Below are 72,089 nucleotides of genomic sequence, written 5' to 3'. Positions count from 1 at the left end.
TTAATAGGAAAGGCTTTTTATAAGGAAGACACAAAATTCAAAAATTGTAAAAATTGATAACTTGAGTACATAAAAATTAAAATTTCTGCCTGGCTGGAGTGGCTCAGTTGGTAGAAACATTGTCCTGTACACTGAAAGTTTCAGGTTTGATTCCCTGGTTGGGTATATACAGAAGGCAACCAGTTGATGTTTCTCTCTCACATCAATATTTCTCTCTCTCTCTCTCTCTCTCTCTCTCTCTCTCTCTCTCTCTCCCTCTCTCCCTCTCTTCCTCCCTCCCTCCTTTCCTCTCTCTAAGTATGGTCTCGGGTGAGGATTATAAATAAAAAATAAAAAATAAAGCTATGATATCTTTAAAAACATTAAAACTTCTATATAACAATGTTAAAACAAAAGGAATACCTGGAAAAATTATGGCACAAAATTAATATCCAGACTGTATAAAGAATTTTTAAAATTAATTAGAAAACAGCAAAAATTTGATGAAAATTTAATTAGTTGAAATTATAAATGGCCATTAAACAAATAAAAATATGCTCAATCAGAGAAATGTAAACTAAAACATCATGGTATGATTTTTTTTCACATATCAGAGTTTTTAAAGTAAGTTAAAAATATAACATCCTAGGTAAGAAAATAAATGCTACTGCTGAACTATAAATTAGAAAGCCATTTAGACAGATTGTTAGCAACATTTATCAATTTTTAAATGCATTATATTTGCCACAACAATTTCATTTTTAAATTATACTTTACATTCAGTATTATTTTGTAGTAGCTTCAGGTATTCAACATAGTGGTTAGATAATCATATACTTTACAAATTTCATTTTTAGAGATTTGTCCTATAGAAATAACTAAATTTATTTCTATTAAAGGATATTCATTGGAGCACTTTGGAAATAGAAAAAGCACTGAAACCTAATACTTGTATATGTATTGTCAATAGTAGATATTTTAAACTATGATGAATCCATATGATAGAATTCTATATGGTAATTAAAATAGTCATGTTTATCAGTATGTATTGTCATTAAAAATCTCCAAGACCTATTGTTGCATAAAAAAAGTTTTTTTTCAGTACCATCATTCATTATGGGTCCATTGAAGTTTGCCATGGTGTGATGATGAGATAAAGTGAAACATTAATTTTAAAATTACATATTTCTGCATATGCTCTATATATTTCTCAAAACATTATTTAATGTTCTCATAACACAAATCCATTTGTGTCACTTTAGTAAAACATAAAATGGGAAAGTTAAAGCCTCAGGAACAGCCTTAGTCAGGATGTTTTCTATATCTTGTCTCACTCCCCTTTAAATGAACCTTCCCAAATTACTCTCTTCCCTTCCATCTCGTTTTTCTTTTATACTTTATATACTTTAACTCCTCTCTTGGCCCAATTTATGTTTTACAAAGAAGTTTCTATTACCCAGTGTATTAGAATCTATTTATAGCCTTTTTCTTCATCAAAGTCATTCTCATTTTCTTCCACCTTCTCCTCCCCATATCATCATTTTTAATCTTCACAACTACAACTATCAATTTTATTTTTAAATCTTAGTCATAATTTTATCTGCCTCTTTAAAATTAAAAAGAGAGAAGTACTCACGTTTATTTTGAGATCCTTCTTGCCCCATTGTGTGTTAACTCTCTTGCTGTCCAGTGTTTGGGAAAAACAGAAGCTTCTTATATTTTTTCCAGGGTCTATTTCTGTGGATAAAATAATATATTCAGAAATACTTGAGATTAGACCTCAGTCTTACTATTCCGGTGAGACTATAAAGCTCTCAATGTAAAAGACTCAACTCAAAAGAAGAAGTCTTTCTAAAAGTGAGTTTCCTTTGATTCACTCTGGGAGATGGAGCAAAGAAAAAAGGAAATTGAGAAAGCAACATCCAAAACAGTTAGTAGAAATTTCCATAAGTATCTTGAGATCAGTAATTAATGAATCATGTGGAATTATTCTATTTATTTTTATTTATCTAAACATAAAAATTAGCAGGACCATAACAGAATAATCATTATATCTAATAAAAATTTAATGCATCTGACAGACTTGGAACAGTTACTGCTGCTGCTAAGGTTCCAGTATAGATGTAAGAAAAAGGGTACTTGCACTTTCTGTCTGTCTGTTTGTGGCAGCCAACCTTGAATGCGGGGGTACAGTAGAAAAACATGAAGCTATTACAACTCGGAAATTGCCTTGTAAACAGTTGAAGAGCCCATTTTACTCCAAAGGAGAATCTAAAATACAAGTTAACAAGTGAAAAAAAATTAATGAACATGCTCTCATTTTTCTCTTTTTCTGGATTTTATATTTTCAAGGCAGTTACATGCTTGAGGTAAGCTTTGCCCCAGAAAGTCCTCTGTAGTTAGCATGTTGTGTGCAAAACGGTAAAAACAATGTGACCAATGATCAAAAGCTTTTAATGCACACAGTGTATATACATTGCATGTAAAGACACAAAAACCTTTGTTTTGGTGTTGAGAAAGAGGTGGTGGAGCTATTGATTAAATTCCAAAATTTTCATAGATGAGAGAAAATAGTATGGTTGCTGCAAAGGAAATGAGTGTGACATCTTGTGATAAAGTCATCATCAGGGTCCCTGACTTCATTTACTGTGCTGTCATGCACTGAATGCTTTTGTCTTTCCGTCACTGTGCTAGCACCCTGACCTCAGACTGCCCAGCCTCCAGAACTGTGAGAAATAAATGTCTATTGTTATATACCACCTGGTTGGAAAAAAAAGAGAAAAAAAAGCACAGACTAAAATAGCCCGTCCCTCATGGCTCAGTGGTTGAACATCAACCTATGACCCAGGAAGTCACAGTTCGATTCCTTGTCAGGGCATATGCTGGGGTTGTGGGCTCGATCCCCAGCATGGGGGCATGCAGGAGGCAGCCAATCAATTATTCTCTCTTATCATTGATGTTTCCCTCTTTCTCTTCCTTTCCCTTCCTCCCTGAAATCAAAAATTAAAAATTTATATTTTTAAAAGTAGACTAAAATACACTAATGTCACAGTGAAGAATGAAAATAATTATCATATTCTGGTTCAAATTAGTGAGATGGGAAGCTCCTGAACTCACCTCCCACAGACACATCAAATTTACAGCTACACATGGAACAATTCTCTCTGAAAGAAATCAAAGCATACCACTACAGAAAATCATAAGAACATTGGGTAAAGAGTGCAAGAGGGGAAAAAATTATAAAACAATCAGAAAACAATAAATATGACAATAGTAAATCCACACCTATCAATAATTACTTTAAATAAAATGGATTAAATTCTCCATTTAAAAAATTAGAATGGTTAAAGGAATTAAAAAACAAGACCAAACTATGTGTTGCCTATGATACCCAGTTCAGCTTCAAGGACATACACAGTCTGAAAGTGAAGGGATGGAAATATATTTCATGAGAATAGACACCAAAAGTATAGCAGAGATAGCTATACTTATACCAGAAACAATAGATTTAAGGCAAAGATTGTAATAAGAAACAAAGGTCATTATATCATGATAAAGAGATCAATCTAAAAAAGGATGTAACGTTTGTATATACTTATGCACCCAGTATAGGAGCACCTAAATAAACAAAGCAATGGAGAAATAAATAATCAATACAATAATATTAGGGGATTTTATTACCCCACTTTCATCAATGTATAAATTATCCAGAAAGAAAATAACAAAGAAACTTTGTACTTAAACTATATGTTAGATCAGATGGATTTAGATATTACAGAACATTTCATTCAACAGCAGGAAAATACACATTCTCAAGAGCACATGGAACATTCTCTAGGATAGATTATGTTAGGCCACAAAACACGTCATAATAAATGTAATAAGACTGTAATCATATCAAGCTTCTTTTTTAATGACAATGGTATGAAACTATAAATCAATAGTAAGAAAAACTGGAAATTCACAAACATGTGGAGTTTAAACAGTGTGGTACTGAAAAATCAATGGGTCAAAGATGAAATCAAAAGAGAAATCCAAAAAAATCTTAAGACAAATAAAAATAGGAATACAACATACAAATACATGTGGGATACAGCTAAAGCAGTTCTAAAAGGAAACTTCATAGCTGTAAATGACTACATGATAAAAAAAATAGTTCTTTGAAGTAAAAACAAAATTTTTATAAATTCAAACATGCATTTAAAAAGTGACATGTAAATCAAATCAAGCTACTAAATCCATTAAGATTTTGACCAGACAACCCTTTCAGATAATCAAACTAACTTGTAGTAAACAAGCCCAGAAATGGAGATTAAGTATATGGAATGTGAGATTCAGAGGTTTGCTAGAGTGAGGAATCTTGGATAATCTATTACTAAAAATTTTACAAATTTTTGCAAAATCTGTAGGTAATTTAGAGCATCCCATTCTATTAGGCTATGCAATCTCTTCTACACCACATGTTACTGTTTTTTGTCATTTTCACTTTGATGGCCTTTGTCAAAGACTATTCCACAGTGTCGCAAAAGTGAATTTTTGCTCTGAAATGAAAGAAACAGTTCAGCCTCAAATCTTATGGTCCAAATTTAGCAAAGAAACTGTTCCTTTGCCCTCAGAGGTTTTGGACTCATACAGATGATAGAACCTAAAAAAAGGATATATAGAAAGTAAACATATCAGGGAACTATCTGATGAAAAACCAGAACTAGGAAGGAGATGGAAATAACACTAATCATTTAGTTATAAAAATTTAGTGATCATCTACTATGATGCTATACACTTTGTAGACTGTAGGAATACAGCAAGAACATTGTCTTTCACTGATTCCACAATACACTTATTATTTTCCAGGGACTCTTCCATACTCGGTAAAAGGCAGTGGATAAATAGGTAAAAATCACCTATCCTAGCATGACCTAGACGATGAGTAGAAGTTGTCTACCATGTCTTCCTAATTAGATGAAAGAGGGTTTCTTTCAAATGTGACAGAGACTTGGTACTTTACAAGATATTTGTTTCATTCTTTATTCTAAGATAATTTTATAAAAAGTTAATACATAAAAATGACAAACCAATGGGCACTCAAAATATTTAAAAAAAACAAACATCAAGAAAGGACCTTACTGATAGAAACAATCTCCTTGAAAAAAACAACACACCTGAATTAATGCATGGGACACATAGAGACGAAGACATAATCTTAGACCATTCTTGGCCCCAAAAAGTCAGAATCATGTAAAAGTTCATTCACTAAATTGAGCCTCTCTAGAATACATGGGCACTAAATCATGGCTGTTATATACAATATAATTCAGTGCTAACACTTTAACCAGGTAAAAATAAGTGTGGCTGACAAAAGGTAGGAATCATTCTTATTTTAATAGAGATATAACAAAAAATAAATGAACAGCCTCTGGCAATGGAGATGTTTTACAGACAAGTGAGAATCACACTTTAATTGTGTTTTGCCTGTGGCTTAAAAATGTTTTTCACATATTCATTCAATTGTTCAATCATTTATTCATTCATGCTTGAATTCAACAGGTGTCACTCCAGACCCAGTGTGTCCTCAGTGTCCTAGTGCAACCTATGTCCCCTAGAGGAGGACACAGTAAATAAAATACGAGTTATTCCCTTACAGACTCCATTTCCACATGATTCTTCTGGTTACTCAAGCAGGAGACGTCGAGTGAAGTATTATTAGATAACACACAACCCACACTTCTAACTTAAACACAAGTGGGGGACAGCTCAGCAAGGTATCACTTACCTAAAGCATGGGCTAAGAGCTTTTCATTCCTTTTTGACACCACAGTCACTCTTGTGAAGATCAGGTGTTTGTTCTAGGACCAGGATTGAAAGCAGTAGTGTCCAACATGGGATGTACAAGACAACCCATCTGGGGCACAGGAAGAAAATATTTTCATGTAACCTTATATTGTATCTTTTACTGATAATACGTTTTACATAAGATGTATAATGTTAGTATTATATGCATTAGTACACATGTATACTCTATGAATCAATAAGTACACATATGTTATGTGCTAAAAAATTAACAAAAATAAGTGAACAAATATAATATTTATAGAGTTGCAAAAGCAACCAATAAATTAATAACCAATGTAATATAATCAGGCCAACTCAGAAACTAAACAAAGTTGAGTTTGTAAGAGGTTGACATTGGTCATTACAACTGGAAGAGGCTGAAGAAAAAAGTGGCTGACCAGTATGCTTTGTAGACTAATTCCGAACAAGGTAATCTGATAGGTTGTGTCTGATTCATTATCCAGATCCCTTGTTGGATCTGTAGTATGCCCCCCCCCGCCCCCCCCGCCCACTCCTACCCTGACACCTCTTGTTAAAATAATAATAATAATAATAATACAAGTAACCTAACCATACACCTTGGAGCATTATAAAAAATATACCTCTAAAGCAATAATAGTTAATATGTTTTGGTATGCCAGGCACTGTTCTAAGCACTGAACACAAATTGCTTAATCTTCACAAATTGCAAATAACATATACAAGTCTTTTTGAAAAGTTAAAAACTTGTCTGAGCTCCCACAGAGAATGCTAGACCTGGAATTCAGATCTAGGTAACATGGCAACCAAACCCATACTGTTGTTAACCACTACATTATAGTCCTCTGAGAAAAGGACATTTTATCAGATAAAATGCCACTGATAAAACAAACACTAGCTTGCATATAAATTAAAAAACAAAGATTAACAGTAAGTAAAAACACATATAGTATAGAAATCATGACTACACTAAAAAAGGAATTTACGCAAGAGGCAGAGAAAGGAAAGTTGTACACTAACTCCAGTGATGATGAAAGCAGCAAGTACACAAGATGACACCATAGCAACAAACCAATGACTCAACGGGGACCCACAGCTTCCTCTTGGTGGAACAAGTAAATAACACTAACATGGGGTAATGCGCTTCTCTGAGAGCAGACAGGCCAGAGTAAACCAGAAACTAGAAGCCAGACTACAGTCAAAGACATTCAACAGAGAACTTTTTTCAAGTACTTATAGACAGCATCCATACTTCCAGGCTACTGACTGGGTTTATACATAGAAGATGGAGTGCCCCTAAAGGGCCATGAAAATATTTGGGGGGTGGGGAGGGAAACTAAATTTTTTCCAAATTAGATGAAGACTACAAACACACATCCTACCTAATAAAAGAGTAATATGCAAATTAACCCTACCTCCGCCACACCCACCAGCCACGCCCGCCAGCCAATCAGGAGCAAATATGCAAATAAACCCAACCAAGATGTCTACAGCCACAGAGAGCAAGAGGGAAGCTTAGGTTTCCCTGGTAACAAAGGAAGCCAAACTTTCCGCCTGTCCTTGCCTGCCTAAGCCTCCACTCAAGGCTACAAAGTTTCAATTATAGAAGGTAAACAAATCCAAACAGAAATGGCGGCAGCTACGGAGCTGGAAAGAGCAGGAGGCAAGGGTTGCCCCTGGCAATGGAGGAAGCAAAGCTTCTGCAGCCCTGGCTGGCCTAGGCCTCCGCTCCAGGCTATGAAGTTTCAATTATAGAAGATACACAAACCAAAAAAGAAATGGCTGCTGGCCACGGAGCGAGCAGGAGACTTGGCTCCATTCCAGGCTACAAAGTTTCAATTGTAGAAGATACATAAATCTCAGATACCAGGGCCTCTGCTTGGGTCGCCAGGGGGCATGGCCGGCCTGCAAACCACCACAGGACCTTCACCCAGGCTGCCCCACACCCCAAGGGAACCTCCACCCTGATCCGGGATACCCTTCAGGACAAACCAGCTGGCCCCCACCCATGCGCCAGGCCTCTATCCTATCTAATAAAAGAGTAATTTTCAGATTGACCATCACTCCAACACACAATATGGCTGCCCCCATGTGGTCAAAGATCCTGCCCCCATGTGGACACAAGATGGCCGGCAAAAGATGGCCAGCAGGGGAGGGCAGTTGAGAGGGACCAGGCCTGCAAGGGAGAGCAGTTGGGGGGGACCAGGCCTGCAAGGGAGGGCAGTTGGGGGCAATCAAACCCACAGGGGTGGACAGTTAGGGGTGAGCAGGCCAGCAGAGGAGGGAAGTTGGGGGTGACTGGGCCTGCAGGGAAGGGCAGTTGGGTGGGGCCCAGGCCTGCAGGGGAGGGCAGTTAGGGGTGACTAGGCCTAAAGGGGAGGGCAGTTAGGGGCAAACACGCTGGCAGGGGAGCAGTTAGGCATCAATCAGGCTGGCAGGGGACTGGTTAGGGGATGATCAGGCTGGCAGGCAGAAGCGGTTAGGGGCAATCAGGAAGGCAGGCAGGTGAGCAGTTGGGAGCCAGCAGTCCTGGATTGTGAGAGGGATGTCCGACTGCCCGTTTAGGATCGGGCCTAAATGGGCAGTCGGACATCCCTCGAGGGGTCCCAGATTGGAGAGGGTGTGAGCTGGCCTGAGGGACACCTCCACCCTCCACCTCCATGCACGAATTTCATTCACCGGGCCTCTAGTATTAAATAAGTTTAATACACTCAAAACAGGATGAATATCAACATACACACAATCAAGGTATATCATACTAGTAATCAAGTTGCTTTAAAAAATAGTGAAAAAATCTTAAAAGCAGCCAAAAAAAGAAAATACATTATATACAGAGGAATATAGTAAAGAAATATGATAGACTTCTCAATAGAAATTGGCAGGTTTTATAAAGATGCACATAGATTTTTCCATTTGACTCAGCAATTTCACTTCTAAGAATTTACTCATGATAAATGAAAACATATGCTCAAAAAACATTGCATATAAACATTCATAGCAGATTTATTCATAGTAGGTGAACTCTGGAAGCAACCAAACATCCATCAACAAATAAACTGTATTATATTCACACAGAGGAATACTACTCATCAATAAAAATGAACTTGTTAACAGCTAAACAACAGCAGAATGTTACCATCAACCTCAGTACTTGAGCTCTGGCTAAGAAAGAATTGAGAGACAAGACTCAAATACAAGCAAAAGTTTATTTAGAAAGTAACAGAGGTATAAGAAGTGAAAAAAAGTGAGCCAGGTGGGCTGCATGGGCTCAGGAAATAAGTTACAGAGGCAAAAAGTGGCCTTTGGAGCTAAGGAGAAAGAAAGGCAAAGGTAATGTGCCTGGGGGAAGAATATGGGGAGTGGGGAGAGGGATGGGCATGCTCTAGAGAGAAAGAGCACATCTGAGAAGGGGGTGGGGAAAGGTACAGGCATTGGAGATAGAGAGAAATGGGTCTTCCATCCCAAGATTTTTTATTTGCTCTCTAAAAGCAGAGATCTTAGGGTAGGTCCCAGGGAAGACTTTAATGAAATATTCATCAGCTTTCTAGGTGTGTCTTTCAGGGTTGTGGTCTCTACTGATTGGTTGGCACCAAGGAAGAGGGGTCATTAGTCATCACAGCTGGTCCTGATGTCAGCCATGGCATTATCCCACCTGGCCGTGTTGCTTTTTTGGACCTGGAGCTGAAACACAACTGAGGCTTAGATATTATTTCTAGTTTGACCAAAACTCTGTTATCAACAGACCCAAGGTTCTACTTCCAAGATCATTTGATGCAAGTCAGAACCTTATTGTTCTGAACACTTAACGGAGTAGTCATGCAAGGGCTTGTATGGGAATAGTTTAAAGCTATTCTCCAGCCTCCTTATTCTTCCTCTAAGGGGGTCTAACACATGACTAGCAACATGCTATGGGAGGAAAGTTCATGGAAGGGTCTGAACCATATGACCAGTGATAAGCTAGGGGAGGAAAAGTCACCCTAGAGGTGAGTTACCCCCATACAATTGTTTGCTGCTAGGCGCTCAGGGCTGTCTGCCTTGGTGACCTTCCATACCTGGCCTATTTTTTTCTACTCTGTTCTTGCATGTCTAACTACCTAATACATTCCCACTTCAAGGATTCTTGGCTCTGATTTCTCTAAGGGAAGGGGTGTCCTGCTGAAGAGAAGCAAAGTTTTCCTTCAGAGTCAAGTGATTTTTGTTTTTTGTAAGAGGATCAATGAGGCCTGGGTATGGAAGGAGGTTGCAATGGTCTCTAGAGTTGTTAAGAAGCAATATCCCTGGAGCACGAGTAGGACTTATACCCCAGTGGAGAAAAATCATGTTATAAATCTCAATAATTCCAAGTCAAAAAATGGGAGAAAAATTAGAGGGTTGTAGCTAAATATCTAAGAAAACTAGAAAAATTCAGAATCCAGTTTAGTTCATAGGTGAAAAATAAAATTTTGAAGACAATTAACGGAACCAGAGTCTAATATCCACAACTGTGCATTACAGATTCTATTGAAACACAGCATGGACACAACAAGAATAGTAATTAATCCTATAGGCTCTCTTAAACCTGCTTTGCTGGAACCTCATAAGGAATCTACAGATTGCGCCTTAATTAGCCTCTCAGGATGAAAGCAGCCAAGCCACATAGTCAAAGCACCCAGAGATCCACCTCCACCTCCAGGCTGCCTGTTAGGCATAGTCACTGAAAAAGCCTCCAGTTGTACACCTCAGCAGGGCATAAGCTCCCACAGAGTGGGGTAAGAGGCATTCCAGTGGGTGGGGCTATTGCTTCCCCCCAGGCTGATGGGGCATGGAAGGGAATGCTCTGCCAGAGACAGATGGCTTCTGCCATATACAGCAATGGCTCAGCACAGGGATCCTGATGGCTGACTCTTCAGCTCTCTTCCCAAAGACAACAACCCCAGACTCTCCTCACATAGCTCTAGTCCACTCTGCCCTCCCTCTACCAGAGCCTAGGATGAGTGGCTGTGAACAAAATTTTGGTGCATTGGTCCTTTAAGAGGGTGCCTGCTCCTCTAAGCTGTCTCTCCCAGGCAGACAAAACTTCCACGGCCTTTTACAGCTGGATGTTATGTGGGTGCATGTCCCTGGTTCCGGTGCTCTAAGCTGGGAAATCCAGCTTGGGGTTTAGACTCCACACTTCTCAGGCGGAATGCCCCCTCCCCCGCAGCTGCTATATCCCTCCAGCCTGTGGGAGCCCCACCAGCTGTCTCCTGCCTCCACATGTTCTATCAGTCTTCATGTGGCTTCTCTCCAGCTAGCCTTTTTTTTTAATAGATACAAATTATTTTTAAATATGTTTTATTGACTTCAGAGAGAAAGGGAGAGGGAGAGAGAGATAGAGATGAGAAAGAATCATTGATTGACTGCCTCCCTCAAGCCCCCGACTGAGGATTGAGCCCACAATCCCGGCATGTGCTCTGACCAGAATTGAACTGGTGACCTCTTGGTTCATAGGTCGAAGGTCAACCACTGAGCCATGCTGGCCGGGCTCTCCAGCTAGTCTTCAGTTGGTTATTTGGGATGATTTTTCTATAATTTAGCTGTAATTCCAATTTGGTTCTGGGAGGATGTGAGTGTAGTTTCCATCTAATTCGATGCCATCTTAGATCAGTATCTTAGACTCTTAAGAAAGGATCTGATGCTTTAATTACTTCCACTGGGGAGAAGTAATTCATCAAAGGACAGTATTCAAGTGTTGCTTTTCTCTCTTGTCTCTCTGCAGGAAGGTGAGTAGGAGGTCTTTTTTATTCTGCATGTAGCCTACACACTTCTCCCTAAAAGGGGTTTCCATTTTAGACTTGGAGTTTGGAGAGTAATCTAAAAACTTTCTTGACTACAAATCCAATCCATACTTTTTTAGTATAGATTTGCCAGTAATAAAGCTAGTATTTGCATTCCTTCCTGGTTCCTTTATATATTTCATAAATTCTCCATAATTCAGAAATGAGAGCGGTGTCTCGAATCAGCACCTTTAAACATTAACAAGTAGGACTTGATAATAGATTAGATGAAAGGATGTAGTGTGTAAGCACCTGACAGTTGGACTTTTATTATTGTAATGCAAGTGCCTTAAGTGGTTGAACTAAGGCATCCACCTCAAAGATTTCTGATGGTTATTGCTAAAGGTGTCTTGGAATCATAATAAGAACCACAGGGTCAGGTACAGCCACAATACTGGTTTTCTCAGTTGTTGAGTGACAACCTGTGAACCAGAAGGTCATGATTCAATTCCTGGTCAGGGTACAAGTCTGGGTTGCTGGTTGGATCCCCAGTAGGGGGCATGCAAGAGGTAGCCAATCAATAATTCTCTCTTATCATTGATGTTCTATCTCTCTCCCCTTCCTCTCTGAAATATATGTGTGTGTGTGTGTGTATGTGTATATATGTGTGTTTTAAATAAAATAAAAGTGAAGATGTCTGCGGAGGTTCACTGCAGGCCCAGATGAGTGCCTTCGGGAACTTCTAGCCAATAGCATTATTATTGGTAGACTGAGATGACACAAACGGGGTAAAGAAAGGAAAATTGTTGAGAATGATTCTTAGATTTCTATTTTGGGCATCTGGATATATGTTGAAACTGAAATGGGGAGTACTAGAAGAGACAGTTTTTAAATAAATAAATTCTAGGTCCTCTTTTCAACATGCAAAGTTTGAAATGTCTAGTTATAATCTTCAAGTGAAAGAGCAGGACCTACTTCTTTGAAACTCAGAATGGAGGTCAAACCGAATAGGAATTTGAACATTAGAACAGGAAGTCTAATTACTCATGAAAAAGTGGTATCTTTCAGTAGGGTGGCATTTCACAAGTAAGTCATAAAAAAACCCTTGTGAATTTTCCATTATGAAGAATTTTGACAAGTCACTGGGAAAGAGGAAGAGCAATTAGTTTCCTTACAATTTATTATGTCTTTATCAGGCTAGAGAGCTTCATGTTTTCAGAAACCACCAAAACATAACCCTCTCACAGATTCTTTACTCCTGTTCTCCCACATTTATTTTTTCTTGTGTGTTTTAAGATTAAAATATGTCATCATAGTTCTGACCATTTAATGCCAATTCTCTAATCCTCTTACCAGGTATACTGGCTAATAATGCAGATTTTTTTCAATAGATGGAGTTACACATATGTTGATATATATATATGCAATTTGATATGTATGCTATTTTGTTGTATTGACAACAAGCTTCAAAACTTCATGTCAAATTTTCTGAAGGTGTTAACATTATAGAAATTTTTACGCTTAAAAATGTTGAATTTTGTGCCAAAAAAAGAGCATTTGCAGGAAGTTTTAATTCATTACTTTATTTTGAAGAAAGTGCTGCTGAAAGTTATTGTATACCTCGGGAAGCTTATGGTGAACATGCTCCATCTCAAGATCCTTGTGAACGCTGGTTCAAACTTTTTAAAAGTGATGATTTCAATTTTGAAAGACAAAGAACGTTCATTTCAATTTGAACCACTCTTTGATCGTAAAACTACCAGAAAGGGCCAGAAGACATGGCAAAGCAATTTTGCTTCATGATAACGCATCATCACACACTTTAAAACCAGTTAAAGACAAGTTAAAAGATCTTGCCTGGGAAGTATTAACCCACCCGCCGTATTCACCAGACCTTGCTCCTTCAGATTAACACTTGTTCGATGGATGGCACACACACTTTCTGAGCAGCACTTCAAAATGTACGAAGAAGTGGAAAATTTGGTCTCTGAATGGTTTGCCTCAAAACCAGAAAAGTTCTATTAAGACGGTATCCACAAATTACCTGAAAGATGGGGGAAATATGTAGCTAGCAATGGACATTACTTTGACTAAAGCACTTTTGATGTTTCTCTTGAAAATATCATGTTTTGATTACAAAATCCACATTATTAACTGGTACACCTGGTAAACACTCACTTTTCTATGTGCCTAACCTCACGAAAAATAACTTCGCTACCTCAGAACTTGCTTGTGTGTGCTTTCATTTTTTAATTTATAGTTTAATTTATATATTTTTAATGTCCATCGAATAAAAATGAAGAGCTACAGTTTAGAGTAGAGATTGCTAGGGGCCTCATTGCTTCCCTTGTACCAAGAAAATAGTAATTATTCAATAGAAATGTTGATTCACTGGCTGTCTACTTCTCTGTATTTTACTATTCCTAAAAAAATAAAATCTCATGGGTCTTTTAGAAGTGTCTAAAGTTTTCTGAGTACTAGTAACTACAAAATATATAAGGAGTAAAATAAACAAAGTAAATTTTTAATGCTTTGAAATATCCTAGATATCTTGCAATGAAAACTATCTTTGATAATACATGAAATTGTCTCTCTTAGTTTCTCACTTCATTTCTTTACTCCTTTCACTTATTTTCTTCTGATTTGTAAACACTCAATCCAAATTCTATACATTTCTCTTGATTAATTAAATATCTGTCCTCAAACCCATTTCTCGCATTTGGCCTTAAAAAACTAAACTGGAGCTGGTGTTAATGCTAATATTTTTTAAATTTCACTAAAGTCTGAGTTTTTTTTTAACATTCAAAAAAATTTCAACTTGTCTAAGTAAACAAGTTCTCAATTCACATAAGGCAGCTTGAGTTGCTCTCCCATATTCTTATTATCTTCTTATTTACCATCATATTAGAAAGTAGATATATTTTAAATATCACAGAAATAGCAAAGCAGAGAGATGAGAAATCCTTAATGCTTCTCAAAATGTAATTCTGAGACATTTGCTTAACGGTATAGGAAGTGGGAATAATATATTTTATTTATTTATTTTTTTTTTAATTTCTTTATTGATTAAGGTGTCACATATTTGTCCTCATCCCCCCATTCCCATCCCACCCCTCTCCCCACGCATGCCCCAATCCCCTGTTGAACTTAACCGTTGGATAGGCTTATATGCATGCATATAGGTCCTTTGGTTGAACTCTCCCCCTCCCCCCACCCTCCCCCTACCCTCCCCTATCCTCCCTCTGAGGCCCGATAGTCCGATCGATGCCTCCTTGCTTCTGGTTCTGTTCTTGTTCCTCAGTCTATGTTGTTCATCATTTCCCCTAGATGAGCGAGATCATATGTCACTAGATATATACTGATAAGAACTGAATGTGAGAAGAGCAATAATAGTTATGCTGACAGGCAAATGAATCAATCTGTAGCGAGCTTCCCCCTGGACCAACAGTTCTTTTGAGACCCAATTTCAATGTCCAGTAGTTCCTTATGTGTACATGTCAGCACTGACCCCTCAGCTCTGGATGGTGGACAAATGGTGGTAATGGAGGTCCGACTCCCTCTGGTTTGGTCTCGGCCGAACCCAGGGGCACGGCGTCACCCGGACTAAGGGGCACGTGGCCTCACCCATACCCAAGGGGCGCGTGGTCTCACCCGGGCCTGGGACCCAGCCTCACCCGGATGGATCCAGGGGCGCACGGCCTCACCCGGACCCAGGATCTGGCTTCACCCGTACCCAGGGACGCTTGGCCTCTCCCAGACCCAGGGCCACTTGGGCTCACCCGGGCCTAGGTGTACGAGGCCTCACCCGGATCCAGGGACACATGGTCGCACCCGGACCCAGGGACGCTTGGCCTCTCCCAGACCCAGGGCCACTTGGGCTCACCCGGGCCTAGGTGTACGAGGCCTCACCCGGATCCAGGGACACATGGTCTCACCCGGACCCAGGGACGCTTGGCCTCTCCCAGACCCAGGGCCACTTGGGCTCACCCGGGCCTAGGTGCACGAGGCCTCATCCGGATCCAGGGACACATGGTCTCACCCGGACCCAGGGACGCTTGGCCTCTCCCAGACCCAGGGCCACTTGGGCTCACCCGGGCCTAGGTGCACGAGGCCTCACCCGGATCCAGGGACACATGGTCTCACCCGGACCCAGGGATGCTTGGCCTCTCCCAGACCCAGGGCCACTTGGGCTCACCCGGGCCTAGGTGCACGAGGCCTCACCCGGATCCAGGGACACATGGTCTCACCCGGACCCAGGGACGCTTGGCCTCTCCCAGACCCAGGGCCACTTGGGCTCACCCGGGCCTAGGTGCACGAGGCCTCATCCGGATCCAGGGACACATGGTCGCAACCGGACCCAGGGACGCTTGGCCTCTCCCAGACCCAGGGCCACTTGGGCTCACCCGGGCCTAGGTGCACGCGGCCTCACCCGGATCCAGGGACACATGGTCTCACCCGGACCCAGGGACGCTTGGCCTCTCCCAGACCCAGGGCCACTTGGGCTCACCCGGGCCTAGGTGCACGAGGCCTCACCCGGATCCAGGGACACATGGTCTCACCCGGACCCAGGGACGCTTGGCCTCTCCCAGACCCAGGGCCACTTGGGCTCACCCGGGCCTAGGTGCACGCGGCCTCACCCGGATCCAGGGACACATGGTCTCACCCGGACCCAGGGATGCTTGGCCTCTCCCAGACCCAGGGCCACTTGGGCTCACCCGGGCCTAGGTGCACGAGGCCTCACCTGGATCCAGGGACACATGGTCTCACCCGGACCCAGGGACGCTTGGCCTCTCCCAGACCCAGGGCCACTTGGGCTCACCCGGGCCTAGGTGCACGAGGCCTCACCCGGATCCTGGGACACATGGTCTCACCCGGACCCAGGGACGCTTGGCCTCTCCCAGACCCAGGGCCACTTGGGCTCACCCGGGCCTAGGTGCACGAGGCCTCACCCGGATCCAGGGACACATGGTCTCACCCGGATCCAGGGACGCTTGGCCTCTCCCAGACCCAGGGCCACTTGGGCTCACCCGGGGCTAGGTGCACGAGGCCTCACCCGGATCCAGGGACACATGGTCTCACCCGGACCCAGGGACGCTTGGCCTCTCCCAGACCCAGGGCCACTTGGGCTCACCCGGGCCTAGGTGCACGAGGCCTCATCCGGATCCAGGGACACATGGTCGCACCCGGACCCAGGGACGCTTGGCCTCTCCCAGACCCAGGGCCACTTGGGCTCACCCGGGCCTAGGTGCACGCGGCCTCACCCGGATCCAGGGACACATGGTCTCACCCGGACCCAGGGACGCTTGGCCTCTCCCAGACCCAGGGCCACTTGGGCTCACCCGGGCCTAGGTGCACGAGGCCTCATCCGGATCCAGGGACACATGGTCTCACCCGGACCCAGGGACGCTTGGCCTCTCCCAGACCCAGGGCCACTTGGGCTCACCCGGGCCTAGGTGCACGAGGCCTCACCCGGATCCAGGGACACATGGTCTCACCCGGACCCAGGGACGCTTGGCCTCTCCCAGACCCAGGGCCACTTGGGCTCACCCGGGCCTAGGTGCACGCGGCCTCACCCGGATCCAGGGACACATGGTCTCACCCGGACCCAGGGACACATGGTCTCACCCGGACCCAGGGACGCTTGGCCTCTCCCAGACCCAGGGCCACTTGGGCTCACCCGGGCCTAGGTGCACGCGGCCTCACCCGGATCCAGGGACACATGGTCTCACCCGGACCCAGGGATGCTTGGCCTCTCCCAGACCCAGGGCCACTTGGGCTCACCCGGGCCTAGGTGCACGAGGCCTCACCTGGATCCAGGGACACATGGTCTCACCCGGACCCAGGGACGCTTGGCCTCTCCCAGACCCAGGGCCACTTGGGCTCACCCGGGCCTAGGTGCACGAGGCCTCACCCGGATCCTGGGACACATGGTCTCACCCGGACCCAGGGACGCTTGGCCTCTCCCAGACCCAGGGCCACTTGGGCTCACCCGGGCCTAGGTGCACGAGGCCTCACCCGGATCCAGGGACACATGGTCTCACCCGGATCCAGGGACGCTTGGCCTCTCCCAGACCCAGGGCCACTTGGGCTCACCCGGGCCTAGGTGCACGAGGCCTCACCCGGATCCTGGGACACATGGTCTCACCCGGACCCAGGGACGCTTGGCCACTCCCAGACCCAGGGCCACTTGGGCTCACCCGGGCCTAGGTGCACGAGGCCTCATCCGGATCCAGGGACGCATGGTCTCACCCGGACCCAGGGACGCTTGGCCTTTCCCAGACCCAGGGGCACGTGGCCTCACCCGGGCCTAGGTGCACGAGGCCTCACCCGGATCCAGGGACACATGGTCTCACCCGGACCCAGGGACGCTTGGCCTCTTCCAGACCCAGGGCCACTTGGGCTCACCCGGGCCTAGGTGCACGCGGCCTCACCCGGATCCAGGGACACATGGTCTCACCCGGACCCAGGGACGCTTGGCCTCTCCCAGACCCAGGGGCACGTGGCCTCACCCGGGCCTAGGTGCACGAGGCCTCATCCGGCTCCAGGGACACATGGTCGCACCTGGACCCAGGGACGCTTGGCCTCTCCCAGACCCAGGGCCACTTGGGCTCACCCGGGTCTAGGTACACGCGGCCTCACCCGGATCCAGGGACACATGGTCTCACCCGGACCCAGGGACGCTTGGCCTCTCAGACCCCGGGGCACGTGACCTCACCCATGCCTAGGTGCACGAGGTCTCACCCGGATCCAGGGACACACGGTCTCACCCGGACCCAGCGACGCCTGGCCTCCCCCAGACCCAGGGGCACGTGGCCTCACCCGGGCCTAGGCGCACGAGGCCTCACCCGGATCCAGGGACACGTGGTCTCACCCGGACCCAGGGACGCCTGGGAATAATATATTTTAGTATTATACTCCTTGATAAATTATCCTTTGCACATGTTTTCCTTTCATAGTTTGGAAAACTTTTACATTAAAATTAAAAATATTAATCTATAAATATTAATCTAGAGATTATAATTATATAAGATGCTGATTAACCAGTATACTTCTTTTGAAACATAAACAGTTTAACACTGGTAACTCTAGAATTGGGACTTAGTGTGTTAAAGCATTATTATCATCGATGTACACATATAAATGACTTCAGAGTAGAAATTTGGATGATGATAGCAAAATGGAGGGTTAGGAGGTCCCAACACAGTCTCCCCACAAAACAAGAAAAAACAATAAATAACTACAAAATGACAAAAAATAGCTCCGAGGAAGTCTGGATGGCAACGTAAAAGCAGTAGAAACCCCATTGAGCTAAAAAATCAATAGATGCTGCAGATAAAAGCATAGGACTCATTTTATTTTATTTTTGTTGTTGTTCATATTTTTATTTTTTATTTTAAATTCTTTATTGTTTAAAGTATTACATATGTCTCCTTTTCCCCCATTGACCTCTTTCCAACCACTTCCACCCCCCAGCTCATGCCCTTACCCTACTACTGTCTGTGTCTGTGGGTTATGTTTTATGCATGCATACAAGTCTTTTGGTTGATCTCTTACCCTTTCCCTCCTCTGCCTTTCCTCTGAGCTTGGACAGTCTGTTCAATGCTTCTATGTCTCTGGATCTATTTTTGTACATCGGTTTATGTTGTTCATTATATTCCACATATGAGTGAGATCATGTGATATTTACCTTTCTCTGACTGGCTGATTTTGCTTAGCATAATGCTCTCCAGGTCCATCCAGCATAGGACTCATTTTAACTGCACCACCTCATCCCCCAGTCCAGAAAAGCTCAGCACCAGAAGGAATCCCCTCAGAGGTATTTTACACATGGGGAACAGATTTGTGGGAAAACCCCAGCAAGCCTCATGGCCATGGAAGTGTGAAGCCTTTGTTACTGAGGAATACTACAATCTTCACCAACACTGATTCCAAAATTCTAGAGCTGAACGATAGAAAGAATAAAATTAAAACTGAAATAGAGAACTTCAATATCAGGCTCAATCAGGCAGAAGAAATTACATGGGAACTTGAAGCCAGCTCTCTTGATATTATCCAATCAGAGGAGAAAAATAATCTTATATAATAAAAGCCTAATATGCTAAGTGTCCGACTGTTCATTTGACTATTCAACTAGTTGCTGTGACCCACACTGACCACCAGGAGGCAGGTGCTCTGACTGGTAGGTTAGCTTGCTATTGAGGTCTGGCCCATCAGGACTGGGCGAGATGGGCCAGACATGCCCTGGAGCCCTTCCATGATCCCTCCCCAGCCCCAATTGTGCACTGGTGGGGTCACTGGGTCTGGCCTGCATTCTCTCGCAATCTGGGACCCCTTGGGGAATGTTGGAGAGCCAGTTTTGGCCCAATCCTGCAGGCCAGGCTGAGGGACCCCACTGGTGCACAAATTCATGCACTGAGCCTCTAGTTTATTATGAAAGCCATATGGTAATCACAAAGCAAAAATTTATAATAGATACACAAAAACTTATAATAGATACACAAATTATACATCACTGACTCACAAAAAAGATAGCAAGAAAGGAAGATAGGAAAAAATAAACTACAAAACAATCGGTAAGCAATTAACAAAATGCTCATAACAAGTCATTACTTATCAATAATTACTCTAAATATAAATGGTTAAATTTTCCAATTCAAAGGCATAGAGTGGCTTAAGGAAATTTGTAGGCTAAAAGTGAAGGGATAGGAAGACATTCCATAAACAAGGAAACCAGAAGAGTGGGAGCAGCTATACTGAAAATCAGGCAAACACACAAGTCCAAAACTGTAAAAAGAGATGAAGAAGGTCATTATAAATGACAAAGGGGTCAAGTAATAAAGAGAATATGCCAATTATGAATAGATGTGTTATATTTATATAGTACATCATTATTAATATTTCTGAAGACAAAAATAACCATAAATTCAATAATTGTAGAAAAATTTTTAAACATTTTAATTAATTTATTTTTTAATCTTTACCCAAGGATTTGTTTATTGATTTTAGTGAGAGAGGAAAGGGGGGAGAGATAGAAACATTGATATGAAAGAGAAATATTGATTAGTTGCCTCCTATAAGCTTCCCAACCAGAGATTGAACCTGCAACCTATGTATGTGCCCTGACTTAGAATCGAACTCACAACCTTTTTGGTGTACAGAATGACACTCCAACCAACTGAGTCACCCTGCCAGGGGCAATAATTGTATGTAATTTTAATGCCCCACTTACAACAATGGATAGATCATCCAGACAAAAAATTCAATAAGAAAATAATGGACTTACATTTTATGTAATTGATTTAAAGACACATACAGAACATATCATCCAACAACAGCAGAATACACATACAGACATTTTCCAGAATAGATTATATGTTAAGTTATAAAGCAGGTCTAAACAAATTTAAAAACATTGAAATCATATAAAGTATCTTTTCTGACTACAAAGGGATGAAACTAGAAGTCAGTAACAGAGGGAAAGTAAGAAATTTCATAAATGCATAGAAACTAAACAACACATTTTTTAGCAACTAATGGATCAAAGAAGAAACCAAAAGTAAAGCCAAAACTATCTTTGAAGCAAAACTATCTTTGGAAAAACTGCTGTTTGAAACTGCTGTTTGAACTACTCTGTTATTCTTAGACAGTCTCATATTCTGTAGTTCAACTCTGTTATTTTTAGACTGTAAAATAACTTTGTTTTTTTGCTTGAATAGAAAAGATAAACTTAATTGTCTGATCTTGCAAGCTAGCCATCTAACTGATACGCTGATATTGATGCCAGGTGCCTGTATAGATATGATACTCAAGGTTACAGGTGTCTGTATAAATATGATATACTAGAGGCCTGGTGCACAAAATTTGTGCACAGGTTGGGTGTCTCTCAGCCCAGCCTGCCCCCTCTCACAGTCTGGGAGCACTCAGGGGATGTCCTACTGATGGCTTAGGACTGCTCCCTACGAGGAGTGGGCCTAAACCACAGTCTGGCCTCAGCAGCTTGGAGCATGCCCCCCTGGGCCAGTCTGCTAAAGGCCTTGGTCCCGGTCGCACTGTGGCGTGACTTGAAGTATGCCCCCCTGGGCAAGTCCATGGGTCCACTGGGGGCCTTACTCCCAGGGCAGGTGGTGCAGTGTGCCTGCCCACAAACCCCTGGCGAGAGTGGCCTTGGAGCTGGGTGGCGCCAGGGCTGGGGGTGGGCTCTGAGCCGTGCCTCGCCGCTCAGAGCCCGCACCCAGACCTGGTGTGTGGTGTGTGTCCACTGGGGCTGGGGGCCTGCTCTGAGCTGGTCATGATGTCCCAGCCTAATTTACATATTTCTCTCTTATTATATAGGATACTCAAGGTTATAGGTGTTTGTTAGATATGATATGTACTCAAGGTTACAAATTGTCTAATAAAAATAATTTACACAAGGATCTAATAATGATATAAAAAGAGAATGTTTCCTCCTTTGGGTGTTCAGAATTTGACAGATGTAATCTGCTCTGAACCTGCAAGCAATAAAGATGACTCTTAACTAATTCGTTCATTAAGTCATCTTGTCCAGCTCGCTGATTTGTGATACAACATCTTGAGAAAAACAAGAAATGAAAATACAACATACCCAAACTTATAAGATGCCTCAAAAGCAGTTCTAAAAGGGAAGCTTATAACAATATATGCCTACATTAAGAAAAAATTATCTTAAATAAACAAACTAACCTTATACCTAAGGAACTAGAACAGAACAAACCAAAAACTAAGTTAGCAAAAGAAAGGAAATAATAAAGATTAGAAAAGAAGCAAAATAGAGACTAGAAAAACAACAGAAAGATCAATGAAACTAAGAGTTGGTTTTTGGAAAGGACAAATCTATCTGACCTTTAGGTAGACTTACCAAAAATAAAAGAGAAATAAGATTTAATAAAATTATTTTTTAAAGGAGACATTACAACTGATACTGTAGGGATACAAATAATCATAAGAGACTGTTCAGAACAGTTATACTCCAAAAATTAGGTATTTTAGAAAAAAATGTATTAATCCCTAAAACACACAAATTTCCAAGACTGAATCATGAAGTAATAACAAATCTGAACAAATATTATTATGATCAAAGGGATCCCATCAGTAATCAAAAATCTCTCACCAAATAAAAGCCCAAGACCAAATGGCTTCACAGGTAAATTCTACTACATATTTAAGAAGAATTAACGTTAATCCTCAAACTCTTCCTAAAAAATCATAAAGAAATACAAACTGATCTCATGTGACCAGAATAACCCTGATACAAAAGTCAGATAAGGACACTACAAGTAAAGAAAATTACAGGCCAATATTCCTGATGAACATAGATACGAAAATCCTTAACAAAACACTACCACATTCAAAAGCACGTTACAAATGCCATACACCAAGAATAAGCAGGATTCATCCCTGGGATGCAAGAATAGTTTAACATATTCCCATTAATAAATGTGATACAACCCATTAACTGAATAAAGGAAAAAACTCATAGAAACATATGAGCCAGGTGGTCAAGAGGAGTTCCATGGACAGCAACCACAATACAGGGGTGCCAGACTTATGCACAAGTTGTTCTCCAGGATATAATGATGACATGGAGTAAGGCAAAGGGAGAACCTCTGTGGTCTTTGGAGAGCATTTCAGTCAGCCCCTGTATGTGTGTTAAATTAGTTGCCTGCCCCTCAGGCTGAGGCTTTTAAAATAGGCCTCTCTCACAGAAAGATGGGGTGTTTTGTATTCCTCTGCCTCTGTGCTGTGCCTGAGAGATTAGCCATGATGAGCCCACTTGAGCCCCTTGAGAACCTTTCCTTGGTTCTCTATGGACTTGGGGGGTCTCATGGATGCAAGTCCTGTTGGCTTTCAAAGCTAGATGGTGTAGGGGTCCATTTCTCAGGTGCAAGACTAATACATTGTGGTGCCAGATGTGAGGTTCAAGCCTTTATTTGCTCAGGGATAAACTAGGACCCTTCCAATGTGGGTTGCCATGCCTGGACAGGGTTTATGGCAAGATTGTGTCTCTGCCTCTCCTTGACATATTAATATAAATTTTTCCTCATTCACCTTGTGTGTAGGAGTTGCTTAATGAGTTTTGGGGCTTCTTTTAGAGAAAATTGGTCTGTACGTAGGTGTAAATTCAGTGTGTCAGTTGTAGAAAGTGAGTTAGGATTTCCTACATCACCATCTTGACCACAGTATATGTTTTTCTTATCCTTTCAATTGCTCATGTCTGAGTTATTTTTCTAATTCCAGCTTTTCCTACCTATTATTGCGCTCTATTCTCTGTTTTGGTACTATAATCATCTAACTTCACAAGTCTTTCACTTGTTTACTTACTTTATAGACCATCATTCTTGGAATTAACATCAATTCCTAATCTTCTATTCTTGGTTTTACTTCTACTCTCCTATCTGGAACTAAAAAGAAAATAAGTTCACACTTCCACTTTGTGGCTATTCTTTTAGAATTACTGCATTTGCACTATCATACTGAGACATACTAGGAACCTCTTATGTCTGTTTCTCTGAAGTTTTTATCCAAGAAAGGGATTTATTTAGAGAAGTAAGACTTTCGTCACTATGAAAGTCTAGAAAATGTTAAATGTAAAATTCACTTCAAAAGAAGTAGTGTTGTTAAAAATTAAAGTTCCCAAAGATTTAAAAGCCTTTTTCTTTATATGGAGAATAAAACAAGCAAATGTACATTAAAAAATAAAAGCATGTTAAGGACTTCTCCAAATACGTTAAAATTATTTGCTTGGTAGTTCACATGAAGTTACTCTGTTCAATTACTATGTCAGTTCATGCAAATAACAACAAGCATGTATATAACATAAAGTAATTCATTCATATGCCTTCAAAATATGAACAAGTATTCATCTTTATTGCTATTTCTTTTTTTTAATATTTTTATTGATTTTTTTACAGAGAGGAAGGGAGAGGGATAGAGAGTTAGAAACATCAATCAGCTGCCTCCTGCACACCCCCTACTGGGGATGTGCCCACAACCAAGGTACATGCCCTTGACCGGAATCGAACCTGGGACCCTTCAGTCTGCAGGCCGATGCTCTATCCACTGAGCCAAACCGGTTAGGGCATTTATTGCTATTTCTACGCAATTTTATTAGAGTTATTGGGGTGACATTGGTTAATAATATTTTATAGGGTTCAAGTATACATTTCTTTGGTACATGACCAGTATATTTCATTGTGTGCCCACCACCCAAAGTCAAATAACCTTCCATCACCATATATCTGACCCCCTTTACCCTTTACTACCTTTACACACAGCCCTTTCCCTCTGGTAACCACCATACTGTTGTCAGTGTCCAGGAGTGTTTTCTTAGGTTGGAAAAATCATCATAGTTAATATGTCCATATTACCCAAAGGAATATACAGATTTAATGCAATCCTCAGCTAAAAATCCCAATGGTATTTTTTAAAGAAATAGAGCAAAAAAAATCATCAGATTTATATGGAACCATCAAGACCCTGAATAGCCAAAACAATCCTGAGGAGGGTGGGGAGAACAAAGCTGGAGGTATCACACTCCCTGACTTCAAATTATACTACAAAGCGACATAATCAAAACAACATGGTATTGGCAGAAAAACAGACACACAGACCAATGGAACAAAACTGAGAGTCCAGAAATAAACCCTATGGGCAAATAATTTTTATTGTTGACACTATTACAAATGTCCCCCATTCTCCCCCATTTGCCCCCTCCTCCCAGCCCCTTGACCTACCCCAGGCCTTCATCACATTATTGTCTGTGTCCATGGACTATGCATATATGTTCTTTGGTTCATCTCTTCCAGTCCCCAACCCCCCACCCCTCTGAGATCTGTCAGTCTGTTCCATGTATCCATGACTCTGGTCCTACTTAGTTCATCAGTTTATTTTGCTCATTAGATTCCACATACATGTGAGATCTAGTAATATTTGTCTTTCTCTGACTGGCTTATTTGGCTTTGCATAATAATCATCCATGCTGTTGCAAAGGGTAAGAGTTTCTTCTTTTTGTTTTTATAGCCACATAGTATTGCATTGTGTAAATGTTTGCCGTAGGTTTACAGTTGTGAATACAGGAAACACAGAGTTTATTCTTGTATTCTTAGTTATTAATTATTGTATTATTTTTCATACAACAACTACAAACCTACTTTTGCCCCACATTACTGTGGTCCTACTTGCCGTTCTCAAAGTAAGAGTGAAGCTTAACATCTCTGTAAAACATGTTTACTGAATTAGGTATTCCTCTTCTGCGAAACGTTTTTTAAATATTTTGCCCAATTTTTTGTATTTCTAATTCATTTGTGACCATTGTATGTTCTTTGTATTAATACTGTGTTAGTTACAAATATTTGAAATATCTTATTTCAGTTCTACTTTTTAAATTTTGATAGTGTTTTAATGACACAAGTTCATAATTTTAGTGTAGAAGAATAAATTATTTCCCTTTTTGGTACACATATTTTGTATCTTTTTAAAGAAATTCTGCTATGGTAGCCAGCTTATAACATAGTCCTCAGTGTCCAGCTGGTGTTGCTCAGTGGTTGAGCATTGACCTATGAACCAAGAGGTTGCAGTTTGATTCTTGGTCAAGGCACATGCCTGAGTTGCTGGCTTGATCCTGAGTGGGGGGAGTGCAGGAGACAGCTGATCAATGATTCTCTCTCATCATTGATGTTTGTAACTCTCTCTCCCTCTCTCTCTTCCTCTCTGAAATCAATAAAAATATTTAAAAAAATAAAAGTCTAAAAAAAAAAAAAGGATAGCTCTCAGTGATTTGCATCTTGAGCTCGTCATGCCTTTGGGTAATCCACTTCTGTAGTATATCAGTTTGGTCTATGTGACCAATGGAATGCACCAGAAGTTAAAGTGTTTGACTTCTGAGGCTAGATCCTAAAAGACATTGCTACTTTCACTTGCTCTCTTGGATTTCTTCCACTGGGGAAAGCCAATCATCATATTGTGAGAACACTCAAGAAACCCTATGGAGCGTTCCTATGGTGAGAATCTGAGGCCTTCTAACAAAACCAGTACCAAGTGGCCAGCCATGTGAGTGAGGCATCTCGGAAGCAGATCCTTCAGCTCTTGGCAGGCTTCCACATGACTGCAGTCACAGTTACTATTTTGACCAGAAGAATTTCTCAGTGGAGTTTTGTGGCAAGTCCTTCTTAATTTTTAATAGTTACCTCATTATGAGTCTTCAGATAGACAAAATAGCACCATCTCTTGCCCAAGGAATGTGTGTGAAAAGAGGTATGAAGAAAGTTAAGAATGCATAACAAATTTTTAAAAATGGAAGAGTTCACTCAATTATTAGTGGAAAGAGGAAACTATGAGAGGGATGACTGAAAGAAGCAAGGCGTCTGGATATTTCCGTGAACCTCTATGAAAAGAAATATACATAAATTACAAGAGGAAATTATAATTTTAAGATAGGTCTCCATTTTAAATGTGACAATGAATAAAGTTCAACTCATAGATAAACCTTCTTCATCTCACATATTGAATTTCTTTTAGAATCGCAGAAAACATCATTCCAGCCCCATCCTCCAGGACTCCAGAAAACTATTGAAGCACATTCCTCTGCAGAAAAATTGGGCTCACCCTGATGCCATAATCTAAAGAGAAAAAAAAAAGGATAAAAACACGTCAGTGAATGCACAGTGATTAATTAGAAAGTATATAGAGTTGGGGTTGAAGAGAATGGGGTTCAGGGTGAAAGAACACTCCAGTGATTGCTCTCCTCTTCTCATACTGCCCTCCTCAAAGACCCCAAGTGTAAACACACACTTTTGTAATTGCTCCTCTAACATTCCCCGGGCAAATTTTTATGAAATAGAGTAAAATTGACCTTGTCCCTAAAATCTGATCTTCATTTTTTTTCTCTATAAAGAGCCCTTAACCTGATCTGGGTTGTTAAACAATTTGTATCTTAGTAGCATAATAAAGAGATTGCCTCCTTAATTTGTGTACTCTTACCACATTCCTAAATAACTATATTCTCATGGAGCTTGAGGCTGGTCATAAGAAGTTACCTTGCCTACAAGGAATACAATCTGTAGTAAGGGTGACAAGGTTTGGATGGGTGTTTTTGGAATTAAGAGACATGGTTTTCTCCTGACTCATTTTGATCTTAAACAAATAATTTATTCTCTTCAGGTATTTGATTCTTCACTTATAAAAATAGGAATCATAGTCAGCAAATAGCTTATAAAATTATGTGAATATCACATGCAATAATGTATAATTAAATTCTGGATTTTTTTCAAAGCCATGAATAAATAGTATTATTATATAATTACTAGAGGCCCAGTGCATGAAATTCGTGCACAGGGGAGGGGGTTGTCCCTCAGCCCAGCCTGCACCCTCTCCAATCTGGGATCCCTCAGGTGATGTCTGACTGCCAGTTTAAACTGGCAGTCGAACATCCCTGTCACAATCCTGGACTGCTGTCTCCTAACCACTCGCTGGCCTGCCTGCCTGATCACCCCTAACTACCTCTGCCTGCCTGCCTGTCTGATCGCCCCTAACTGCCTCTGCCTGCAGGCCTGATGGCTCCCTAACTGCTCCCCTGCCGGCCAGATCACCACTTAACCTCTCCCCTCCCAGCCTGATCACCCCTAACTGCTTGCTCCCCTGCCAGCCTGATCACCCCTAACCACCTCTGCCTCAGACCCCGTCACCGTGGCTTTGTCCGGAAGGAAGTCAGACATCTGGAAGATGTACAGTCGACTTGGCTCTAATTAGCATATTACCCTTTTATTAGTATAGATCCTCCTAGAATTGAACACAGTTCTCACACATGTATTTTAAGTCTTATTAATTAAAGTAAAATGTAATTGAAGTGTCTATACAAGTTTAGAGGCAGCAAATTGTAATGAATAAGAGAACCATCTTTGGAGTTAGACATGGAGTTGAGGCCCTGTTTATCATCTTACTACTTATTGACTTCAGAAAAGTTAATTCACTTTTCATCAGTAAAATGAGTTCTAAAAAAGTTTTCATGAAGTTTAAGTGTGACAATACACGCACTTAATAATCATGCATTTGCCGAAACCGGTTTGGCTCAGTGGATAGAGTGTCGGTCTGTGGACTGAGGGGTCCCGGGTTCGATTCCTGTCAAGGGCATGTACATTGGTTGCGGGCACATCCCCGGTGGGGGGGTGTGCAGGAGGCAGCTGGTCGATGTTTCTCTCTCATCGATGTTTCTAGCTCTCTATCCCTTTCCCTTCCTCTCTGTAGAAAATCAATAAAATATATTTTTAAAAAAATAATCGTGCATTTAAGAGCTTAATAATTGTTAGAATCTGTTATTATCAATATAATTATCAGTATTAGCATTAACAGTCACTGCCAACAAAATTTCCCTACATTTTTATGTAAACAAAGCCTATGGTTCATTAATGTGAGTCTGTACTCACCTGACATTTTCCGTGTAGGGTGTCTGATCAATCCATTGCCAACTGTCATTCCCTTGTGGATCTGAGAGTCCCAGAAAATAAGAAAGTGATTCATTCAGCAGCTGAACAATGAAATCCTGCATAAAGAAAAAGAAGCCATAGACTGAAATTCCCAAATTGAATAGAGTAAGAGTTCCTTAGAGCTCTAAAGAGAAAATAAGATGCCAGCTGTGAGGAACAGTGTTAAGACAGCTCAGAACAGGCCCAAAAACACCATCATTACGAGAAGGAGGGAGTTATAACCCATGAATTTCCATCGCAGACAGAATGCTTTTTTTTCTTCACCAAGTGGTAGAATTCTCTTAAAATGTATCTCAGTTTTTGCACTTTCAACCATTTTTAAAATTGTATACATTCAGATGTACTAGTATTCTAGCTTATTTCTCATTGTTTATCAGTGAAATTGCATTTGAGTTATCAAAATTCAAATGTTTCTCTCCTCTCCTAAGTAGTAATTCTCTAATAATTAATTACTTTTAAAAGTTAAACATGAAGGAGTGCTTATTATATTTATAACAGTAGTGATGATTTCTTAAAAAAAATTATTAGTCTCATATTTCCATCTGGGCTTCTGTATCACCTTTTTAATCTATCAGAATTGTTTCTGGTTGAGATAAGATATCCCCCTTTTTTCCCCATTGACCCCACTCCTCCCTCCTTCCCTCCCCCCTCTTCCCAGGCCTTCACTGGCACTATTGTCTGTGTCCATGGGTTATGCATATATGCATATAAAATTCTTTGGTTTAATCTCTCCTGCTCCAACCTCATTCCCTCTGAGAATCATCAGTCTGTTGCATACTTCCTTATCTCTAGATCTATTTTGTTTGTCAGTTTATTTTGTTCATTAGATTCCATTTATAAGTGAGATTGTGTGATATTTGTCTTTCTCTGACTGGCTTATTTCACTTAGCATAATACTCTCCAGATCCCTCTATGCTCAAAGGTTAAGTGATCCTTCTTTTTTACAGCTGCATAGTATCTCATGGTATATACTATATACACCATGTAAATGTACACAGCTTTTTTTATCCACTCATATACTGATGGGCACTTGGGCTGTTTCCAGATCTTAGCTATTGTAAATTGCACTTCTATGAACATAGAGATGCACATATTCATGCTGATTGGCGTTTCAAGTGTCTTAGGATATACTCCTAGAATTGTAGAGATCTTTTTACAACAATGTGAATATAGTTAACTATTGAACTGTACACTTAAAAACAGCTAAGATGATAAATTTTATTTTTAATTAAATTTACTTTATTTAAATGAAAATGAAAAATAAAGAAAACAAAAGTACCTGCTCTGCTTTTGTGTTGAGTACCACCAAATGAGCCCCCATCCGAACACAGTTCTGCTCACTCTTAGACCAAAAATTTTCTTCATCAGAAATGAAGTAGCAGCTGGAACCAAAAGATTTCCAAGTACTTGGGCAACATCCCCAGACTTTTTCTATGTTGAATGAAATAGAAGAGTGAGTGCAAGAGGAGACAATTAAGATTAAAGAGGTAAATTCCATATAAGTGAAATCTGAGGTTGTGTTCTAGAGATGGGCTTGTTAATTCATGTATTTATTGTTCCCTAAATTATATAATTTGGGGCCATAGGACTGCTTTTAAATAAACATTTTCTAACCTTAAGTCCTCAATATTTACCAAGATTTACCTGCAGAATTTATCTGGAATTTTTGCCAAAACATCACTATAAAATTTTTTTCTGTTCTTTATATCCCTTATACATTAGATGCACCAAGTTCTATCAGGGTTACAAATTACTAATAAAGGTGTATCTCAAATGCCAATTCTACTTAATAATCTTGGGCAAGCCACAAGTCTCAAGTTTTTAAAATGGAAATGATAATTATTCACAGGGTTATTATGAAAATTAGAATTCTGCCTTAGTCAAATTCTGACTCCACCATTTATTATGTATGCCGTTGGGCAAATTGCATAACCTCCTTGAGCTTTAGTTATTTTGTCTTCAAAATGGAAATAAAAACAGTACCAAACCCAAAGGGAAACTTAATCACATAATATGTGCAAAGCACTTTAAAAGATGCTTAACATGGAATAATTGCTCATAAATGTTACTTATTACTAATTTTTACACAGCATCAAACTTATAAGAGTTTTAAAAATGATCACTTCTCTGAAAATATACAAACATATTCTCGACCAAAAGTTAATAAAGGAATATTTTCTATAAATTTGACTTGCGATCCTTTTTCATTATTTTGCCCAAACGATTTTCCTTTGGCTTGTTTTGACACCATGTATGTTTTACCTGGGTGTCTTGCTGTTAGCATTACAAATGAAAGTTAATTTTCTAAAGTAAAAATTTTCTAGATGTAATTTATTTACAGGATATTTTTCCTTACATGATATTCTTCTACTATCCCCCTTTTTTGGTTTAAATATTGGGAGGCTTTTGGAAATTTTATGCTGTAATCTTGATAGCTTTTAAATTTTACTTTTTTGCACTAAAATGTGACTGCTTTAGGTTCATTATATGTTACGCAATTTTACCATGAGATGAACTACCAGTAAAAATTTTAGTTAACACTTTAGGAACAGCTTTTTTTGTCCAGTACAATTGATTTTTCTAGAGTATTTGCTTATTTTGATTGGCCAATTTAAATTAGTCTGAAAACTTGACTACTATTTTACTGTCAAATTTAATACTCTAACAACCATCTTGTTTTACCCTGTAAATATTAGTGGAGAGGATGCTCCAGCCATGAAGACAGAAGAGAAACAGTCCAGAGATGGAAGACACTGACCATGCCTTGCCATACTAGCAGTCAGCAGATGTGCGTCACTGCAGATTGCCCAGGACCAAACCAGAGAGGGTGAGACCTGCATTTCCACCATTTGTCCACCATCCAGAACTGAAATATCATTGCTGTTATGTACACATAAACAACTGTTGGACATAGAAATCGGGACTCAAAAGAACTGTTGGCCCAGAAAGAAACTCACTATAGAGATTCATTTGCCTCTCAGCATAACCATTATTGCTTGTCTCATTTTCGGTTCCTATAAGTGTATTCCTAGTATCACATGAGCTCACTCATCTAGGGGAAATGATGAACAACATAGACTGAAGAACAAGAACAGCATGACTGTCAGACCTCAGAGGGAAGGTAGGGGAGGGTGGGGACAAGGGAGATAGATCAACCAAAGGACTTGTGGTTGCATATGAGCCTAACCAGTGATCATGGACAACAGAGGGATGGGGGCATGCATAGGGGGAGGTTTGGGATGGGAATGGGGGGTGTGGTTGGTGACAAATATGGGATACCTTAATCAATAAAGTAATTTAAAAAATAAAAATTAAAAAAATAAAAATGATCACTTCTCTCTCCTTTCTCATTAGAAACAATAATTTGCCATTATCCTAGAATTAAAAATTTCTAGCTAACCAACACAGATCCACTGACATGTTTTGATCATATATGTCTATATACATGTTCATATACAATTTTAGCACATATATGTATACTTAAATAATAAGTTGTTTTGATTTATTGAATTTTAAATCTTTTTAAAAGTGTAATATATGTGGTCTTCTTGGCTTCATTTTTTTATTCCATTTGCTAATATTTAATCATGTTGTTATATATAGCTCTATGTTATTCATTTTTAATATTATTGCATTAAAATTTACATATTAAATGATGAGAAACAATCTATAGAATTATTCTTCCTTTAATAATATTACAATGTGAATAAAATAAATAGACCATATATATAAATTTCCACTTTTGGAAATTTATCTTAATTATGCTTTCGGTTCATTATTAAATATTGTTTTTCATAATACTCCTTAAAGTATGTATTAACAATATGTTAATTTAACATGTCTAATTAGGTGGACTGTTTTGATGGTGAGGATTGACTTAGTCAGTTAAATTATGTATGGAAGCATTTTACAAATGTTAAATATGCTAAATCTACAGTTCCAAGGTTGACAAAACCATTTAAAGCTGTGATGAAAGGAAGCATTTGTCAAAAAGATATATGGGCATTAATAATGTTTTATTTTTCCAATTGTGCTTTGTAATTACAAAAAGAAGTGTACTTAATAGTCATTTTATAAATCTTATAAACTCTTCTTTTTGGTGTAATCCCAGAAATTGAGAAAGTGAATCACTATTGACTGAGAAGAAAACAAACCTTTTGTAAATTACTCTATTATTCTTTATATTTAACAACATTAAAAAATTACCTAATCAAATTCTCAGTGAATAGATTATTACAAATAATTTTTGATACTAGATCACTATATGTTTTTAGCAAAAAACTAAAAAATTGTGTGACATTCTAACAAAACACTTTCTATTCTATCAATTTATTTAGATAAGTAAGATTTATCATATTGTGTCACTAAAGTGAAATATAAGGAAGGAGTTAATGTTGAATTCTACCTCACTCTAGTAGTAATGTTATTCAATAGTAAGTATATCTGATTGCATTTTTTAAAGTCCATTTGTCTCCTTAAAATACTAGAGGGCAGTGCACGAAATTCATGCACGGCAATCAGGGCCAATTAGGGCCTTCTGGCTACTGGCTGGAGCCTCCCTTCATTCTGTACTGCCCCCTGGTGGTTAGCACACATCATAGCGAGTGATAGAACTCCCGGTCTCCTAGTCTAACTCCTGTAAGAACACTTTGTATATTCACCTTTTATATATATAGACTAGAGGCCCAGTGCACGAAATGGGCCCCATGCATGGGTGGGGACCCTAGGCCTGGTCAGTGATCAGGGCCAATTGGGGCCTTCCGGCTGCCGGCCAGGGCCTTCCTTTTTGCTGCTGGCCAGGGACTTCCTGCCAGCTGCTAGCTGCCAGCCAGGGCCTGCCGGATTGGGGGAGGGACTGTGGGAGGTTGGCCAGCTGCGGGAGGGACCAGGGGAGGTTGGCAGTGCAGGAGGTTGGCTGTGGGAGCACACTGATCACCAGGGGGCAGCTCCTGCATCTGTCCCCTGGTGGCCAGTGCGCATCAAGCAACCAGTGTTCTGGTTGTTCCGGTGGTTCTGGCATTCTGGTCTCTTAGACTTTTATAAACATAGACTAGAGGCCCGATGCACAAAATTCATGCAAGAGTAGGCCTTCCTTCCCCCGGCTGCCGGCACCAGCTTCCCTCTGGCAACCGGGACCCGGGCTTTCCTCACAGCCCCAGCTTCATCTGGAAGGTCGTCTGGAAGGTCGTCCAGAAGGACATCCAGTCTAATTAGCATATTATGCTTTTATTATTATAGATGGGCTTCTAATAGTTTTATTTTATCAGTAATAATTTATAAAAGTATATAATAAATATGTAATGTTTTGAATATACTGTATATTCTGATGATAATTATAATAAATCCATCCAGAAGAAATTTTATAACAAGCTTAATGTTCCATAGGAAATAAAACTATTAGTCATGTTCTTATTTACATATCTTGACAGACAGGGAAGTGCTGTGTGAATGTTAGTCTAAGGCGGGGAAAGAATGATGTAATACACAGGACTGTTAGTAATACAAGCTTTTCTTCTTTTTTAATATTCATGATGGAGTAGGGGTAGCAATTTGTAATGGTATCTAGACACCAAAGATTCATTTTAAAAACAGGTTTAACTGTTTTATTTTTAAATGTTGATATTTACAAAGTTCCAAAAATTATAGCTTTTGCTTCTAATACATAATAAGCAAATTTAGATTTCAGATTAAATAAGGGGATACATAGTTTTTCAATATATTTCTGGAGTTTTGACAAGCCTGCTTCTGCATGTCTCAGCACTCGGACTGGGGCTGAGTGGAAAACAAATAGGAAAAGATACATGTGGATCTCGATTATCTTTTTACTTTTAATAAATATGGAAAATTTTTGTTTGGACTTTTCAGTTTTTATTGTAATAATAATGTGAAAGGATGTTCTTAAAATCTGAGCACTTTTATTTGCTGATATGGTAGCATATAAGATAATTTTATCATATAAGCTTATCTGTAACTTGACTTATTTGTATCAAACAGCTTGAAAGGTTATAACAGGGAGTAAGTTTGCAGTTTCTTATGCCAGATGGATGTAGGGTTAATTTAATTAACACCTATGGTTGTCTCATTCATTTCAGAGCATTTTGAAAGCAAAGGCTAAAGTACCCATTGTTGCTTCCAGGAGGTAGTCTGTAAAACTCCAGTTTTTGATACAGGAGTGTCTCACATTGTTGGGATTTCTTCACTTGGAAGAAATAAGGCCATACAGACCACTAGAACATGGATTTTGCCTTTCTTTGGCATTTCTCACTAGACATAGTGCAAGGCAGACCATGATTTTGAATTCAGCTCTCTTAATTGTCCACATATGAGGGTGCCAGCACCACATTTTAAAGTGAGGACAACCTCTTCCTGAGCCATGTTTCACCATCCAAATTGACCAGTAATAAAGCTGACACTTGTAATTCAGATGGGTGTTATTAACTAGGAACCTTAGATAACAAAAATAAATTTTATCCAAATGATAAGGTTAAGGATAATTTGAAATCAAAACTTTCATGAAGAATTTCTAGGGTTGGCTTGAGCAAATTGCATGGTGTATGTTAATAACACTTATTGATCTCAAGAAGCCTGGAGAAGGGCAAATCTAGAGCCTGATATGAGCATGTAAGTTTAGAGATATCTCTTTTTAATATATTTTTTATTTATTTCAGAGAGGAAGGGCGAGGAAGAGAGAGGAATAGAAACATCAATGATGAGATACACACATGGATTAGTTACCTCCTGCATGTGCCCCAACCAGGGCTCAGGCCACGGAGGAGCCTGCAACGGAGGTACGTGCCTTTGACCAGAATTGAACCGGGACATTTCAGTCTACAGACTGAGATAACCCAGCTATGGTGAGATATCCATTTTTTAAAAATAGAATAAACCAATCTTGAGTTCACCTCTGACATCTCTTTCTCGGAGAAAAGAGGAAGTCTGGTTAAGAATTGCAACACCTGCCCTAACTGGTTTGGCTCAGTGGATAGAGTGTTGGCCTGTGGACTGAAAGGTCCCAGGTTCGATTCTGGTCAAGGGCGTGTACCTTGGTTGTCGGCACATCCCCAGTAGGAGGTGTCAGGAGGCCACTGATCGATGTTTCTCTCTCATTGATGTTTCTAACTCTCTATCACTCTCCCTTCCTCTCTGTAAAAAATCAATAAAATATATATATATTTTAAAAAGAATTGCAACACCTTACCTGTCACCCTTGTCCCTTCATTGAAGCAGGTTAGACTTGCATGATATGTATGTAACTCAGACAGCCTTTTGTCAGTTTTTACATATGTAAAATGATAAGTCACTGTGGAGGAAGAAGGAAGGTTAGTATCCATTGATTTTTTTTTGCTACAAAACCTTATGCTCTATAAATCTGTGCCAAGCAGGCTTCCCTCCAACTGTAACCATTTTCTTCTCTCTATTCAAACTCAATACAGACCATGTTCAATTACTGCTTGTCTCTATTCATTTGTTTGTCTATAAGCCTGTACGTTTTTGTTGTTGCTCTTTCCCCATTGAAATTTAAGTTCTATATTCTAGGACAGAGATTCTCTTTCTACATATATTAATCACAAACACCTAGAATAGAGACTTTCAAAAATAATCCATAGATATCTGTTGATACACAAACTGTCTGCTTCTTCTTAATTTTCATAATCATGAAGCAAGAATGCAGATTATTTTTACATTTTCTAAAAGTTCTGACTGTTAGTAGCTACAGATAAAAATATGAGGTAAATAGAAACCAATGGGAGCCTTTAAACATTTAGAAACATTTTAAATGTCTCAAATAAACATTACCTTTTATGTTCAAAGGTGTGCACATAGAGAAAGACCTGTTTTTTCTTGGGCCCTGAATTGATTCTTCACTCATTTCTGTGTTAGCCTTCTACTACTAAAGCTCACTACTTTTCTACCATTATCTTAGCCTATGCCTTGGGGTCCTGAATATCTGCTTCATCTTGATTAATAAAATAACTGTTCTTAAACCCTCTTCTCTCTTGCACTTGACCATAAAAAGTGAAACATATTCTAACTTTTTGATAATTATTTTTATTTTTGTTTTAGTGAAGACCAAGACATTTATTTGAATCTTGAGGGAACTTCAAACATGGCCCATCTGGCATATGAAATCACTTTCACTTCCTTCCAGACTATTTTATAACTATTTTTAATCAACTTAGCAGAGAATGGAGAACAAAATTGTAGATTAGAGAGAACAAAATGTTGAAGATTTCTCACAAAATGTACTTGAAATATTTATTTGGAAGCAAATGGAACAGAAAAGAAATATTTCATTCCCTTACATCCTCAATATCTCATTTGAATATTTATTTTCCTTATATTGGAAAAGACTCTCACAAGAAAACCAAAGAAGCTATTCTAAAGTATTATGATTATAAAAGCAATTATAGTTGTATTCTCAATAGTGGGCTTTTGTGACTAGAGAATATGTGATCACTAGTGAACCATGTAGTGAAAAATGATGTCTTAAAAGATGCCAATTAACATCCATCCATATGTGAGGTCATGATTGAGAATATACTAATAAAACCAGGTGAAATATATCTGGAAGCAGAATCAATTATCAAAATATGAAGAAAGAAGAGAAAAGAGAGGGAGGAGAAAGAGGAAGAAGAAGAGAGGAAATCAACAAAAGCATTGCATTCCAAGTAACAGCTGAGATATTAATGGTGTATAGAACATGACAGGCAAAGAAATCACAAGAGTGTCACCTCAGTGAAGAACTTACCCACACAACTCACGATGAAACAAGCGCTGAGGAATGCTATGGAAATCACAGCAACAGACCAGATCTTCACGTGGTACCACCATACTCGCCTTTCTGTCAGAGAGACAAGACAAATGCAGTTACCATGGAGCCAGGAAGCCAGAGTTCCTAAGAAGCTTAGAACAATGAAGAAACTATGTGAAGAATCTCATATTAATTAAAAACCTAAAAGAAGAAGAGAGCATAAAAACTCCCTCAGATGGTGATAAAAGGAGACTTAACTTGGGGTGATAAATACACAATATAATATGCAGATGATGTATTGTAGAATTGTATACCTGAAGCTGACATAATTTTATTAATCAATGTCAACCCAATAAATTCAATAAAATTTTTGAATAAACTCTCTCAGAATAAATAACCAGGTAGTAGCTCTGAAGTCCTAAACAATCGAGGAAAAAGTCATCCTCAATCAACTGTATTTTTTACTTCCCTTTTTTTTTTCTTCTTAAATATTACATTCACCCATGGATTCCCCATCTTTCTCAAACCATCACTTTTGTCTCCTCCTTCTCATACCACTGTATTAATATTTTTTTATTCATTCTGACAAGTATGTCTGGCTCTGAGGAATTAGTCTTTCTTCTAACTTCTCATGATTGTTATGATAGTACAATCTGTATCCCTCCAATCTGTTCATTGTCTATCTCTTCTCTCCAGATAACTCATCATCTCATCACACACTTCTTTCTTTCTGGAATTAAGAAAAGGAATGCTCACCTCTACCTTGAGGTTGCCCTTCTTGCACCATCATGTGGGCTCCTTGTGTTCAGAAGGCCCAGGAGCCTCTTGTATGTCTTTTTCTCTGAAAATGTTACCCAGAGCTTTGACTTCATTCAAATAGGTCAGAGATGAGACAAACAACTAAACACTGACAAGGCTAAGAGCCGGTATAAAGTATGCCTCAAAAGAAGAAGTCGCGGTTTAGATTTTAAAAAAGAAAGGAAGAAACTCCCTCAAAATAAATAAGCACATCCTATCTAATAATAGACAGATATGCAAATTGACCATACCTCTGACACACCCACAAGCCACGCCCACAAGCCACGCCCACCATCCAATCAGAGCGAGTATGCAAATTAACCCAAACCAAGATGGCTACAGCCACAGAGAGCAAGGTTTCCTAGGTAACAGAGGAAGACAAGCTTTCCACCTGCCCTTGCCAGGCCTAAGCCTCAACTCAAGCTACAAAGTTTCAATTATAGAAGGTAAACAAATTCAAACAAATGGCAGCAGAATGGAGCTTGAGAGAGCAGGCCAGGATTGCCATCGGCAACAGGGGAAGCAAAGCTTTCCGCACACCCTGGCCAGGCCCACCCGCTTAAGGCAACAAAGTTTCAATTATAACCCCAACACAAATGGCTGCGGGCCTCGGAGGGAGCCCCAGGCTTGGCTCCGCTCCAGGCTACAAAGTTTCAATTGTAGAAGGAAAATAAATTCCAGATACCAGGGCCTTGGCTTGGGTTGCCAGGGGGCATGGCCGGCCTGCAAACCACCACAGGCCCCTCGCTCAGGCCACCCCACACCCCAAGGGAACCCCCACCTGATCCGGGAAGCCCTTCAGGGCAAACCAGATGGCCCCCACCCTTGTACCAGGCCTCTATCCTATCTAATAAAAGAGTAATATGCAGATTGATCATCACTGCAACACACAATATAGCTGTGGGCCTAAACAGGCAGTCAGACATCCCTCAAGGGGTCCCATATTGGAGAGGGTACAGGCTGGGCTGAGGGACAACCCCCTTCCGTGCACGAATTTCGTGCACTGGGCCTCTAGTGAGTAAATAAACTTCAAACTTTTAGTTTAGACTAAAGTTTCCAGTGATTTTAAAATATCAGGAAAAATTAGAGGAAATTGAGAAACACATCTAAAACAGCTCATGAAAACTTTGACAAGAATGTTGAGATCACTTGTTCAGTTTCTGACATGAAATTTCTCCCCCTGATTCCTATTTATTCTGGCATGCAAAGTAGAAAAATTTATATACCCAAAAAGAAATTTATTAAATTAATTAGGTGTATGCCTAATTAATTTAAGTGCTCCCTAGCCAATCTTTACATTGGATTTTATGTAAGGCTTAATCCATGTGTTGAGCAGTGTCCTAGGAAGTGAGCAAAAGTCTGATTGAATAAATATGGCTTAAAAATATGTTAATATTTTTACTTAAAGATCCATGGACATTGTTCAGGAATGTGATTGCAAAATGGAAGGTTCTGGAATTTATCTACAAAAGTAATTAAACATTCTTAATGAATCAAGACTGGTACTGAGCAGGAGAACCCAAGATGGGGGCATAGGTAAACAACTAAACTGCTGCCTCGCACAACAATTTCAAAACTACAACTAAAAGACAAAACGTCTATCACCCAAAGCCACGGGAGGGCTGGATGAGTGGAAGTTCTACAACTAGACGGAAAGAGAAAAGAGCATTCAGTGCACAAACGCTGAAAAGCTGAGGTACGGGGGTGTGTGTGATATGGGCTGGCGGTGGATCCCGGCTGGCAGCGGGCGTTGCTTTCAACCCGAAGGGGAGATGCGCAGGACCCAAACTCCTATGGGGAGAAGCTGGACTGTCTGTCATCAGGTTGGAAAGTGAGGGTGGTTTGCTTGCAGTGCTGCGCGGAGGAATAATTGCTTGCTGAGTTGGGGCGCGAGACGCGGGGACACGGTCAGAGGCACAGGATGGCTGGCTGCTAGCCATTGCTGTTTGCCATGCCCTAGCCTAGTGACGCCCTGAGACCACGCCTCGCACAACTTACAAACTCACCCAAACTCCAAGCAGTGGCTTTTGCATATGAATGGCCTTCACTATCGCCGCTTAACCTAGCAAACTTGCAAACCGCTTCAGACAGCTCCATAATCTACAAATCCCAAGCAGGGAGGAGAGGACTGTAGTTCTCGCTGTACCTCCTGAAGGGTGACCTCAGACAGTAGCTGACCTGCACCCCTTTGGAGATCCAGAAGCCAGTGTACCTAGTGGTCAGTGTGAGACACAGAGTTCAACTCCTCACATCCATAAGTGACACATTCAAGAGGCAGACTCAGTGAGCACCAAAGCCCCACTGAAACAAATCCTGCACTATAAGCATGTCTCCAGCACAGCAGTTCTTCCATTATAAACACAGCAGGTCCCCACAGCCAATTGGCCTGGAGGACAATTCCTCCCAGTGTACCAACAGCAATCAAGGCTTAACTACACCAAAACTTTGCACTCAGCCCACAAAGGGGTGTATCAAGACCGTCCACCTCAGGTGATTGGGGAGGCTGAGCCACTGGCCCCTATAGGTCACCTACCACACAAAGCCACTCCATCAACACAGGGAAGCAGCCAAAATGTGGAGACACAGAAACATGTCACGAATGAAAGAAATGGAGGAAAGAAAACTACGGGACGACATAGAGTTCAAAACCACATTTATAAGGTTACTCAAGAATCTTCTAAAAACCGCTGAGAAACTTGATGAGACCTTTAAGGACCTTAATGAGAATGCCAAAAAAATGGAAAAGGACCAGTCAGAAATTAAGCATACACTGTCTGAAATAAAGAATATACAGAAACAAAACTGTAGACCAACGTACCCCAAGAATCAAACCAAAGATCTGAAATATGAGGAAACAAAAAACACCCAACCAGAAAACAAAAAGAAAAAAGAATCCAAAACTTTGAAGATAGTGTAAGAAACCTCTGGGACAACTTCAAGCATACCAACATCAGAATTATGGGGGTGCCAGAAGAAGTCAGAGAGCAAGATACTGAAAACCTATTTGAAGAAATAATGACTGAAAACTTCCCCCACCTGATGAAAGAAATAGACTTACAAGTACAGGAAGCATACAGAACCCCAAACAAAAGGAATCCAAAGAGGACCACACCAAGACAAATCATAATTAAAATGCCAAGGGCAAAAGACAAAGAGAGAATCTTGAAAGCAGCAAGAGAAAAACAGTTAGTTACCTACAAGGGAGTACCCATACAACTGTCAGGTGATTTCTCAAGAGAAACTACGCAGGCCAGAAGGGAGTGGCAAGAAATATTCAAAGTGATCGACAGCAAGAACCTACAACCAAGATTACTCTACCCAGCAAAGCTATCATTCAGAATTGAAGGTCAGATAAAGAGCTTCACAGACAAGAAAAAGCTAAAGGAGTTCATCACCACCAAACAAGAATTACATGAAATGCTGAAGGGTATTCTTTAAGAAGAAGAGGAAGAAGAAAAATGTAAAGATAAAAATTATGAACAACAAAAAGACATCAAATACATACCTACCAACAAGTGAATCTAAAAATCAAGTGAATAAAAAGTCTGAAGAACAGAATGGACTGGTGAAGATAATGGAAACAAGGACATAGAAAGGGAGTGGACTGACAATTCTCAGGGGGGAAAGGGGTCTGGGGGGTGCGGGAAGAGATTGGACAAAAATCTTAAACCTATGGATGAAGACAGTGGGGAATCAGGTGGAGGGGAGCTATGGGGGAAAAATAAAAGAGGAACACCTGTAATAATCTGAACAACAATTTATTTTCAAAAAAAAGAAGTAACTTCATTAGAAGGCTGTTTTTAAAGAAAAAAACTGAACACTTTAATATTGCATTTTATTTATTGACTAGAGGCCCGGTGCACAAAATTTGTGCACGGGGGGAGGGGAGGGGTCCCTCAGCCCAGCCTGCACCTTCTCCAATCTGGGACCCCTCGAAGGATGTCCAACTGCCCGTTTTAGGCCCAATCCTATTGGGACATCCCTCTCACAATCCAGGACTGCTGGCTTCCAACTGCTCACCTGCCTGCCTTCCTGATTACCCCTAACTGCTTCTGCCTGACAGCCTGATCACACCCTAACTACTCCCCTTCCAGCCTGATTGATGCCTAACTGCTCCTCTGCCAGCCTGATTGCCCCTAACTGCCCCCCCCTGCAGGCCTGGTCACTCCTAACTGCCCTCCCCTGAAGGCCTGGTCATCCATAACTGCCCTCCCTTGCAGGCCTGGTCGCTCCCAACTGCCCTTCCCTGCTGGCCTGATCACCCACAACTGCCCTCCCTTGCAGGCCTGGTCCCTCCCAACTGCCCTCCCCTGCTGGCCATCTTGTTGTGGCCATCTTGTGTCCACATGGGGGCAGCCATCTTGTGTGTTAGAGTGATGGTCAATTTGCATATTACTCTTTTATTAGATAGGATAGTACAATTAATCTACTCTCAGTATTAAAATGTTACTAATCTTTTTAGAGGCAGCAGTGTAAATATATAAATGTGTTTCATTGTTTCACAGAATTTTAGTTCAAAACTGCAATATATTTCAAGGTGTCTCAGTTATATATTGGTAAATAACAAACCACCCCAAAACTTATTGTCTATAAACTATTTTCCTATCTTTCAAAATTCTGTTGATTTATTGGGACTCAGCTAAATTCTTCTTAACTTAAATGTCACACTTTAACACAAATCTTACATAAAAGCTATTACACACAATCTTAACTTAATAGTGTTCTAGGGAAAATTAAAGAAAATACATTTTTAACCATGTTCATACAATATAACATGGAGGAAGGAGAAAAGTTCCAGCACTGAATTATATTATCATCCTCCACTTCATTTCAGGTCAAGCATACCTTCTACTCCGACAATAAAAAGCATTTAGGAAAATAATTGCTTTTTATTTGCCCTCCCTACATTCCATCCCCATATTACTGGAATAATAATGGGAAAAAGCTCATGGTAAATAAAATTTCCCCAGAATTGCCATGGAAGTTGTTTTCTGGGAGGTAAACTGGTAAATTCTACGTATAATGTATAAAATCAGGCCAGTATAAAAATAACTCATTTGACAAACGACGCAAGAGTATACAATGGAGGCAAGACAGTCTCTTCAATATTGGTGTTGGGAAAATTGAACAGACACATTAAAAAAAAAAAATGAAACTAGACCACCAACTTACACCAGACACAAAAATAAACTCAAAATGGATAAAGGACTTAAACGTAAGATGGGAAACCATAGAAATCTTAAAAGAATTCATTGGCAGCAAAATATCAGACATATGTTGTAGCAATATCTTTACTGACACCACTCCTAGGGCAATGTGAACTAAGGAGAAAATAAACTAATGGGACTACATCAAAATAAAAAGCTTCTGCACAGCAAAAGAAACCATCAACAAAACAACAAAAGAACCCACTGCATGGGAGGACATATTTGCCAATGTTAGATCCGTTAAGGGCTTAATCTCCAAAATTTATAGGGAACTCATACAACTTAACAAAAGGAAAGAGAAACAATTCAATCAAAAAATGGGCAAAGGACCTAAATAGATAATTTTTGAAAGAGGACATGCAGAAGGTCAAGAGACATATGAAAACATGCTCAAAGTCACTAATCATCTGAGAGATGCAAAACAAAATGACAATGAGGTACCATCTCACACCTGTCAGATTGGCTATCATCAATAAATCAACAAACGACAAGTGCTGTCAAGGCTGTGGATGAAAAGGAACCCTCATGCACTACTGGTGGGAATGCAAACTAGTGTAGCCACTGTAGAAACCTGTAGAAATATGGAGTTTCCTCAAAAAATTAAAAATGTAACTTTCATTTGACCTGATAATCCCACTTCTAGGAATATATCCCAAGAAATAAGAAACACCAGTCAGGAGGTAGAAAGATGGCAGTCAGCAGGACAATAGTAAGGAAGAGAGTGTGAGAGAGTGAGGGAGTGAAAGGGGAGTGTGTGGATGTGTGGGTGTGTGTGTGTGTGTGGATGTGTGTGTGTTAGATCCTGCAAGACTTTCCAGGGCTGGCAGACTGGGCTCTCATAGGTGGGGAGCTCCTGCTACCGCTGCAAGCACTCCCCAGCAGTGATGCTGGCACAAAAACCACACTCCACTATGACTAAGAGCCCAGCCTCACCATCACCCAACTTGGCCTCAGATGAAAACCGAGACGCTATAGCCACTCTGGACAAAGACCTGCTACCACAGCTACAGACCCACAGACACCAAGACTCAAGCCACCCTAGCCTCAGGCTTCTGAGTCCCAGAGAGCATTTCCCTCCCACCTACCCACCGTGGTGTCCTAGGTCCCATGTATCCCAAGCAACCCCTGACTGTTACTGCACATGGCTCCCACAGGCCACACCTCCTGAGCACCCCAGCTGACTCTTGACTCTCTGCATGCACGGCTCCCACCAGCCACATCTCTTGGGCACCAGAGCCAACCCTGACTGTCAGCATCTGGGGCTTCTGCCGGCTGTGCCTCCTAGGCACCCAAGCTGGCCCCTGACTGTCAGTGCACATGTTTCCTGCTAGACTGTGGTGGCCGCACATCTCTCAGTCTCCCAAACCCGCCCCTGACTGTTGGGGTGCACTATACTCCCGCCAAGCCCGCAGTCAGAGCTCAGGCCCTGTGCAACTTGGCAATTGGAACCTTCAGTGACAGCAAAAATGGGAAGACCAAAAAGCAACCCCCAAATGAAAGAAAAGGGGGAATCACCCAAAAAAGGGAACTAAATGAAGCAAAGACATGCAATATGTCAGAAAAATAATTAAGAATAATGGTCATACAGTTCATAAACCAGATGGACGAGAAAATCACCTACCTATGTAAGAATCAAGAACTCAAAAGTGATATAGCTACAGTAAAACACACGATGGAAGGTTTCAACAGTAGACTAAGAGAAGTGGAGGACCGAATTAGTGAGCTAGAAGATAGGGTAGAGAAACAAGCCCAATCTGAACAGAAACTGGAGAAAAAAATTAGAAAGCAGGAGGAGAGCATAAGGGAGCTTTGGGACAACATGAAATTAAGTAACATAAGCATAATAGGGGTTCCAGAAGGACAAGAAGAGCAGCAAAAATTAGAGACCTTATATAAAGAAATAATGACAGAAAACTTCCCTGATATGGGGAAGAAAAAAGTCACACAATCACAGAAGAGTCCCAAACAAGTTGAACCCTAAAAGACCAACCCCAGGACACATCATAATTACAATGGCAAACATTAATGACAAAGAAAGAATCTTAAGGGCTACAAGAGAGAGGCAGAGAGTTACCTACAAAGGGTCTCCCATTAGATTAACAAATGATTTCTCAACAAAAACACATCAGACCAGAAGGGAATGGAATAAAGTATACAAAGTAATGCAAAGCAAGGGACTGAATCCAAGAATACTCTATCCAGCAAGGCTATCATTCAAAATTAAAGGGAAAATCAGGAGCTTCACAGACCAAAAAAAAAAAGGCTAAGGGAATTTATCAATACCAAACCAGCAATGTAAGAAATGCTAAAGGGAGCCAAAACCGGTTTGGCTCAGTGGATAGAGCGTCGGCCTGCGGACTGAAGGGTCCCAGGTTCGATTCCGGTCAAGGGCACGTACCTTGGTTGCGGGCACATCCCCGGTAGGGGGTGTGCAAGAGGCAGCTGATCGATGTTTCTCACTCTCTATCCCTCTCCCTTCCTCTCTGTAAAAAATCAATTAAATATATTTAAAAAAAAAAAGAAATGCTAAAGGGACTGTTGTAAAAAGAAGGGGGGACAAGGGGAAGAAGGAACACAGGCACAAAAAATAAAAATGGTTACAAACAAATATCTATCAATAATTTTAAACATCAATGGCCTAAATGCTCCAATCGAAAGACATCAAGTGGCTGAATGGATAAGAAAACATGGCCCATGTATATGCTGTCCACAAGAGACCCACCTCAGAAAAAGAGACTCACACAGACTGAAAGTGAAGGGATGGAAAAATATATTTCAGGCAAGTGGAAATGAAAAAAAAAAAAAAAAAAAAAACTTGGGTAGAAATACTTATATCTGATAAAATAGACCTCAAAGTGAAGGCCATAACAAAAGATAACGAAGGCCACTCATAATACTAAAGGAATCGATACAACAAGAGGCTATAACTCTGGTAAACATATATGCACCCAATACAGAAGCACCTAAATACATTTAAAAAAAAACTTCTGAAAGCTATCAAGGGAGAGTTCAACAGAAAAGCCCAGAGTGAGCAGAATGAAAGAGATAATAAAGATCAGAGCAGAAATAAATGACATAGAGACCAAAAAATCAACACAAAAGATCTTTGAAAGGATAAACAAGATTGATGAAGCTCTAGGCAGCCTCACCAAGAAGCAAAGAGGGAGGACTCAAATAAACAAAATCAGAAATGAAAGAGGTGAAATAACAACAAACCCCACAGAAATACAAAGTATTGTCAAACAAACAAACAACAACAACAACAAAACCACCACTATGAACAACTCTATTCCAACAAACTAAACCTAGAGGAAATGGACATATTCCTAGAAAAATACGACCTTCCAAAACTCAACCATGAAGAATCAAAAAATCTTAACAGACCAATAACTAAGGAAGAAATTGAAGCAGCCATCAAAAAACTTCCAGCAAACAAAAGCCCAGGGCCAGACAGCTTCACAGGGAAGTTTTACCAAACATTCAAGGAAGAACTAAAACCTATCCTTCTCAGACTATTCCAAAAAATTCAACAGGAAGGCATACTTCCAAGCTCTTTCTATGAAGCCAGCATCACCCTAATCCCAAAACCAGATAAGGACACTACAAAGAAAGAGAATTAGAGGCCAATATCCCTCATGATGCTAAAATCCTCAACAAAATTCTAGCAAATCAGATCCAGTTTTACATTAGAAAGATCACACACCATGACCAGTGGGATTTATTCCAGGGATGCAAGGCTGGTACAATATTCACAAATCAATATAAAAAAAATTGAGAGACAAAAATCACATAATCATATCAATTGATACAGAAAAGGCATTTGACAAAATCCAACACCCTTTTCTGATAAAAACTCTCAACAAAGTGGGAATTTAGGGATTATACCTCAACATAATAAAAGCCTTATATGATAAACCTACAGCCAACATCATACTCAATGTGCAAAAACTAAAATCATTTCCCCTAAGAACAGGTACAAGACAGAGATGCCCACTTTTACCACTCCTGTTCAACATAGTACTGGAAGTGCTAGCCATAGTGATCAGACAAGAAGAAGAAATAAAAGGCATCCAAATTGGAAAGAAGTAAAATTGTCATTATTCGCAGATGACATGATATTGTACATAGAAAACCCTAAAGACTCCATCAAAAAACTACTAGAATTAATAAATGAATTTGGCAATGTAGTAGAATACAAAATTAACTCCCAGAAATCTATGGCTTTTTTATACATCAACTAGAGGCCTGGTGCATGAAATTCATGCATGGGTAGGGTTCCTGGCTGGTGATCAGGGCCAATCTGTGGAGCAACCAGCGGTGTCATTGGGCTCCCCGCTTGCACCCGCCTTGGCCTGTGCTGCCTGCTCATCGGACCTGCCCCCCACCACCACCACCACCACTGATCGCCTCCCTATGTAGGGTGACTTGCGGGGTTATCTGGGGGCCTCGCATCCACTTTGGCTAGCCTGGCGCCCGCCCACTCACCAGCCCTGTCTTCACCCACCGCTGCTGGTCAGGGTCTGTGGGCTGGGGACAGCTCCTGCATTGAGCATCTGCCCCCTGGTGGCCAGTGTGCATCATAGCGACTGGTCATTCCGCCGGTTGTTCTGCCATTAGGTCGATTTGCATATTAGGGTTTTATTATATAGGATAATGAACTCATAGGAAGATAAACTTAAAAAACTATATATATACCATTTACCATTGCAACAAAAAAATAAAGATACCTAGGAATAAATTTAATCAAGGAGGTAAAGGACCTGTACTCTGAAAATTACAGGACCATGAAATAAGAGATAGAGAAAGACATAAACAAATGGAAGAATATACAGTGTTCATGGATTGGTAGAATCAACATCATTAAAATGTCCATACTACCCAAGGCAATCTATAGGTTCAATGAAATCCCCATTAAAATACCAATGGCATACTTCAAAGACCTAGAACAAACTCTCCAAAAATTCATCTGGAATTAAAAAATAAATAAAAACAACCTGATTAGCTGCAACAACATTGAGAAACAAGAACAAAGTTGGAGGGATCACAATGCCAGATATCAAGCTATACTACAAAGCCACTGTCCTCAAAACTGCCTGGTACTGGCACTAGAACGGACATATAGACCAATGGAAGAGAACAGAGAACCCAGAAATTGACACAAGCCATTATGTTCACTTAATATTTGACAAAGGAGCCCTGGCAGGTTTGGCTCAGTGGATTGAGCATAGCCTGCGAACTGAAGGGTCCCAGGTTCGATTCCAGTCAAGGCATGTACCTCAGTTGTGGGCACATCCCCAGTAGGGGGTGTGCAGGAGGCAGCTGATCAATGTTTCTCTCTCATCGATGTTTCTAGTTTTCTATCCTTCTCTATTCCTCTCTATAAAAAATCGATAAAATATATTTAAGAATAAATATATATATTTGAGAAAGGAGGGAAGAGTATACAAGGGAGGCAAGACACTATCTTCAATAAATGGTTGGGAAAATTGGTCAGATACATGAAAAAAACGAAACTAGACCACCAACTTACACTAGACACAAAAATAAACTTAAAATGGATACAGGACTTAAACGTAAGATGGGAAACCATAAAAATCATAGAAGAATCCATAGGCAGCAAAATAGCAGGCATTTGTCGTAGCAATATCTTTACTGACACCACTCCTAGGACAATGGAAACTAAGGAGAAAATAAACAAATGGGACTACATCAAAATAAAAAGCTTCTGCACAGCAAGAGAAACCATCAACAAAACAACAAGAAAGCCCACTGCATGGTAGAACACATTTGCCAATGTTATCTCTGATAAGTGTTTAATCTCCAAAATTTATAGGGAACTCATACAACTTAACAAAAGGGAGATAAACAATCCAATCAAAAAATGGGCAAAGGACCTAAACAGACACTTTTTAAAAGAGGACATACAGAAGGCCAAGAGACGTATGAAAACATGCTCAAAGTCACTAATCATCTGAGAGATACAAATCAAAACAACAATGAGGTACCATCTCACACCTATCAGAATGGTTATCATCAACAAATCAACAAATGACAAGTGCTGGAAAGGATGCGGAAAAAAAGAAACCCTCTTACACTGCTGGTGGGAATGCAGACTGGTGCAGCCACTGTGGAGAACAGTATGGTGTATCCTCAAAAAATTAAAAATGGAACTCCCATTTGACCCAGTAATCCCACTTCTAGGAATATATCCCAAGAAAACAGAAACACCAATCAGAAAGGATATATGCACCCCTGTGTTCATAGCAGCACAACTTACAATAGCTAAGATTTGGAAACAACCTAAGTGCCCATCAGCAGATGAGTGGATTAGAAAACTATGGTACATCTACACAATGGAACACTATGCTGCTGTAAAAAAGAAGGAACTCTTACCATTTGCAATAGCATGGATGGACCTGGAGAACATTATGATAAGTGAAATAAGCCAGTTGGAAAAAAGATAAATATTACATGATCTCACTCATTTGTGGAATATAATGAACAACATAATCTGATGAACAAAAATAGGTCCAGGGACTCAGAAGCATCGAACAGACTGACCAATCTCAGAGGGAAGGTAGGAGATGGGGGGCAGGGTAAGAGATCAACCGAAGGACTTGTATATATGCATATAAGCATAACCAATGGACACAGACAGTAGGGGGTTGAGGGCATGGGCTGGAGGGGGGGAACGGCTGGGGATATGTCAATGGGGGGAAAGGAGACACACGTAATACTTTAAACAATAAGGAATTTTAAAACATAACTTAATTGAGATATAGGCAAGCAATGAGTGGTAAATATAATTAACTATACTGTTAAATCAAGAAAATTATAGGCCACATGGAGATAGTCATAGAGAAAATCAGCTTTATCATGATTAATTATAACTACCATAATAAAGAATGAATTGCAGGCCTTATTGTAAATATTATATATTTTATATTGTTTTAGAAAGAAAATAATGTGTAAGAACTTTAGTAAAAAGGGGGACACAAATATGCCAGGAGTCATTTTGAGTGGCAATCCATACATGGAAATTATAAAACTTAAAGAAAAAAGTACCAGAAAACCTAATGAATACAAACCTATGTCAACTCATCAGTGTTAACCTAAAAATAAACGGTCAAAGTGAGAAGCAAAAAGCATTTATTTAGGATCCAAAGGCTATTCTGGAAGCACTGATGGATTCAGGAAGACACTTCATGTTCTTAGTAGGAGTTTATGTCAAGGGGTATTTGAGAAAGTAATAGGAACAAATGTATGGATAGAAGCAAGGGATTGCTATAGGTGCAGACAGACTAACATAGTGATGCTAATTCTAAAGAATTTCTTTAATTTTCAGTCAGGAGTCATTATATCAGCTTTCTTTGTTGCTGTTTTAGGTTGTGTTGTTGTTATTGTTGTAAAGAGTTGTTTGAGATACAGTGCTGTTTTAGGCCCAGTCCAAAGGTTATTTTGCAAGTTTTAATATTCCAAAGATTTGAGAAGTAAGACCTGCAAGGCAGTTTCAATGGGGTGGCAGCTCTGACTCCATTTTAAAGTGGCTCCGTTTTTACACCAGTAATGACTTCTAATTCTCTAATTCTGAATATCCTGTGCTCAATCTCTGGTTATGCTGTGCCTGCACTCTGCTATTAAATGACAGTTCAAGTCCAAACAGAGAATGTGAAGAAGCAGAAGAGCCTACTGGGCCAAGGCTGAAACTTATCCTCCATTGGTGTGCACTATATTCCAAATGATATGTAATATGCTTTTAGTGAAAATAATGAATCTGTCTGAGAGAAATGGAATGGAATGGTTGGTACTGTTTTCCTTTTGAGCAGCCCATCCTATATAGTAAAGAATTAATATACTAATTAGACCTGATGGTGGAACACCCCTCCGGATGACCTTCTGGATGAAGCCAGGGCTACAAGGGCCAAGGTAGCTGGGGGCTATGAGGGCCGAGGCAGCCAGGGCTGTGAGGGCCGAGCCCCTTGCACGAATTTTGTGCATCTGGCCTCTGGTAAATAGATAAATTTAGGTAAATGGAGGAGCCACATCATATTATATCAGTATCTAACTCAGGGGTGGGGACCATTTTTCTGCCAACAGACATTTGGATATTTATAACATCACTAGAGGCCCGGTGCATGAAATTCGTGCATGGGGGGGCGTGTCCCTCAGCCCAGCCTGCACCCTATCCAATCTGGGACCCCTCGAGGGATGGCCAACTGCCCGTTTAGGCCAGATCCCGGGCAGTCGGACATCCCTCTCACAATCCAGGACAGCTGGCTCCCAACTGCTCGCCTGCCTGCCTTCCTGATTGCCCCTAACCGCTTCTGCCTGCCAGCCTGATCACCCCCTAACCACTCCACTGCCAGCCTGATTGATGTCTAACTGCTCCCCTGCCAGCCTGTTTGCCCCCAACTTCCCTCCTCTGCCGGCCTTGTCACCCCTAACTGCCTTCCCCTGCAGGGTTGATCGCCTCCAACTGCCCTCCCTTGCAGGCCTGGTCCCTCTCAACTGCCCTCCCTTGCAGGCCTGGTGTCTCCCTACTGCCCTTCCCTGCTGGCCGTCTTGTGGTGGCCATCTTGTGTCCACATGGGGGCAGGAACTTTGACCAAATGGGGGCAGCCATATTGTGTGTTGGAGTGATGTCAATCTGCATATTACTCTTTTATTAGATAGGATAGAAGCCTGGTGCACAGGTGGGGGCAGGCTGGTTTGCCCTGAAGGGTGTCCTGGATCAGGGTGGGGGTTCCCTTAGGGCATGGGGCGGCCTGAGCGAGGGGCCTATGGTGGCTTGCAGGCCAGCCACACCCCCTGGTGACCCAAGTGGAGGCCTTGGTATCTGGAATTTATTTACCTTCTACAATTGAAACTTTGCAGCCTGGAGCAGAGACAAGCCTTCTGCTCGCTCAGTGGATGCAGCCATTTCTGTTGGGACTTATGTATCTAATATAATTGAAACTTTGTAGCCTTAAGCGGAGGCCTGGGCTGGACAGGGCTGCAGAAGCTTAGCTTCCTCCATTGCCGGGGGCAACCCTTGCCTTCCGCTCTTTCCAGCTCAGTGGCTGCCGCCATTTCTGTTTGGATTTGTTTACCTTCTATAATTGAAACTTGGTAGCCTTGAGTGGAGGCCTAGGCCGGCAAGGGCAGGCGGAAAGCTTGTCTTCCTCTGTTGACGGGGAAACCCAAGCCTCCCTCCTGCTCTCTGTGGCTGCAGCCATTTGGATAAGGTTTATTTGCATATTTGCTCCTGTTTGGCTGGTGGGCATGGCTTATGGGTGTAGCAAAGGTGCGGTCAATTTGCATATTACTCTTTTATTAAGTAGGATTCTTGGACCATACTAAATTATCAACTTAACAATAAGCTTGCTGTATTTGGTCAAACATTTAATTAACTCACCCCTTTATGCGTCAGCAGGGCCAGACCAAATGATTTAGGGGGCCTTATATGGCCTGTGGGCTGGACTTTTCCCACACCTGATAAACCCTTAACATTTTGACACAAATTGGGGGAGGAGGCTCATGCTCCCTCCATTTGTCTGCAAATAGGCTCTCCAGTATACAGTATACTATAAAATGCTCCACAGGTGTTCACTGTGTGAATGAATACACGAATTAACATGTACAGTTTTTTATATAAGTTGAATAGGTGACAGCCTACCGGAAAATTCTCTGGAGATCACTTACACAAGCTTACACATGAATTCTAAAAAGCAAAGTATGTAACTCTTTATTGGTGGCTACTAATTCAACCGCATGTTCATGGAGAATTTCCCGCTCATAAGTAGATCTTCATCATCCTGCAAATTGACCTGTGACGTTCCTTACAAGTAACATCATTCCAGCCCCACGAGCTTCGTGGAGGTTTATTCAGCATAACACAATGCTCCAAAGGATTACTGGATTCGCCTGGACGCCAGAACCTGAAAGGGGAAAATATGGTTGTGTCTTCAAATAGTGAGAAGGGTTAAAGACTGAGGTAGGAGGCTGGGGTTAAACTGTGCAGAAGTCAAAGCAGAAGTGCCTAATCATTTCTTTTCCACTTATTAGGCAGTTGTTGTTTCTTTCCCCATCTGTGACTTTGGCATTTCCCTTGAAAACTGTGCCTACACACCATCCAATATGGTGTCATCTTACTGAATTAAACACCTTCCCAGCAGATATCCCAGAGGCCCTTCTATTTGTCCATGCCCTGTTCTAGGGGACTGTCAGCCATAGGCCTCCTTAAATGATGACATTTTACTCTGGTCCTAAGTCTTAATGTAATTTGTTCCTTTTTTTAACTGACTGCTTTGGAGTCTAAAGAAATAGTTAAAATCTACGAATCTGCTCTTATGCCAGTTATCTTGGACATGTTACTTAATTTCTTTGTTACATATCTAAAAAAATAAAGAATAGAATAAGATCCCTATATATTTCCTGCAGTTGATATAAGGATCAAAAATAGGAATGTAGCCGAAACCGGTTTGGCTCAGTGGGTGGAGCGTCAGCCTGAGGACTCAAGGGTCCCAGGTTCGATTCCGGTCAAGGGCATGTACCTTGGTTGCGGGCACGTGCCCAGCATGGGGTGTGCCGGAGGCAGCTGATCTATGTTTCTCTCTCATCGATGTTTCTAACTCTCTCTCTTCCTCTCTGTAAAAAATCAGTGGAATGTGTTTGAAAAAAAAAAAAAAATAGGAATGTACTGCCCTGGCCGGTTTGGCTCAGTGCAGGATCAAGCGTGTGCAGGAGGCAACCAATACATATCTCTCACATCGATGTTTCTCTCTCACTGTCTCCCCCTCTCCTTCCCACTCTCTCTAAAAATTAATGGAAAAATATCCTCAGGTGAGTATTAACAAAAATATAAAAATAAATTTTAAAAAATATAATGTACTAAAGTACTTAAGAGTTTTAAAAGACCTACACAAATATGGGATATGTAAAACTACCAGAATTTCATTCACTTGCTTTATGAGAAATAATAAATATTAACAATTGGTTATGATTTAATTAGCATGACTATGTGTTTATTTAGAGATGCAAATGTGTGGTCAAAAACACAGATTTTGACCCAACTGTTGTGGTTCAGCAGTTGAGCATCGACCCATGAACCAGGTAACAGTTTGATTCCCAATCAGGGCACATGCCTGGGTTGTGGGCTAGGTTGCCATTGGGGATGTGCGGGAGGCAACCAACCTATGATTCTCTCTCATCATTGAGGTTTCTGTCCCTCTCTCCCTCTCCCTTCCTCTCTCAGAAATCAACGGAAACATACTTAAGCAGGAAGGTGGGATTTAAAAATAAAACATACAAACCTTGGCATCAAATCGGCCTGGGTTTAAGGACCATTGTCACCAGTGCCAGATAACATATGCTAAATTATCTAAACTCTCTAAACTCAGTTCCTCAGCTCTCCAATGAAAAAATAAAATTCTGTGCTCCATAGGGTTCTTGTGATGATTCATGAGATAATAAATAAAATTATTTAACTTAGTGCCAAGAGTTCCAAGAAGCCTGAGCTATTTTATTTTAAAACCCGATACTTTGGCCGAAACCGGTTTGGCTCAGTGGATAGAGCGTCGGTCTGCGGACTGGAAGGTCCCAGGTTCGATTCCGGTCAAGGGCATGTACATTGGTTGCGGGCACATCCTCCGGTGGGGGGTGTGCAGGAGGCAGCTGGTCGATGTCTCTCTCTCATCGATGTTTCTAGCTCTCTATCCCTCTCCCTTCCTCTCTGTGAAAAATCAATAAAATATATTTAAAAAAAAAAAACAAAACAAAAAAAAACCCGATACTTTGAACACTCAAAAATGCCTGATGATCCAGGACTCAGGATTCCTTTATCAAATTCTGTACTCACGTGGCACTTGCATTGTATGGTGTCTGATCAACCCATTGTCAGGCTCTGTTCCCCTCTGGGTCTGACAGCCCCACATAATAAGCACTCTTTTCATCCAGGTTCTCAATGATAAAATCCTGAGGAAAGAAAGAAAAGGATTTTGGCCTTGGGAGTACTCAGGTTGAATTGAGTTCTTCATGGCCTTCGGGAGAGAAGGAAAGGAGAGGATCCAGGACGAGCCAGGAGGCCCTGCCCAGGAGGCTGTGCAGTAAGGACCACGGACATCCCCTGTGAGCCTGATGTTTGTCTTCATCTGCTCAGGCTGCTGCAGCCGAAGACCACAGGCAGGGTAGTTTGTAAACAACAGACACAGTTCTCACAGGTCTGGAGGCTGGAATTCCAGGTCAGGGTAGGAGCACGATTGGGCCAATCCCTCTGCCTGGGTCATAGCTGGCTCCCTCTGGCTGTATCCTCACATGATGGAAGGTGAGGTAGCTGTTTGGGGTCTCTTTTAATAAGAACACTAACCTGATTTATGAGGGCTCCACCCTAATGACCTGATCACCTCCCCAAACCCCCAATTCCTAATACCATCACCTTTGGGAGTTAGAATGTCAGCATGTAAATTTGGAGAAGACACACACATTTAGAGCATAGCAATGTTCAATATACATGGAAGCAACCTCTATCCATAATTGCAATGAATTCCCATCTTAGATCAGTGGCACTCAACCTTCCTAATGCCGCAACCCTTTAATACAGTTCCTCATGTTGTGGTGACCCCCAACCATAAAATTATTTTCGTTGCTACTTCATAACTCTAATTTTGCTACTGTTAATGAATCGTAATGTAAATATCTGTGTTTTCTGATGGTCTTAGGCAACCCCTGTGAAAATCATTCGATCCCCAAAGGGGTTGTGACCCAAAGGTTGGGAACCACTGTCTTACCCTCTATCCCTCTTTTCTTCACTAAGAGAGGGTATTCTTGAAAGTTATACATGAGTAAACTTTTGCACATTAAATCTTTTTCCTTTCACAACATCAGAGATTCTTTTACTTCATTTCCCCATTTGACTTAATATTACATCTGTTAATTAACAATTCCTAAAACATTTACATGTTGAAATAATAAACTGATATATCAGGCTGAAATATTTTCATCGTCCCATCAACCCCCACATATTACAATTTAAATGTCCTTATTTATGTTGGGGGAGGTTAGTTTTGTGGAAATAGAAAAAAGGTGTGAAATGTAAAGGCTTCAGTAGCCTTTCCTGCCTGTGTTATTGAAAGCCTTTTGCACAGCACCGATATCTCATGACAATGAAAACCTCCTCCTTCTCCAAGAGAGGTGTACAAAACCCAGGCAGAATTTTTGGCTCCATTGTCTATCAAAATGTACCTGTTCTTCCTTGGTGTTGATCACCAGCAAGTGAGCCTTCATTCCTAAGCAGTTCTTTTTACTTTCTGGCCAATTTCTGGTGTCAGTAGAAATAAAGTAGCAGTTCAAACTAAAGGACTTCCAATTCCAAGGACAGCAACTCCAGTATTTCTCTGTTGAGAAGATCACACAGGTTCAATATTTTTAAAAGTAACTTTTAGCCGAAACCGGTTTGGCTCAGTGGATAGAGCGTCGGCCTGCAGACTCAAGGGTCCCAGGTTAGATTCCGGTCAAGGGCATGTACCTTGGTTGCGGGCACATCCCCAGTAGGGGGTGTGCAAGAGGCAGCTGATCGATGTTTCTCTCTATCCCTATCTCTTCATCTCTGTAAAAAATCAATAAAATATATTTTAAAATAAATAAATAAAAGTAACTTTTAGTGTGTATTTTACTAAAACTAAAGACCAAGGGAGGCTGCATGAAAACCAAAATTCCCATCTTCATCCAGGGGTCACAAGGGGTCATCACTTATCAGCTATCAAGGATATGACGTCTACCTGCATTAGGCAGCACCAAGGCAAGACTTTCCCTTTCCAGATTGATGTCAGAAAAGGAATAGATAAAACAAGTTTAATTACGGGGATTCCAAGATGGTGTCGGTTTATGTGGAAGCTACATTGACATTCTTCTAGGACCGAACTGGAATTACAACCAAAATATAGAAAAATCATCCTGAATAACCAACTGAAGGTTAGCTGGAGAGAACCCCTATAACCAAGGATGGAAAGAGGAGCCCCCATCAAGACTGGTAGGAAATATGAAGGCCCTAGAAGGCTGGCCGAGCTCTCACAGGCAGGGGATGAAGTTCCAGAGGGATATCTCAGCTGCCGGGATTCCCCTTGAGAAGTCTAGGTTCTAAACCCCAAGCTGGGCTCCCCAGCCCAGAGCACCAGAACTGAGAAAGGTGCCTACATAACATCTGGCTGTGAAAAGCAGTAGGGTTTCTGTTAGACAAGGAGTGACTACTGGAAATACCCTCTTAAAGGGCCACACACAAAATTTCATGTGCAGCCACTCACCTTGGGCTCCGACAGAGGGAAGGCAGAGTGGACTAGAGCTATGTGAGGAGAATCCAGGGTTGGTGGCTCTGTTGAGTCATTCCCCCATAACTACAAAAGACATCTTTCTCAGGCAGACCTTCATCATTCATTATTTTGTTTTTATTGCTTTTGCCTGCGTGAGGAGGGGAGGGGAACAATGGCTCCCACCCACTGGAAAACCTCTCCCCCCCCACCCCCCCCCTACCCCTCCCCCCCCCCCCCCGCCTGATCTGCTTCTGGGCCTGGGGCTAGGAAAAGCAGAACTTGGTGCACGTCTTGGTCCTTTCCAAATGCACTCAGCCCCAGCAGAGGGAGCCACAAGCTGTGGATCGCTGCTGGCACCAAACCACCTACTCAAGGTCAGTCACAAGCAGAATCTGACATGGGCCTGCACTAGAGACCCCCCAAAAAGACTTGGAGTCATAGCAGATCTACCTAATACATAGAAACTAACCCAAGCAGGCAGTTTTTAAAATAAATGATTGGGGTGGGATAAAACTTTTGAATGGTATTTAGATGCTAATAGATATGTTTAAAACAAAACAAAACCTGTAAGAGCCTGTCAGGCCTGGTTCAGTGGTTGAGCATCAACCTATAAACCAGGAAGTCACTGTTCAGTTCTCCATCAGGCCACATGCACATGCCTGGGCTGCAGGCTTGATCCCCCAGAGTGGGGTGTGCAGGAGGCAACTGATCAGTGGTTCTCTGATCAGTGGTTGCTTGTATTCATTTGTTACATAAGCCTACACATTGATGTTTAGAGCTTTTTCTCTCCCTCTCCCTTCTTCTCTAAAATCAATACAAATATATTTTAAAAAATAAAATAACATGAGTTTTGATTTTAAACTGAGTCAAACTGAGTGGGAAATAAATTGGAGAAGATACCATGTGGATTTCAATTAATTTTTAACTTTAATCAAAATGGAAATATTATGTTTACAATGCAATATACAAATCATGTATCATAGAAATGTACACTTGAAACCCATATGACATTATTGACTAGTATCACCCCGATAAATTTAATTTAAAAAATACAAAGTAAAACAATAGCAATCAATAAATACTATTAAAACAAACAAAAAAACAAGAAAGAAATGGAACTGCCTCATGACCCAGCAGCTCCACTTCTGGGATTTATCCAAAGAAACCCAAAGCACTAATGCAAAAGAATATATGCACCTCTATGTTCATTGCAGCATTAGCCAAGATTTGGAAGCAGCTCAAGTGTCCATCAGTAAAGTGGATAAAACAGCTATGGTACATTTACACAGTTTTAAAGTGAGGACAGTCTCATCCTGACTCATAGCCCAAAATCAAAATTGGCCAGTAATAAAGTATTAATTGGCCATTAATAAGTATTATTAATTAGAACCCTTAAATACCAAAAGATTTTTTTTCCATTTGATAAAAGTGAGAATAATTTGAAAGCAGAATTTTTATGAAATATTTCCACAGTTTGCTTGAGCAAATTTTGTGGATGTTGGTCGCATTTGTATGGAAGTCTGGAAAAGGAATTGTTTTTAGGGAAAATCTAGAGTCTGATACGAGCATGTAAGTTGAGATATATCCAAGCTGAGACTATTTTTAAAAGCTAGAGTAAACCAATCTTGAGATCCCCCCGGACCTCTGAAAAAAGAGACAGTCTGGTTGAGAATTACAGTGCACGCCCTGGCCAGTATGGCTCAGTTGATTGGAATGTTATCTTGTGCACAAAAAGGTTGTGAGTTTGATTCCCAGTTAGGGCACATACTCAGGTTGTGGGTTTGATCTCTGGTTGGGGAGTGTGCAGGAGGCAATCAGTCAATGTTTCTCACATTGATGTTTCTCTCTCTCTCTCTCTCTCTCTCTCTCTCTCTCTCGCTCTCTCTCTCTCACTCTCACTCTCTCCTCCCTCCCTCCCTCCCTCCCTCCCTCCCTCCCTCTGTCTAAAATCAATTTTAAAAAAATAATTGCAACAATTACCTGTCATGCTCGTTCCTTCACTGAAGCAGGTTAAACCTGAATTATATGTGCGTAGTTCAGACAGCCTTTTGTCAGTTTTGCCATGTATAGAATGAAAATTCACTGTGAAGAAAGAAGGATTAGTATCCATCCATTCTTTTACTGTAGAGCTTAAACTCCGTCAATCTGGGCCACGTGGGCTATTTCCAACTACCATCACGGTCTTCTCTCTATGCAACCCCAGTAAAGGCAGTGCTGAATTACTGGCTGCTTGTATTCATTTGTTACATAAGCCTACACATTTATAGTTGCTCTTCCCTCATTGAAATTTAAACTCTATTCTAGGACAGATATTCTGTTTCTTTTCTATATCAGTGAATCACAAGCACCTAGCACAGTGACCATGGTAATGACCTATAGATATTTGTTGACCAATTGGCTGTCTACTTCTCTTTAATTTTGTTTTGTTTTGTTTTGTTAGAACAACTCAGCAAAATAAAATTCCCGTTTATTGTGGACAACATTGTTTCACACATACATCAAACAGGCCAAAAATAAATAAATAAATAAACAGCAATTTCATAGACAGAAAAAGGGAAAAAAAGAAACGGGCCTTGGAAGTTTTGGTTCTTTTTTTTCTCCCCTGTTGCAAATTCACGTTGTGGTTTTGGTTGGGTGGTGAAGAGCGCGTGTCATCTGCAGGTGGCGCTGCCCGCGGTTGGGGGTGGGCGGGCGGGCGGGAGTCTACTCGAAGGTGACCACGTTTAGATTCTGAGACGGGAAGTGGAGGGTGAATAGGTCACGGAGGCCTTTAACTTTTCCTTTTTTTTTGCTGTCTAGTCATCTTCATCAGTCTCCTTCTTGGTGTCAACATCAGCATCCTCACCATCTTCAGCTGCCCGTTTGCCTGTAGCTGCCTCAGCCTCCTCATCTTCATCTCCATCCTCTTCCTCACCATCATCTTCCTCTTCCTCTTCCTCCCCTCCTTCTTCCTCTTCTTCATCTACCTCATTGTCAGCCTCCTGCTCCCCATTTTCCTCACTAGCATTTCCATTCGCAGGTGCATCTCTTCCATTCTCTGCCTCCTCCACACCTTCCTTCCTTCTCCTTTAAGTCCTTGGTGGTGTTCTCGGAGCTGGTGTCCACGGCCGTGTCTGACATGGTGGGGCACGCCGGTGATCCTATGCAGAGGATTTTTTTTTTTTTAAAAAAGCGAGAGTTGAAGGACTCTGGCGAAGAAGCTGCCGGAGTCCGTGGCGGTGAAGGAGGCGCGCGTAGGAGGTGGTTGCAGCGAGCGGAGAGGAAGCCACAGGAACAATGCAAAGATGGCTTTTCGGAGCAGCCAGTGGGCTTCTCCTTAATTTTAATAATCCTGAGGCAAGTTTGGAGGTTATTTTGATATTTTATAAAATTTCTGACTGCTGGTAGTTAAAGATAAACGTATGCGGTAAATAGAAACCTAGGGAGACCTTTAAACACTTAGCAACATTTTAAATATCTTAAATGAACATTAACTTTATGGTCAAGGGTGTGCATATTGAGCAAATTTTTACTTTAGAAAATTAACTTTCATTTGTAATGCTAACAACAAGACACCCAGGTAAAACATACATGGTGTCAAAACAAGCCAAAGGAAAATTGTTCGGGCAAAAAATGAAAAAGGATCCCAAGTCAAATTTATAGAAAAGATTCCTTTATTAACTTTTGGTCGAGAATATGTTTGTATATTTTCAGAAAACAACTCCGAGACCATGTGGATTCCTGCAACAGAGAGGAATTGACAGGAGTACTCCAGCCATGAAGACAGAAGAGAAACAGTCCAGAGATGGAAGATGCTGACGATGCCTTGCCATACTAGCAGTCAGCAGATGTGCGTCACTGCAGATTTCCCAGGACCAAACCTGAGAGGGTCGGACCTGCATTACCACCATTTGTCCACCATCCAGAACTGAAATATCATTGCTGTTATGTACACATATAGAACTGTTGGACATAGAAATTGGGACTCAAAAGAACTGTTGGCCCAGAAAGAAACTCACTATAGACTGATTCATTTGCCTCTCAGCATAACCATTATTGCTTGTCTCATTTTCGGTTCCTATAAGTGTATTCCTAGTATCACATGAGCTCACTCATCTAGGGGAAAAGATGAACAACATAGACTGAAGAACAAGAACAGCATTGATCAGACTGTCAGACCTCAGAGGGAAGGTAGGGGAGGGTGGGGATAAGGGAGATAGATCAACCAAAGGACTTGTGCGCTTGCATATGAGCCTACCAGTGATCACGGACAACAGGGGGGTGGGGGCATGCATGTGGAGGGGTTTGGGATGGGAATGGGGGGGGGAGGTTGAGGGCAAATATGTGATACCTTAATCAATAAAGTAATTTTTGAAAAAAAAGAGTTAAATGTAGGTTGTGAAACCATAAAAATCCTAGAAGAAAACATAAGTAGTAAAATCTTGGACATCTCACATAGCAATATTTTTTCTGACATATCTCCTGGGACAAGGGAAACAAAGGAAAAAATAAATAAATGGGACTACAACAAACTAAAAAGCTTCTAAACCATAGCAAACGAAACCATCAACAAAATGAAAAGGGATCCCACTGTATGAGAAAATAAATTCTCCAATGATACATCTGATAAGGAGTTAACTTCCAAAATATATAAAGAATGCATACAACTCAACACCAAAAACCCAATTTAAAAATGGGCAAAGGACCTGAATAGACCCTTCTCCAAAGAGGACATACAATGGCCAATAAACATGAAAAGATGCTTAATGTCACTGATCATCAGAGAGATGAAGATTAAAATGACAATGAGATATCACCTCATGTCTGTCAGAATGCCTTTAATCTATAAATCAACAAACAACAATCACTGGCAGTAATGTGGAGAAAAGGGAACCCTAGTACACTGTTAGTGGGGATGCAGACTGGTATAATCATTGTGGAAAACAGTATGGAGTTACTTCAAAAAATTAAAAAAGGAACTACCTTTTGACTCAGTGATCCCACTTCTTGGAATATATCTGAAGAAGCCCAAAACAATAATTTGAAAGAATATATGTACCCCTATGTTTATTGCAGTGTTATTTACAATATCCAAGATCTGGAGACACCCCAAGTGCCCATAAGTATATGAGTGAACAAAAAAAAAGCTGAGGTACATTTACACAATGGAACACAACTCAGCTGTAAAAAGGAAGAAAAATTGTGACAGCATGAAGGACCTGAAGATTATTATGCTAAGTGAAATAAGCAAGTCAGAGAAAGACAAATACCATATGATCTCACTTATATGTGAAATCTGATGAACAAAATAAACTAACAAACAAAATAGAAACAGAAGCATAGATATATAGAACAGCTATCAGGGGGAAGGTGATGAGGGTGTAGGTGAAAAAAATGAAAGGATTAAGCAAAAAGCTTTATATATGTATATAAACACATAGACATAGACAACAGTATGGTGATAACCATAGGAAAAGTGGGATAAGAGAGGTGTAAGTGGTTCAATAGAGGATAAATGGGGATGGGAAGAGACTTTACTTTGGCCCATGATGCAGTATGCAGATGGTATTTTATTACCTTGTGTACTTGAAACTTATATGATTTTATTAACTGTCACCCCAAGAAATTCAATAAAAATAAGTTAAAAGTTGTTTTGTGTGTGTTTCTGAGAAAAGCGAAGCATGGCATTCTAAGAGCTAACATATCAATGGAGGAAAGGCGAACACACCCTAAGAAATCTCTATAAAACATGAAGGGAAAGGAATCAAGAGAAGTGGCACCTCAGTGAAAAACTTACCCACACGGCTCACAGTAAAGCAAGCACTGAGGAATGCTATGAAAATCACAGCAACAGACCAGGCCCTCACTTGAAACCACCATACTTCATTTTCTGTCAAAAGAGGCAAGACAAATGCAATTACCAAGGGGCCAAGAAGCCAGAGTTTCTAAAAGTTAGAGCATAAGGAAACCAAAGGACTTCAGAGTAATTAAACTTGAAGCAAGAAAAGAGTGTAAAAATTCCCTCAGAATATATAACCAGAAACTCAGAAGTCCTAAGCAAGCTAGGCAAAACTCATCCTCAACCAATTGTAATTTTCCTTTTATTGTTCTTTCTTATTAAATACTACATTTATCCATTGATTTCCCATATTTCATAAAACATCTTTTTTTTTGTCTTTTACTTCTCATACCACTGTATTAATATTTGGTTTCTTATTCTTTCAAGTACTTCTAGCTCTGAGGAATTTTTATTTCTTTCAACTTCTCAAAAATCTACTATGTTAGTCCAAACTTTATCTCTTCAATATGTATGTTATCTATCTCTTCTCCAGATGACTCAAAATCTCATCATATACTTCTTTCCTCCTTGGAATTGGTAAAGGAATGCTCACCTCTATTTTGAGGTTGCCCTTCTTGCACCATTGTGTGAGTCAGAGGGCTCCCCGTGTTCAAAAGCTCCAGGAGATCTTGGGTCTCTCTTACTGAAGGTGTTATCCAAAGACTTGCCTTCGTTCAAATAGGTCAGAGCACAGAAACAAACAGTTCAACACTCAGATGAGGCTAAGAGACTTTCGAAATAAAGGGTCTCTCAAAAGAAGAAGTTGCGGTTTGGACAAAGATTCTGGTATTTTTTAAATATTGGGGAAAATAAAAGAGAAAATTGAGAAACATACCCAAAACTATTCATGAAAATTTAGACAAGAATATTCAAATCATTTGTTCTGTTGCTGGTGTGAAATGTCTTTCTCTAATTCTTTTGCATTCTGGCATGGGAAATAAAAAATTTCATATGCCCTAACGGCAATTACTTATAGGCCTTAATTAAATTAAGTGCTTCCTAACCAACCTTTACATTTTGAACAGTATCTTAGGAAATGAGCAAAAGTCTAATTAAATGGATATGGTTTGATAATAATTAAATATAGTAAATTACAAAAAGGCCTATGGACATTTTATAGGAACATGATGGCAAAATGAGAGATTCTAGAATCTACCTACATTAGTAAATATTTTTATTGCATCAAGACCAATATTAGGCAGAAGTTAGTGATATTTATAATCTGCTGGATTAGATGCAATTAGAAGTTGTATAACATCAGAGGCAGGCTTCATGAATTCCTTGTTGTTAATCTGGAATGTAGATCTTTCTTTCTACTAACATCACAAACATTCTCACATGAGCAGTCTTGAACACAAAATATCTGCTATGAATATAGGAATATTGAACCCAACATGGTTTCCACTCAACTTGATCTAAGTGATAAAATAGTTCTACAGCTAATTATAAAATGACATTGAGAACAGGAATGAAAACTGGGAAAATTGATTTTAGAAGCAACAAATCATAAGAGAAGTAGAAGAGTGATTGTTAACATCATCATCTGTTTTTAGTTTTCTTCAGAAATAAAGAAAAACAACCCATGATTGAGTCACTTGGTGGTTCAGGAAAAGAAAACATTCTCCTTAGCTATATATAGAAAAAGGAAGTTAAAGACCTCTGATTCCTTGCTCATCTCCAATACAGGCTCTCCTAATCATGTAATGATCTTGACCATTTGCAACCCTGTGCTCCATTTTCTTTGCTTTTTTCCATTTCTCTGTTCTAAATATATTTCTAGATTGCCACTGGCAAACCTTTGAATGGTTGTAGCAAAATCAGAAAAGAGCAATATATAACAAATATTCACAGGGAGAATGGTAAATTGGAACAAAAGTCAAACTCTGAATAGGTTCAGGTTAGATGTACAAATAAATTTAGGATATTTGAGTCTGGTCAAAAAGTACTGCAAACACTAGAAATAAAGAAGACAGTAGCTAGTATTGATTGGATATAAAATCATATACTAATAGACAGAGTCAAAGTAAATAATCTTCTGTTTTGGCTTGAACTCTTTTAAAGGGGCTAAGATTGGTGAATGAGCAATTGGAATTAAATCCCTTTCTAAGAAAGCAGCATTGGGTTGCTCTGTTAAAAATTAGTGTTTGTGCAATAAACTGAAAGAAATTAATAAATTCCTAGAAACATACAATCTTTCAAAACTGAATCAAGAAAAAACAAAAAATTTGAACAGACCATTACAACCAACACAACTGAAGCATTAACCTTCATTCTGTATCATTCCAACGATATAACATTCTGGAAAAGGCAAGAAAAGAGATCAATGGTTGCAGGGTGAGGTGGGGGAGATGAATTAGAGGAGCACAGATGATTTTTAGTGCAGTGCAAATACTCTGTATAATATTATAAATTTGGATACATGTCATAAAACATTTGTCCAAACTCAATGAATGTACAACATCAAGAGTGAAGCCTAATGTAAACTATGGACTTTGGGTCCTTATGACATGTCCATGTAGATTCATCCTTGGTGAGTGCTGTTGATAAAGGGGGAGGCTATACATGTGTGGGGCAAGGGGCACGTGGGAAAGATCTGTATCTCTCAATTTTCTTGTAAACACAAATGCTCTGAAAATAGTTTTTTTTAAGTAATAAGCTATAATAATTAGCTATATCTATTATATTTCTATATAAAGTTTTATAGCTATAGTAATTTCACACAAAGCAGACTTCAGAGCAAGAAACCTATCAGGGATAAAGACAGGCATCCCATAATGATAAAGGAGTGAATATTCAAGAAGCTGTAACAATCTTTAATGTGAATGCATCTGACAACAGAGTATAGAAATACATGAAGCAAGAACTGATAAAAATGCAAGGAGAAATAGACAAATCCATTGTTATGGTTGGATCTATCAGCACCCCTACTGCAGTTTTGACAGAATATAAATTTGTTAAAAGAATATAAATTTTTAAAAGAATATCTAATCTTTAAAAAATAGAAATCATGCAATGTCTGCGTTCAACTCACTGTGGGATTATGCTAGAAATCAATAACAGAAAGGGAGCTGGAAAATCCCAAAATAAATTTTGAGATTAAATAACACACTTCTAAATAATACATGAGTCAAAGAAGAAATCTTAAGCAAAATTTTAAAATATCTGATACACAAGTTATATCGAAATGGTCTTTAAAAAACCTTTTAAAACTCAATAATAAGAAAACTAACAACCCAATTTAAAAATGATCTACACAGACTACTTTTGTCATTAAGAAATTACAAATTCAAACAACAGGATACAACCCTAAATCCCCATTAGAATGGCTGAAATCCAAAAACATTGACAATGTCAAGTGCTGGTAAAGATGTGGAGAAATAGTAAGTCTCATTCATTGCTGGTGGAAGTGAAAACCAATATAGCCACTTGCAAGACAGTTTGACAATTTCTTACAAAGCTAAACATAAACTTATTATATAATCCAGCAATAGTGGTCCAAGGTATTTAACCCAAATGAGCGGAAAATATGTACACAAAAATTTGCACATAAATTCTTATAGCAGCTTTATTCATAATTTGCAAAAACTGGAAACAATCAGGATGTCCTATAATAGGTGAATCAATAAACCGTAATACATTCAATCAAAAGAAATGAGCTCTCACCCTGCTGGTGTGTCTCAGTGGTTGAGCATTGAACCAGAAAATCACTGGGGCTCAATCCCCAGTGGGGGGTGTGCAGGAGGCAGTTGATCAATGATTCGCTCTCATTTTTCTTGTTTCTATCTCTTTCTCCTTCTCCCTCTCTGAAATCAATAAATACATATACACATACAGTGTATATATTTAAATGAGCTCTCAAGTCACTAACAGATATTGAGGGCCCCTAAATGCATATTGCTAAGTGAAAAAAAGCCAGTCTGAAAAGGCTACTAACTGTGTGATTCTACATACATTACAATCTGGGGAATGGCAATAATTTAGAAACTGTAAAAGGTAAGTGTTTGCCAGGGGTCATTGGGAAGGAGGAAAGGTATGAATAGGTGGGGCAGAAGGGATGTTTAGGGTGGTCGAACTATTATTTATGATACTGTAATGGTGGATACATTTCATCCTAGGTACGTAACCAAAGAAATAAAAATACATGTCCACAAAATACATATGAAAGAAGGTTTATAGCAGATTTATTCTTAATAACGAAAGCCTATGAAGAACTTAAAGGTTACCACAGGAGAATTAATAGTATAGTATGATCTATTTGTACACTAGAATATAAGTTAATAATAAAATTGAATGTATTGCTGAAAAAATACAAAAACTTATATGAATGTCACAAACACATTGAGCAAAGGAAGGTAGAAACAAAAGTCATTATTATTTCATTTGTATGAATTTTTATAGCTGTCAAACAAATACGTTGATGGAAATCAGATCACTGTTTTTGCACAAAAGGATGGCAATAATGTAAATGATTTCTCTAAATCATTAAATTGTACTCTGAAAATGTTAAATTAAACATCAGTGAAGTTTGGTCACTAAAAATAATACAGTTTCTTACATCAGTCCAGATTCAATCAGAGTTAAATAATTAGCAATTTTATTAGCTTTCATCATTAAAAATGCAGAGTAGAATGTGTTTCAGGAATAGTTGGCTCAGTTGCTCAACAATACCCTTAAGGAACCAGGTTCTTTCCATTGTTTTACTCTGGTATTCATGGTGTTCCTGTCATCCTAAGGCTAGTTCCCATCATGATCACAGCATGACTATCAGTAGCAAGGAGAACTACATACTTCTCTGTTCATATTCTTAGGAGAAGGGAGATAGGTTCCATAATTTCTCTGAGAAAAAGGAGAGGTATCATTGCAATTTGTGCCTATGGCTAAACCAACCACTAGGTGGGTATTTTGACCACCTTGGATTGATTAATCAGTATCCACTCAGGGAGCTGAAAATGAGCTTAGGTGCCTGGGGATGCATGAGGAAAATGACTCTAAACAACACTGAAGTGGGAATTTGGGATTTTCTCTCTGTTTCTGGGCTATATGTGTTTTTTTCTGAGCTACTTTGTAGCAATTTGAGAGTTTTGAGCATCACCTTCTGCTTGAACTCTTTGGGGATGGAATGCAGGAGGAACTTCAGGCTGTGACTAGACTTCCAATGGACTCACCAAAGAAGCTTAACCCATCCTCAACTGGGAGTTTTCTCAGATGCCCAGGGAACAAGATTCAGCTAGCACTCAAGCTGTCTCAGAAGCACTAGCAAAGAACCTTAGTAACTTGACTCTCAACCCTAATTTCCTTCCCTTCCACCAAAACGTTCATCCCAACAACAAAACAGAGGCAAAAACTGAAAGGGATCTGGACTGGGGCTGACTCAAGACCTGCTCTCCATGAGGAGGCATGGAGCGAGGACAGTGGCAAGTGTTCGAAAAGAAAGTGTGCGAGAAAGGATGTGAACAATGACTGAAGTTATGACATACCACACCAAGTTTCTGATTCAATCAGGAGGCCCAAGACTTAGATGTAGCTGTAGTTATTGCCTATTACATGGAGATTCTTCTGATGATATTGTCATTGATAATATCAACATGGAGTAGATTTAGATAAAAACCTTATTCTTGTACTTATTTGAGTTGTAACAAAATTATTGATGCACTATTTCAATTTTTAGTAGCAAATGTGTATATAGCGTATATTATTAAAATTTGAGCATCTCTGAGAAAAATAAATAAATAAAATAAACAACACTGAAGTTTTGCTTGCAAGGAAGAAGGGATAAATAGAACAACAATATGCACCAAAGTCCTAATTATAAAATCCCATTTGCAACTATTTTAACTTATAGAGCATTTCATTTTGTGGACAGAATATGATTAATCAAATCCTTATAATGAACATTTGATTTTACAGTTGAATTATCACACTGTTTCTTCCATCCTGAAGTCATTAAATTTATCTTTGACAAATTGTGCAGAATTGATTATTTCCATATTGGTAAAAAGAAAAAAAGAACTATTAATGTTTTGGTATTGAGATCATGTAACAAAAATTAATATTATACCAGCCTTGAAGAGTTATCAGGTGTCAGAAGATTTCCACAATTAGAGAAACATCCAGGTTGATCATTTCAATCCCAGTGGAAAGAATTTTCCCATTACTGGACATACCAGGGTTTCTGCCTCCTCTTCCATTTACTAAGTGTCAGTTTGACCAAAAGAGCTTGGAGCATTGGTAGATTTATTTATTTATATGTGCGTTTTTCTACAATAGTTATCTCAAAATAATGTTTTCTTGTACATCCTTAATAGTAAAAAAATTACAATATGAACACTTAATATTGAATGTGTATTTAAGAAGCACACTTATGCCCAGCTGGCGTGGCTCAGTGGTTGAGCGTCGACCTATGAAGCAGGAGGTCAGGATTCAATTCCAGTCACCGGCACATGCCCGGGTTATGGGCTCGATCCCCAGTAAGGGGCATGCATGAGGCAGCCGATCAATGATTCCCTCTCATCATTGATATCTCTCTCTCCCTCTCCCTTCCTCTCTGAAATCAATAAAAAAATATTTAAAACAAAAGAACCACATCTACGATGCAATGATATGAAATAAATTATATAAAAACTGAACAATTTAATATTGCATCTTATATATTGATAGTACAATTAATCTACTCTCAGTATTACAATGTTACTTATCTTTTTAGAGGCAGCAGTGTAAATATATAAATGTTTCATTGTTTCACAGAATCTTAGTTCAAATCTGCAATATATTTCAAGGTGTCTCAGTTATATATTGCTGAATAACAAACCACCCCAAAACTTATTGTCTATAAACTATTTTGCTATCTTTCACAATTCTGTTGATTGATTGGGACTCAGCTAAATGCTTCTTCACTTAAATGTCACGCTTTAACACAAATCTTACATAAATGCTATTACACACAATCTTGATTTAATAGTGTTCTAGGGAAAATTAAAGAAAATACATTCTTAACCATGTTCATACAATGTAACGTGGAGGAAGGAGAAAAGTTCCAGCACTGAATTATATTATCATGCTCCACTTCATTCCAGGTCAAGCATACCTTCTACTCCAACAATGAAAGGCATTTAGTAAAATAATTGCTTTTTATTTGCCCTCCCTACATTCCATCCCCGTATTATTGGACTAATAATGGGGGAAAGCTCATTGTAAATAAAATTTCCCCAGAATTTTCCCAGAATAGCGATAGAAGTTGTTTTCTGGGAAGTAAACTGGTAAATTCTACATATAATGTATAAAATCAGGCCAGTATAAAAATAACTCAGCTCATTTGACAAAGGAGGCAAGAGCATACAATGGAGGCAAGACAGTCTCTTCAATAGTGGTATTGGGAAAATTGAACAGACACATGCAAAAAAAAATGAAACAAGAACACCAACTTACACCAGACACAAAAATAAACTTAAAATGGATAAAGAACTTAAATGTAAGATGGGAAACCATAAAAATCTTAGGAGAATTCATAGGCAGCAAAATATCAGACATATGTTGTAGCAATATCTTTACTGACACCACTCCTAGGGCAATGGGAACTAAGGAGAAAATAAACTAATGGGACTACATCAAAATATAAAGCTTCTGCACAGCAAAAGAAACCATCAACAAAACAACAAAAGAACCCACTGCATGGGAGGACATATTTGCAAATGTTAGATCCATTAAGGGCTTAATCTCCAAAATTTATAGGGAACTCATACAACTTAACAAAAGGAAAGAGAAACAATCCAATCAAAAAATGGGCAAAGGACCTAAATAGACGCTTTTTGAAAGAGGATATGCAGAAGGCCAAGAGACATATGAAAACATGCTCAAAGTCACTAATCATCTGAGAGATGCAAATCAAAACAACAATGAGATACCATCTCACACCTGTCAGATTGGCTATCATCAACAAATCAACAAATGACAAGTGCTGGCAAGGCTGTGGATAAAAAGGAACCCTCATGCACTGCTGTTGGGAATGCAGACTGGTATAGCCACTGTGGAAGACAGTATGGAGTTTCATCAAAAACTTAAAAATGAAACTTTTATTTGACCTGGTAATCCCACTTCTAGGAATATACCCCAAGAAATAAGAAACATCAGTCAGGAGGTAGGAAGATGGCAGCCAGCAGGACAGCAGTAAGGAAGAGAGTGTGAGAGAGTGAGGGAGTGAAAGGGGAGTGTGTGG

General features: G+C 40.1%; 3 protein-coding genes and 1 pseudogene across 3 annotated transcripts in view; all 4 read right to left on the bottom strand.

Moving 5' to 3' along the window:
- Positions 1–1,848, bottom strand: part of CLEC4D (C-type lectin domain family 4 member D) — a 6,491-nt gene extending 4,643 nt beyond the window's left edge. Inside the window, exons 1-2 of the mRNA XM_054718531.1 lie at positions 1,813–1,848; positions 1,616–1,716 (exon numbers count right to left, since the gene is read on the bottom strand). Of these exons, the coding sequence (XP_054574506.1) occupies positions 1,616–1,643 (28 nt within the window). The 5' untranslated portion in view covers positions 1,644–1,716; positions 1,813–1,848. The remainder of the gene's footprint in view (positions 1–1,615; positions 1,717–1,812) is intronic.
- A 24,897-nt stretch (positions 1,849–26,745) lies between these two features.
- On the bottom strand, positions 26,746–38,761 carry LOC103289047 (C-type lectin domain family 6 member A). Its single transcript, XM_008144893.3, has 6 exons — positions 38,529–38,761; positions 37,770–37,862; positions 36,219–36,320; positions 30,300–30,451; positions 28,961–29,076; positions 26,746–27,157 (listed from the first exon to the last, which is right to left on the bottom strand). Exons 1-6 carry the CDS (start codon positions 38,560–38,562, stop codon positions 27,013–27,015), a joined length of 642 nt encoding a protein of 213 aa, XP_008143115.3. The 5' UTR covers positions 38,563–38,761; the 3' UTR covers positions 26,746–27,012.
- Positions 38,762–53,475: 14,714 nt separating this feature from the next.
- Positions 53,476–64,541, bottom strand: LOC129149827 (C-type lectin domain family 4 member C-like). The gene is given in 6 exon segments (XM_054719319.1): positions 53,476–53,694; positions 55,614–55,729; positions 56,996–57,147; positions 60,040–60,141; positions 63,836–63,928; positions 64,431–64,541. Coding segments are annotated over 6 exon segments (639 nt in total). The 5' UTR covers positions 64,462–64,541; the 3' UTR covers positions 53,476–53,549.
- LOC103285379 (prothymosin alpha-like) lies at positions 60,756–61,276 on the bottom strand (annotated as a pseudogene).
- Positions 64,542–72,089: the final 7,548 nt, after the last annotated feature.

This window comes from Eptesicus fuscus, chromosome 7 (genome assembly GCF_027574615.1).
Source record: "Eptesicus fuscus isolate TK198812 chromosome 7, DD_ASM_mEF_20220401, whole genome shotgun sequence".
Lineage (NCBI taxonomy): Eukaryota > Metazoa > Chordata > Mammalia > Chiroptera > Vespertilionidae > Eptesicus > Eptesicus fuscus.
This window is presented reverse-complemented; position numbering and strand designations above follow the sequence as displayed.

Coding starts and splice junctions, on each gene's coding strand:
- LOC103289047 (XM_008144893.3), bottom strand. CDS start 38,562: ATGATGGTGCAAGAAGGGCAACCTCAAGGTAGAG. Junction 37,863..38,528: donor AGGGCAACCTCAAGGTAGAG/GTGAGCATTCCT, acceptor TCTCTCTGACAG/AAAGGCGAGTATGGTGGTAC. Junction 30,452..36,218: donor TGAAGGGACAAGGGTGACAG/GTAAGGTGTTGC, acceptor CATTCAACATAG/AAAAAGTCTGGGGATGTTGC.